Source organism: Rhipicephalus microplus, chromosome 1 (assembly GCF_043290135.1).
Source record: "Rhipicephalus microplus isolate Deutch F79 chromosome 1, USDA_Rmic, whole genome shotgun sequence".
Classification (NCBI taxonomy): domain Eukaryota; kingdom Metazoa; phylum Arthropoda; class Arachnida; order Ixodida; family Ixodidae; genus Rhipicephalus; species Rhipicephalus microplus.
Window position 1 is genome coordinate 155,050,147 of NC_134700.1, and position 72,089 is coordinate 155,122,235.

The 72,089-nt window shown below is 47.5% G+C and overlaps 1 protein-coding gene and 1 pseudogene across 1 annotated transcript; one reads left to right on the top strand and one right to left on the bottom strand.

The window, feature by feature from the left end:
- Nucleotides 1–16,946: 16,946 nt before the first annotated feature.
- Nucleotides 16,947–51,939, top strand: LOC142765822 (potassium/sodium hyperpolarization-activated cyclic nucleotide-gated channel 3-like). Its single transcript, XM_075867625.1, has 7 exons — nucleotides 16,947–16,986; nucleotides 23,626–23,761; nucleotides 26,372–26,532; nucleotides 37,372–37,625; nucleotides 39,932–40,081; nucleotides 41,445–41,666; nucleotides 51,769–51,939. The coding sequence occupies exons 1-7, from the start codon at nucleotides 16,947–16,949 to the stop codon at nucleotides 51,937–51,939; spliced, it is 1,134 nt and encodes a 377-aa protein (XP_075723740.1).
- A 4,960-nt stretch (nucleotides 51,940–56,899) lies between these two features.
- On the bottom strand, nucleotides 56,900–59,567 carry LOC142801280 (lysosomal cobalamin transporter ABCD4 pseudogene; annotated as a pseudogene).
- Nucleotides 59,568–72,089: the final 12,522 nt, after the last annotated feature.

Consider the following 72,089-nt stretch of genomic DNA (forward strand, 5'->3'; position numbering starts at 1 on the left):
TGTCAGTGCAGCGTGATAAACGCTGCGCTTCTTAGAATTACTTATGTATGCCTTCTCTACTACAAAGACGCACATACAGAATATTAGGGAGCTTTAGAATACCGTTTGCAAGTGCTGCGGGCGTTGCGGGCGTAGCGGGCGTAGCGGGCGCCATATGAGCTTTAGAATAGCGTTTGCCCAGCTGCGAACCGCAACGCACGATCGTCGCAGTGACACCGTTAGCCTCGAAACCAGCGCTTGCGGGCCACATGCGGGCCGCCATCACCGCACGCAATTTTGGATTTTTTGCGTGCGGTGCGCGAACGCGAACGCCGACTCGCGTTACGCCGCATGCGCAGTGGCAGCGACCGCACCAAAAGGGCTCGTGGTGCGCTATTCTAAATCTCCCTATTGACGTGTTATTCCTCAGGTATGCCCGATAATTACTTTTTAATTGACAATCGCACTAGCATGAACGCTGGAACTTGAGAAATATTGGTGCGACAGCCACCAGATGGGCGCGTCGTCGACTTAAGTGCTGTTTGCTAACAAGCTTACAAGAACAGAGGCTTTTTTCACGTCACGGTGAAGCCAAGTACAAATCATGCAGCTTTTCCGAAATTTGCAGCTTCGACAAGAAGCGCCATTCACTCGCAACATATTAGCATACATAGTTCAAGTGCCGTTCCTGCCGCATAAATATACTTGAGCAGGTTTACTGTGAAGTTCACTTCGATCGCCGCACTGGAATTGTTGTAGGGGCATTTCATGTTGGTTACGGTTGCTGAGTTTGCGGTCAGAAGTTGCGCCAGTATTTTTTTTTTCGGGGTGGGAGGGGTCCTTCAGGGGGGCATGGAGGCACAGAACTCATGCGTTCCGTTTTGACTATGCTTGCTTTTGTGGGGGGGGGGGGGGGGGGAGGGGCGAGTCAGGTGAGAATCAACTCACCCGTACCTCTCGCCAGTGACGCCCCTATTTGCTGACTGTTCCAGGTCTGTTCCTCCGCCGCTCTATTTTTGATAGCCAAACAAGTGATGCATCGCAACTCGCAAGACTGCGCATTCATTTCCTCCAAAGGCTGTGGTATCATCTGATGGCGAGGATGGTTATTCTCCAGTATGACTCGAAAGCGTACTCGAGGATGATATCGGCATCCGAATCTTCAGACTCTGTTTTCAAATATTGCATAATTACAAAAAAATGAACAGAATATATACATATAAACTTGGAAGTACTGCATAGTCAGAATGCACAACAATAAGCCTAAAACGAAGAACTTCTGAAATAATTAAACTTGAATAGTACTAGAATTGAAAATTAAACACCAATTTGTTTTTGTTGTCACAACATTCAGAATATTTACGAAAGTAGGGATTGAAATTGCATGCCTTTTGTTGTTTGAAGAAAACCACGAAAAATATCAAATACAGCCATGTGAAAAACAGAATCACTGAAATTATTTACAAGTATACCGGTGACGTAATGTGGAATGATATTCTATTGATTATATTTCTAAGTAGAATTTGCATATGGGCGATATCACCAGAGCAGCCCAGTGTAAATATAGGTTCCATGGGGTACACGGCATCTGGTGATCATTGCTTTTGATTTTCCTGATAGGCATCACTTGATTTTTACAGACATTGTAAATTCTGCCAATGCAATAATTGTTTCGACGACATATCTCTAATGATTAAATATATTTGGTATCAAACTATCGCCGTTAGGTGAACTTTTGCCCGTCCTTCTTGGGTTATACATGTATATACTTCTTAAAGAAGCCCAGCAACTTCGTTCATTATAACAAATGATCGTAGATCATTACGAGACAGTTATCACAAATGTATTCGAGCTCTCAGCGATTACTTTAGCTCCTCGAAAACTTTCACGTGTTTAGCATCTTGGAACGCCAGCGGCCGAAAGCGGCGCCCCCACGGGTTTGACGCGAGTAGGTTGCTGCTCCGGGACGTCCGAGCACGCTAGTGTCTCGCTTTAATCCCCCTACCCCTTCCACCTTTATGCCGGATCGTCAATAAAGTTGTTTCACTCACCTCAGTAAATGATTGTGCAGTTGTGGTAGCCACTGATTCGCTGTCCGTATGTAGATCTGGAACTTAAACTTTTCTTTCCGAGTCTCCCATCTAGAATGCGTTCACTTCATAAAAATAAGAACTTAATTGTGTACGGTGTGGTTGCTATGGGTGCCAGATCATTGTGTTATAGGACCATAATCATTGCGTTATCGGACGTTATAAGACCATCCGTAGGGGTGGTCCCTAGATGTCCCTATAACGTCTGATGCTGTGGAAAACTTCGTTGGCGTAAACTTGAAAGAAGACGAAGGAAGAGAGACAGAAAAGCGCACACTCGCGCCCTGTCTTGACAGCTTCTCCAGAATATAAGCATCTATTATTTCCCTGAAATAGTGAGTTACCGCGGTCTAGAACAATTGAAGTGGCCATAACCAAATTCTCACGCATGCGTACAACCACACGAAAAGCACGAAGCTCAGAAGATGAGCTTCGGTAAATAAAAGTCAGTTTCGAGTGCGCGCTTTTTTTTTGTGTTTCTTTCTTCGTCATCTTTCAAGTTTGTGCCAACGATGTTTAACACATCTATACACTAACTAGCCCGACAGCATACGTTACCGAGTCACCTGGTGCTTATTTTACTGGTGAATACAGGTTTCCCAATAGTTCCTTACCTTGAGATTCCATGAAAATGAGGTTACCAGTTCGAAAATATGATCATCCTTCTTTTGTTGGGGACAATAAATAGTACCCAATAGCAAATTGGAAGTGTCTATCACAAAATTTAGGTGCTGGATTCCTCATCTTAATTTTTATTTATACATGTCGGGTCAGGTGCCATCTCGTCTATGCTTTTACTGTCAAGAGCCTGAAAACATTGGTCACTGTTTACTTGCAGTCGCTTCACTAGCAACAACAAAATTGTAATTTTATTCAGAATATAAGAATTACTCCTCAATCTGAAAATACTCAGCGACCCGAACGTCTAAATACCCATCTGTGAATTTCCTAAAAACCCTAGAAGAATCACTTGTTATGTTGTTCCTAATCAAAATTTGCTACTTCAAACATCTCACTAATCGGTTGTATTCGATGTTACATTCTTATATTATAGGTATGTTAAATGATCATTCTTCAATGTACTGTAATTACTAGACGACTGATTAGGTTATTTTCATTCTTCTATATTTAAAAATTTTGCCCCTATTATTATTCGCCGGTTTAATGGCCTCCCTCGTAGTGGGTATCGCGCAAACAAGAAGAACAAAGATCGAAGCTGTGAACGCGAACGTTGCGCCTTTTCACGCTGCAAGGTAAGCATGCAGAATTACGACAAAAACGTCGTCCGGCGCCTAAACTGGTATATTTCTGCTTTTGAGGTGAAAGTAACGCTAAGACAGAAAAGCAGTGCGTCCTTTCTCAACTTGACTGCTTAATCTCCTTATGACCACCATAGGTGCCAATGAGAATACAATGCAGCGTTTATAGGCTGGTGCGCTGCGTTCGAGCCTTCGTTCCTAAACACATTTTCAGCACAATATGAAAGAAGGGAAACGAGCGGGGCGATCTCCCGCACATCTCGCAAGGCTTGGTGCGTGTGCAACAAGCTTTTTATGGCTCTTGAATCGACCAGCTACACCTGCTTTGAAGTCTTTTGCGGCCAAGTGCAAGCTTCACCTATTTAAACTTGGCGCGGCGACGCGACTCCTCCGCAGCGGTTGCTATGGCGCATGCGTGGCTTGGCATGAGGTCACATCTGTAACGAGGCGCGGCGGGTCGCGGGTTACGTTGTTCTAGGGAGCCTACATGACCGTGGGCTCCCTAGGTTCTTCCGTTGCCGAGCGCGTCTTGGCGGAGGCCTCTCGGTTGCCACTACTTGGGCACATGCGCGGATTAGCGTGACGTCACACCAGCTGGTGCGATAGCGAGGTGAGGCCAGGTGATGCGCACCTGTGGCGTTGGTGATCGCTAAGCAACGGAACGGCGAAGTTTCTTGTGGAGAACAGTCGTCGCGAGAGAGGGCTGTAGCTTCGCTGGTAAAGCAGTGCCTGCATAGAAACGCACTCACACAGTTAAGTTCTCAACCTACTACAGGCGTAGGATACTTCCAACCAGTAAATACAAAGTCCCCCCCCCCCCCCCCCTCTTTAGGGTCGCGACACTTCTTCACTCAGTGCCAGCGTGGTACATGGAGCACTGAAGCGTGGTTAATTAATTACAAAGCGGCGTTCTATATAAGTAGTTAAATTGTTGTGTACCTACACTGTAGTGCACAATGCAGGTAACCGAGTGAACCAAGGACAAATACGTGTGCTTGAAGTGTAAAACGAAGGGGAAATTTGCGTGGTTGTAGGCTGAGACATTTAACTAAATAGTCTTCCATGAACTGGGCACGCCAGACGAAAATAACGCTAAATGTTCAGTTACCGCTGAACAGCTGTTTATTATATTTTTAGGTGCTATTTACAAGACGTTCAAGCGGACATTTAAAAGCAATGCTTGAAAAGTTGTTATATATATGGATGTTCATCTTTTTCTAATTTTATTAATGAGCATGGAACATTACCTACCTGCGATGCCATTATGGGTATGTGTAGATGTCTTGGCAGAGGTCTCTTTTTTATTCATGAGCTCGTTTACTCGAGAATGCTTTGCGTTTCTTGGACTTGAATATTTATTTTGCCAGTGGTCACACCTACTGGCAGTATTTTGCTCGCGTACAGCAGGGTTTGCTGCCATATGACTCTTCCCAGTCGAAGATTGTGAAAAGGGGAGCTGCTATGTTCTGTTTGGAGTTGGCTCTTAGGAAGTCGTGGCTTCACGAAATGCAGAATGTGTTTTACGATCAGATTTTCCATCTCAAAACAGTTGGGCTGTGTGACTCGATGGTGACGCCAGTGGCGGGAACTCTCCTGTAGAAGGCAGCCCCGCCGAGGTGGTCTAGTGGCTAAGGTACTCGGCTGTTGACCCGCAGGTCGCGGGTGCGATTCCCGACTGCGGCGGCTGCATTTCCGATGGAGGCGGAAATGTTGTAGGCCAGTGTACTCAGATTTGGGTGCACGTTAAAGAACCCCAGGTGTTCAAAATTTCCGGAGCCCTCCACTACGGCGTCTCTCATAATCAAATGGTGGTTTTGGGACGTTAAACCCCACAAATCAATCAATAAATCAATCTCCTGTAGAAGGCGAAGTGTTAGAGGACTGAGTCAAGGACGAGGAGGACCACTTTTTCCGCAAGGCCTGAAGTGGTGGCTTATATACATATGCTTAGCCACAACCTAAGGAAGGTAGCAGGCAGGTATGGTGTCCCCCTTGTTTTTTCGGCATTTTCCAAGCTGGCGTCGCGCGGCTCTGCCACCGTACATCCAGTGAACCTAAAAGAAGGCACGGCTGATCCTACATAAGACAGACGGTGTGGTGCCTGAATGACTGAGCCAGGAAACGCGAACAAAAGATAAAAAAATTGGCAGATCCCACGTACAGTGGGAATCGATGACATGCGAAGCACGAATAAGAAAGCTTAATATGCCACTTTAAAATCAGCGCAACATACGAGGTGGAGGTAAATGATGCCGTACATGACTTCCGTGATTATCCGTAAATTGATTATCATGTTTGAATGCGCCGCTTACCTTCGTCATCTATTCACGTCACATGATACCAAATTTAGTATATGTATGCGAGCACGCTTTGAGCGTGGTATGTTGTCATGTTCTTACATGACACGCGTGTCAGGATTATCATGTTTGCACCAGTCATATATTTCGTCATGCATTGACGTCACGTAACACCAAATTTGGTATATGTGGAGCTTGCAAAACGGCCGCGAGCGCATCATGAAGGGCCCAATATACTCCAATGTAGCGTTGACGCGCGTGCACGCTGGGCACAGAGACGCTACGTTAGCAAAGCGTGAGCACTCTATAGTCTGACGCCAGGCGCGACTAGTGTCCGTTGGCGCGGCCCAATGGCAACCAGCGCGAAATTAGTGCCGATGCGTTACCCAGACAACACTGCGTCCCCCTCTTTTAGGAGCGAACTCCTTAAGGCGTGGGCTGTGCGTCCCCTGTATGTAGCCACCTCTCGTTCAGTTCTAAGTATTACGCTAGCGCCCGCCCGATCTAAAGGGTACAGCCATATCCATCCGTCCATCCGTCCATCCGTCCATCCATCCATCCATCCATTCATCCATCCATCCATCCATCCATCCATCCATCCATCCATCCATCCATCCATCCATCCATCCATCCATCCATCCATCCATCCATCCATCCATCCGTCCGTCCGTCCGTCCGTCCAAAAGACGCAAGATGTTATAAACTAGACGGCGGTACGTGTAGTTGATTATGAAAGATGCGAGGTGTTATAAAATAGGAATGATGCCACATATGGCGCGTGTCATCGTTCGATATAGTGCGGCGACGTACGCTAGGGGGAGCGTTGCAATAAAATCGAGTGGGCAAAATGTACGGAGGATTCATGGTTTACCAGGTTTACCTCCGGAGCTTCGCCCACTCATCATCATTCACTTCGTGGATATGGCGGCATTTTTTTGTGACGGAAGGATGGCGGACGCGCTGAAACGCGCATGCGTCAAAGCAACGCAGCGCAGCGCGCGCCTGCGAGTATATGGCAGGACCGGTGCCTGGCGTGGCAACGCTGGCGTGACGCGACGAAATGGTCGCTGGCGAGCACGAACACCGCGTCACGTCGAATTGTACTGGCGCCTTGACTGTGGCATGTAGTCATGTTCTCACATGACACACATCCCATGATTATCATGTTTGCAGCATTCAAATACCTTCGTCACCCATTGACGTCATGTAATACCAAATTTAGCATATGTGAAGCTATAGCGAAATGGCTGCGAGCGCATCGTGAGTGTGGCTTGCACTCATGTTGTTACATAAAACGCATGTCGTGATTATCATGTTTGGATGTGTCATTTACCCATGACGTCGGTTCGTGTCGCGTTATACCGAGTTTGTTACATGTGAAGCTAGTGAAACGGTCGCAAGTGAATCATGAGCGTATACTATAGCATGTAGTAATGCTGTTGCATGACACGCATCTCATAATTATCATGTTTACACCAGTATCATACCTTCGTCAACCATTCACGTCCCGTAATACCAAACTTGGTATAAGTGAAGCTAGCGAAACGGCTGCCGCGCATCATGAGCGTGGCATGTAGTCATGTTCTAACATGACACGCGTGTAATTATTATCATGTTTACACCAGTCACATACCTTTGTCAACCATTCACGTACCATAATACCATATTTGGTACATGTGCTGCAAGCGAAACGGCCGCGAACGCATCATGAGCGTGACATGTAGTCATGTTGTTATATGACACGCATACCATGATTTTCATGTTAGAGTCTGTCGCTTGTGTTCGCCGTGCAATCATATCATACCATACCAGTTTTTCAACATGTCATGTGAACAAAACCACCACGAAATCTGCAGGACCATGAATTGTAAATCATGACAATCATGACACATATGTCATGATTTTCATGTCATGACTAGTCAAATATGTTTGTGATACAGTCCTGTTGTGCCATACCAAGTTTGGTTTCGATAGTATTATCCAAACGGCCAGGAGAGCTTAAAGTCGTAGGTGGCTAGATAGATAGATAGATAGATAGATAGATAGATAGATAGATAGATAGATAGATAGATAGATAGATAGATAGATAAATAGATAGATAGATAGATAGATAGATACGCTCAAAGTCGGCGAAGTTCGCTAAGAAATGCTTTGCATTTAAAAGTAAAGTGAACAGCTGATGATGATGATGAACAAACTTTATTTAATTAGCAGAAAGGTCCTCCTCCTCTTTCAGGTGCGAGAGGAGAAGGGAGGACGAAAGCTAGACGACGGCCATGATCCCATGGGCCCTGGCGGCGTCTTCGGCCTGCCGTATTAAGCGGGCTTGTAATTGAGAGTCAAAGCTGAGGAGCACGTCAGCCCATCCACTCCCGTCTGGAAATTCGCCTCTGATGGGGGCCTGCGGGCATGCCCATAAAATGTGGCTCAAGTTCACCCTGTTGTGGCAAAATTTACACTTGTGCGAATGAAGTTCCGGCACGCAGCGGTTCTTTGTTACCGGACTAGGAAACGTGTGGGTCTGGAGTAGGCGCCACGCCACCGCCTGTCCTTTGTTCAATGACGAGTGTGCGGGAGGATAAATTTTCCTGCTTAGCCTGTAATACTGCGTAATATCTCTGTAAGTGGTCATCCGCTCAAATCTCGCATCGTCCTCCCCGTTCGACCAGGGCAATCCAGAGGCTCGGTCTGTTAGTCCTCGAGCTGTCTGGTGTGCAGCCTCATTGCCAGGCAAGGAGGAGTGAGCGGGTGCCCAGACTATTTCTATTGTTCGTTGGTCTTTGCATCCAACCAATATTCTTAAAGCTATTTGGGATATTCGCCCTCGTGCAAAGTTTCTCACAGCCGTCTGCGAGTCGCTAACAATTAGTGAAGTCGAGGTGGATGCTATGGCCATTGCAATAGCTGCTTCCTCCGCCTCTTCTGCAAAGCTCGTTCTCACCGAGCCGCTGACCTTATGATTTCCTTTTTGGTCCACTACTGCTATAGCCATGTTGTCATTTCCTTTGTATTTGGCCGCGTCTACGTATGTTGTTTCCGGTAAATCTTTTACGTTGTTATGTATATTTTTCGCTCTTTCAGCTCTCCTTGCTTTGTGATATTCGGGGTACATGCTTTTTGGAATCGGTAAGATTACTAAACATTTCCTGATTTCATTCGGGATATCCTTTTTGGCGCCAAATTGATTTGCGTAGTTTATACCCAGTTCCTCTAGTATGGCTCTACGTGTTTTACACTGCGTTAGTCTTTCATATTGTGCGATTCGTTGAGCTTCTATAAGCTCTTCTGATGTGTTGTGAAGCCCTAATTGAAGTAATTTATCATTAGAGGTAGTTATTAGAAGTCCGATCGCCTGTTTGCCTAATGATTCTGATCGCCTAATGATTCTGTCAATCTTTTCTCTCTCGGCCACTTGCAGTCTGCATGAGGTACGGAATCACATATAAAATACGACTGATGACAAAAGCCTGTACCAGTCTTATCATATTATTTTCCTTCATACCATAGTGCCAGTTTGCAATTCGTTTAGGTAGACGCATAATTTGCTGCGCAATGGTTTCAAGTAATCTAATCGCCTCTCCGTTATGCCCGTTCGAGCTGATTCGGAGTCCCAGAATTCTTATGCTTTCTACCGTAGGTATTTGCGTTTTTCCAACAAAGACTTTAATGTTAGGTTTTTTCTGGATACTTTTCCGACCCCTACATGTCGGGTTATAGAAGAGAAGTTCCGATTTTTCCGGTGAACATTGTAATCCTCTATGGGTGGCATATTCTTCTACAACATTCACTGCGGTTTGTAAAGTTTCCTCTATGTATTCGTCACTACCCTCTGCTACCCATAAGGTAATGTCATCTGCATAAAGGCTATGGTGGAGTCCTGGAATTTCCTTCAGCCTGGTAGGGAGACCTATCATGGCCACGTTAAAAAGAAAGGGGTGTAGAACTGAGCCTTGCGGCATACCTCTGCTGCCCAGACTAAACTCTTGGGCTTCTGCTTCGCCTAGTATTATTCTTGCAGTCCGGTCAGTTAAAAAGTCTTTTATATAATCGTATACTCTTTTTCCTACCCCTAACGCTTGAAGATTGGCAAGTATAGCTTTATGTGATGTATTATCAAATGCCTTTTTAAAATCTAGGCCAACTATTACCTTTGTGTCGTGTGTATTGAGACCCGAATCAATTATTTGGTGTTTAATCTTAAGCGTAATGTCTTGTGTAGACAGTTTCGCTCTGAAGCCTACCATCCTATGAGGAAATAGCTCATTGTCTTCCATATAATTTGACAGGCGAGTTAGGATGACATGCTCTAATAACTTTCCTATGCAGGATGTCAGGAAAATAGGCCTAAGATTATCAAGATCTAGTTTCTTGCCTGGCTTGGGAATCATTATGATGGTTGCCGTTTTCTATTGCTTGGGTATCTTACCTTTTTCCCAACACTTGTTCATATATTTGGTGAGGGCTGTGATAGATTTGTCGTCTAAATTTCTGAGTGTTTTATTCGTGATCCCATCGGGGCCGCCCTGGGCGGATGTTGTGCTCAGTTTCATTAGTTCCGATCGTACCTCGGCCTCTAGTATGGGTTGGTCTAGGGAATCATTTCCTTTACCTCTGTACGAGCTTAATTGCTCTTTGGTTGTATCCACGATGTATATCTGTCTGATTTCTTCAATCAGTTCTTCCTTCGTGCCTTTGTATTTACGGACAAGTCTAATAAAGTTTTGTTGTTGCGCTGTCTTGCTCGCTTCCGAGTCTATCAGACATCTTAACAGGTTCCATGTTTTAGAGAGACTTGTTTGTTTTTCCATTGCATCACATTTTCCCTCCCATTGTTGTCTGCATAGTTGCTCCGCGTACTTCTCAATATCTTTACTGAGGGTGGCTATCCTTTTTCTAAGGCGTTTGCTGTGTTTTTGTGTTTTCCACCGTTTTTCTAGGCTTTTTTTTTGCCTCCCACATATGTAGGAGCTTACTGTCTGTGCTGTCTAGTCCTTCTGTTCTTGGTATGGTCTTAGTTGCCATTCTAATATTTTGCTTGAGGTTCCCTAGCCATTCATCTAAGTCTTCGATGACATCGCATGCTTCCTTCTCTCTGCTTTTCTAAAACTATCCCGTTCAACCATCCTTAATTCTTTGCCTCCTCTTTTACGTGGACCTGTTTTAAACGTGGTCTAAATTATATAGTGGTCACTGCCCATATTTTCTTGCGTGTTAAGCCAATAAGGTTCGATGATATTCTTAGTAAACGTGAGGTCAGGAGACGTGTCTTTGGATACGCTGTTTCCAATCCTAGTTGGGAAAAGGGGGTCGGTTATTAACGTAAGGCCCTCCTGTTGGGCGTCGATCCATAGATTGCTACCTTTGATGTTTTCTATGTCATAACCCCATGCCGCATGCAACGCGTTGAAATCTCCTACTACAACCAGTGCTTGCTTTTTAGTAACGCTGTTCGTTTTTTTTAAAGTGACCTAAATTTGGTTTTTTGTCTAGGGCTGCTGTAGACATTTAATATGAATGGACTTTCACCACTCTTCTGCGATGGAACTAACTCAACAAGAACATGATCGACATCACTGATTTCTGTATCATGTTCTATCACCGTGAGATTTCTTCGCACGATGGTTGCTACGGACGTTTTTTCATCAGGGGTACCATAGGATTTGTAATTCGACAATTTAGCCATTCCTCCAGTTTCCTATAAGGCGATGACGTCTGGTGCCTCCTTTCCGTTGAGGAACTGTTGTAAGTTACCCCGTTTCTGGAGATACCCACGACAGTTCCACTGCCAAATTTTATACTGATTACGTCGTGCCATGTCTAGGAACAGTCCCTTCTCCTGCGATTTTGATTATTTTGGTCGTAGTCGGCCGGTTGTAGGGTTTAGTAGTAGTTTTAACCGGGCCTGCTCCTATAGATCTCAAATCTGTTTGCGAGTTCTCCACCAGCGTTAGCTGATTTTCTATGCTATCTATTCTTTGTTTTATTTCTACGAGCTGCAGCTGCAGTCCTGCGAATTGTTGTTGCATTACCTTAGTAAGTTCTCCGAGCATATTCTCGATTTTCTTTTCCAGGGGTTTTGAGAGGTCTTCATTTTCTACAGGAGATATTTCCTCTGCTCTTCGTTTCGCTGCATGCACTCCTGACTCCTGTGCAGGCGCTGGAGTTAAAATTCGACGACTTGATGCTATGCAGCTAGTTGACTCGCGCAGCTGATTTTGCCTGAGTTTAGCGTTCTCTTCCTTTAGTTGTGTCATTTCGTCCCTCTGTTTCGCGTTTTCACGGGTGAGTTGCTTTAGCATTTTCTTAATGTGGTTTAGCTCTTGACCTAGGGTGGACCCTTCTGCCACAACCTCAGGCAAACTCCCAGACCCGGAGAGACTCCCCTGATACCTCGCCCACCCAGCTCACCATTTGTCGACTGCCCCGACCGCCGCCAGGACCCTCGTGGGACTGTCATTAAGGTGATGTCGTTGCCCTTGTCTTGGATTTGGCCCGTGACCTGGATCTGTGTTACGAGTGGACCTTGATCTGGATGTGGATCTGGGTTCGTGTTGAGTCCCTTCTCTTTCCCCTTCGGCGAGTCGCGGGGAGGAGCTGGAACGATCTCTGCGTCGTCGTCCTCTGTCCTGCGTGGCGCTGCCATTCTCCTCCGGTGAATACTCTTCCCTGGATGCCCGTGTTGCTCTAGTGTTCGACAAAATCTTCATTTCTCTTTGTTCACCGCTTTGTTGTTCTTTTTCCCACAATCTTTTCTTCAAAAGGTACGGGGTCCTAAACCGTTCTTTGCATTTTTTGTCCCCTGTAAGATGACCTTTCCCGCAAAGGCTGCACCTAGAGTCGCACTGGTGGTTTTCAGTTGGATTGAGCACCCCACAGCCACGACATTTCTTGCTGTCAGGCTGTGGGCAGACATCCGCCCGATGTCCAATTCGTCCACAAGTAGTGCATGTTTCATATTGCTTTTTGTATAGGAAGCCCCTATATTCCGCACCACGGTAGTATACGAAATACGACACAAACAACCATTCGAAAACAATGACCACTGAGTCCGCAAGTCTCATGCGTCGTGCATGTAGAATCGTCGGGTTCCTCTGATTGGCCAAGCTTTTTTCTATGTCTTCTTGATTATCATACTTTGGTATTCCGTGGATAACCCCTTTGGATGTGTTTTCTGGTGCTGGTAAATAAGCGGCTGTAGCGTAGCTCTTGTCATGGATCATAATTTCCTTGATGTTGCTGTATTCCTTCGCATTGGCCAGACTAGGTGTGTTCATGATCATGGTATTTTGTCGCATGTTGATTCTGAGAGTATCTTCCCCAGCAATGTCAGGCTGTACTTTTGCCGCTCGTAGAACACAGTCTCTTATGAGCGCTAGACTCTGTCGCGTCAAGTCCAGACCTCCTCCTGGGCGTATTACAACCTTGTAATCGTCTTCTGGTAGTTGCGGTTCTTTTGGCACTGGCCGGCGATGCAAAAAATCCTTCAGTCTCTGAGACACCTCCTTGGACGCACCTCCCGCGTTCGTGGCTGGTACCGCGTTTCTCTTGTCTTTTGCCTTCTTGCGTCGTTCATGGGCCACAACCCATCCTTTATACCTATGCCACACGGGCGCGCAAAAAGTCTTTTAAGTAAGCGGTCTTTTACGAAGTTGAAAGACTTCTAACACAGAGGTGTTGCGGCGCAGACACACGGCAGCAACGATCTCCTTTTAGTGTTTTCGTTCGAAGACGCTAGCGAAAGCGTGGCGCTAGCAGTCAAAACAGAAGCAATGAAAATTAAACGTAGTATCACGATGTACAAATTAAAGACTTGTTGCACTGCTCGTTTCTTCAAATAACTTAAGAATAAGAGATGAAGAAACACCAATGTGAAAGTTTGTTCCACTAGTTAAGGAAGCATTCTCATAACTAGCGACGTGCACAAGTCCGTCTGGCACCACTGGGCTTTTATCTACCGTATTTGTTTTTCGCTGCTCTCGACTGCTCTCGACACGTTATGGGTGACCGTGCGGAAGAAAAAGCGATGCTGGCCGTGATGCTGGCGTACACCTCGCCGTTGTGCTTCTGCGCTCGCAACGAGTGCAGGTTGTCCTCCCAGAGTCTGATTAGGCTCCACGTGTCTGCTTCCGACCATTGCAGACGCTGCCTTTTCCGTGGGGCGCCGGCTGCTTGATCTGCGGAGTCGGCCATAGACGCTCGGACTCGGACCACTTGAATGACGGGCAAACACACGACTGCCACGCTTTCCTCGCTTGTGCAAAGTGGCGCGGCGCGAGACCGAGCGTCACCACGTGATGTTGCCGACGCTTTGTAGCTGCTTACAAGAGGAGAAAAGAAAATAACAATTAGAAGAGTTAATTACACCTTCTGCAGTATATGAAATTTGTTCTTACGAAGAGTTTTGGTGGCAGAAAAATAAGCATTTGCTCTTTTTTTTTCCCACCACTCGAAAATTGCTGGCACCCACTGGTTTCGAGGCTACTCATTCGGACCTTAAAAGAGATCGACGAACTCCGTTTACGAAAAAGACCGCTTCTGAAAAGGAGTTCGCTCTGTGCCGTGTGTCTGCTGTCAGGAACTCCTTTTCGGAAAAAGACCGCTTAGTTAAAAGACTTTTTAATGCCCGTGTGACAGGGGCATTAGTGTCGTTGTACTCTTCGGGAGACAGCGTCTCCCCCTCAATTTCCACAACATTCATTTCGCAGGCTTCGAACAAGCCCGGGGCCTGGCTTGTCGCCTAGTTGCCAGCGCGTCGATGGCACTGCGTTGGCACTGCGATGGCGTAGCTAGGGCGATGCCGTTGTGGGAACATGAAAGAAGTGTCACGGCTCAAAAAAAAAAGTAGGCCCACCTGGTATGTCCTGGCATCGGACGAATCGGGTGATCGTCTGGCGACAACTGTGATGGTCTTGAATCCCGTGGTTGTCCTTATTCAGCCGCGAAAATGAAAAACTGGCAGAGCCCAGAGGCGTCCGAGTGGCTCGGCCCCCTAGCGGCAGACCAAGTGTACAACTGTCCTTTTGTATTATGCGCGTCCAACTGGGGCCGCCCATTACTATGACGTTAGAGTGACGGTGAACCAATGACAAATTCGCATGGCGCCGTTCGCGACGAGAGGCGATGTGCCGCTGCCCAGAGACCGTCGGGCGTCCATTCGGTTTTCTGTGGTGTTTTCTTCGTCAAAAAGAAGCTCTTTCGCCCAGTCGCCCGCAGCATCATTGTCATCGGCCGTCATTCGATTGATTTCGCAGCGTTTCAAGTGCACCGAAGCAGCAGAGCTTCACTGCGTTCCGTCGGTTTGGCAGCGTTTTAGTGATAATGTTTGTGTGATATTCGTTTTAGTGATAACGACGTGTCATACACAGCATACATATACCCCCGTATTCTAGAACGTCCCTTCACTCAACATTTCAACTTCACTTGAGAAAGCCGATGGGAGCGCCATCTTTACGCACGGAAAGTCACTACATATCAGCGATAATCTGCTGCGATTCTTGAGCAGCGCAGCGTCATTTTGAGCCGAGCTGTGGCGCAGTGCTCAACTCTGTCAAGTGAAGGGCGAAAGTCGAGTCGAGAAGCGTATGTGAATACGGGGGAGAGACATTTTAACCCAAGGCGTTCTGGATGGCGCCATAGTCCTCTCTGGGCTGTTGTTGACGCGCGTGACCCCCCAGGAAATGCGCTGCCGAGGCTGTGACGTTGGCTTTCGTACTCTCGTGCAATAGCCCAGACAGGAGGAAATCCTCCTCTCCGTAAAAAAAAAGTCCATAGGATTGATATAACGGTTATTTTTATATGACGTTACAAGTAACGTTTTTGTCGTACTTGTCCAGCATGACTGTATTTTGGCCACGCATTAATGTTTATCTAGGTCGGTTACATTTAAATCAATCTTATCATACTTCCTGCACTAAGCGCTTGATGTGATATTTTCGAGCTTCGTTCTTGAAAGAATGAGCATAAATTCAAAGCAGAGAACTATTCTTCAGAAAACATTCTTCAGAAGCCCATGCATACTTGTGGGATGAATCCTTATAATTTTAATTATTGTTCTTCTGGCGTGCGCTTGCGTACATATATTTCAACTGATCCCATCGACTGAGCTGAACAACACTGATTGTGATAGCAGATGCATGCTTAGGCGGAGTTCTTGCGTATTGAAACTACTCTTTAGCGGCGAAATTTCGATGACGCTGTGAGGCAAGCCCTCGGCTCTGAATAGTATAGGGTTTATGTCTCTTGTAGCCCTTGCACAGTTGACATCTGTTAAAGCATATTTAAAAAATTATCTTGTCGCGAATGTTCGAATTGACGAAACCGGCATTCAGAATATAGTTAGAGTTGGTGGTTTATCACTGCAATGTCAGTGCAAATGACATCTAAGCGCCATGAAAAAGCGTCTTGAATGAATATGCTACGCTTGCAGGCAGTGTCCACGTTCTCAGAGTAGCGCCACCATGAGCTCGCCACCCCCGAGGTTGCCGGTGTCACGCAAGGAAGTGGTACCTCCGGATGCGGCATCGTCGCGGCGGCCAATGCCAGGAAAATCCTCCGCGCCACCAGGTCAAGCGTCGTCATTGTTGCCGTTGTCTCAGAAACCACCAATGACAACGTCTTCGGAGACACCAATGAATCGTACGTCACGGGGTGCTTTGGTGCCACTGGACTCGCCGTCGTCTGTTTCGTCAACAAACTCACCAATGGCACAGAGCCCGGCGTCGCCAATGTCCCCGATGTCGGTGGGCTCCAGGTCGTCACCGTCGCAGTCTTCAGTGCAGCACTCGCTGGCACTACCAGAGTCGGCATCAGCACTTACTCTGACCTCTCGAAACTTACGGGCGCCGCGGAGCTCGTTGTCGTCGCTGTTACCGACGTCGCGGGACTTGCCGATGCCGCCGGCCTCGGCGTCACCGACGTCATTCCTGGGCTCGCTGGTGCCGTCGGAGTCTTTAATGTCGGTGACGTCGCGGAGCGTGACCGTACCACCGGCTTCTGTGTCGTCACGGTTGCCGACGCCAGGCAACTTTCCGAGGGCGTACTCGGCGACGAAGGTGCCGTTGACCTCACCTCTGACACCGTGCTCGTCGGCGACGCCGTCGCCCGAGTCGCCGGCGACACCACGGCCACCGACGCCGCGTGATTCGGGGAAACGAGCCTCACCGCCACCGTCGCTGCGTCTTCCATGGGACACGCCGGTGTCGCCGCCGTCGTCGTCTTCAGCGACGTCGCTGCTGTGGAGCTCTCGGAGCTCGCAGAGATCACACAGGTCGAGCATCGTTCGCGGCAGCGGCGGCGACCAGCTGAGGGCGCCCTCGCAGAGTATGAACGAGAGCGAGCGCTCGGTGAACGCCAAGGCCAACTGTGAGTTTCGAATGCGAATAGCCTACCGATTTTTTTTTCTATTATTCATGCGCTTTGTCGGGAGGGGAGCGAGGATATGTACTACCGCTGGTATGACGTACTATGAACCGATATAAGCAGAAATAAACAGACTATATTGCTATTTCACGGTAACCAAAATTTGGATGAATTCATTTGGATTATCTTCATAAGCATACATTTGAAAAAAATTAGTGCTACAGGTGCAGCATCACTAAATTAGTGCAATTTTATGACTGCGTCTTCTGGCCGCCTGCTATAGATCAATTGCTCGAGGCAGTAGTCAGACAGACTTTTCAATACTTCCTTGCTCGCGAATTCGAAATGGTGTGACCTCGAGCTTGATGACATGACTCGCCAGCTTTTGTCGGTGTAAAAAATATGAACTCTTCCAGCTGTTTGTGACAAGGAACGACCATCAAAGCGGTTGAGTCTGTACAACAGGCCTCCGAACCGTATGGAGAGATAAAATGGCAACTGAACACCTTGCTGGCAGGTTGCAGGAGCGGGATCACTCGCTTCGCTATATAGAACGAACAAAACGTGATTGGCTGATGAGACGCGTTGGGAAAAAGCTATTGCATCTTACGTGGCGGGTGTGAGATTAGGTCGTGTAATTAAAAGAAGCAAAACCTAGGCTCCTGCGAAAAGCGTGGTGTTATGCACGCTTTTCACAGTGCCTAGTATTGCTGCTCCCAGATGTTGCGACAAGCGGCAGGCTCCAGATGAATCGGCAATGCGCGTGTCCTGTTTCGCAACTGCGATGATTGAAGAACTCTGCCTTTGTCCAGGTGAACGCCATATTGGGTCGAAGTGGCCGATGTGGACATGATGGCAGACACGGGCGTGAAACTGCAGAAATATTAACGAACACCGACATTGTATCCAAGGTATCTGCCAACGCGCACGTCTGTGTGCCCGGAATGGTGGTTCTGTCGGACGTGTCGCCACCCTAAACCTTTTATACATGAGTATGCTCATTTATCCTAGCAGTAAGCAGTTTTTTTTCGGCAAAAAGAAAGTTTCAAATTAGCGCTAAAATCTTTGTTTAGCTTGCTTGGTTGAGAATTGATTGATATGTGGGGTTTAACGTCCCAAAACCACCATGTGATTATGAGAGACGCCGTAGTGGAGGGCTCCGGAAATTTGGGCCACAAGGGGTTCTTTAACGTGCACAGCGGCCTACAGCATTTCCGCCTCCATCGGAAATGCAGCCGCCGCAGCCGAGATTAGATCCCACGTCGTGCGGGTCAGCAGCCGAGTACCTTTGCCACTAGACCACCGCGGCGGGGCTTGCTTGGTTCAGGTGCAGAGAGGCTAAGACCGAAGCTGTATATTCTAGAGACATTTTCTGGACTTTATCTTCCTCATTTCGAAAAAAAAAATTAACATATCCACGGCGTAAATGATGATGAGTGGAGCGAAGCGTTCGTCTGTGCATCCGTCCATGCGTTCGTTTGTCCATCCATTCGTCCGTGCGCCCATCCGCGCGTCCGTCCGTCCGTCCGTCCGTCCACCCGTGCGTTAAACAGACCGACAAACAGACGACAGACGGACGCGGCCAGTGGATGATTCACGGTTTGCCTATAAAATCCTCCGAAGCTTCACCCCATTATCATCATTCACTCCATGGATATGCTGTGAGGTGGTTACTACCTGCATGCATACATACAGGTGATGAACGAGCCACGCCTTTAAGGAGCTTCACCTGTAAACAAACCATTATCACTAATTCGCACGGGTGCCTTATTGCATTTCGTGAAATAAAGCGTCAGCTGAAACGCGGTATTTCAAGCTTACGGAGGTGCATGTTATCGATCACTGTATCTCTCGCAGTGTACTCGGATTCCGTCCACAGCGACCTCATTTCGAAAGGGACTATATGGAAACACATGCACTGAGAGTTACGTGCCCTTCCATTTCTGTGGACTTGTAGCATAGTAGCCTATAAAGTTCAATTCTTACTGTTTTCCTTTTCTGGAACACTCAAACTTAATTTTGTCGTAAGTGCGCCGAAAAATTTTTGTTTGAAAAATGTTTGCTCACGGCTAGAGTGAGTTATTTAAGGTCACTTTAGCCGTGCAAATCTAGCTCACTTTAGCACAGCAGCTACAAAGCTGCTGTGCCAGTTGTCACGTGATCATAGAGGGCGGTGGCGAGCTTTTGGCTGGGCGGAGCCTGTGCTCTTCGACGTGGCACAAGCGCCTCAGTTTGTCCATGACACCTACAGCTGTTCACAAGCATGGAATAGCTCCCCGATGACTGCTTATCCTGAAATCAATTCCCACAATGCGCGAGGTCTGCCAGAGTATTTCCTTCCTTTTTCTTGCCTTGATATTCTGAGAAAATTGCGAGCACACCCTGTAGTTTTCGCTAGTTAGTAATGCTCCTGAAAGCAACGGTCTCACAATAGGGAAAGCAACAGGTGCATTCGAATGCATGTATTCTTGCAGGGTTGTTTTCAAGACTATTTGCGTCAATCAGTCATCGACAGAAACGGAAACCTCTTCTGTATACGTGCAGTGTTTTCCGCACGACAACGATACGTTCTGCATCATCCCACATGCGCACTGGACGATAGCGCAATTCTCCCCTAGTCCTAAATAGCTTTGTCAACTTTTCAGTGGCGATAGGAACCGGAGACGCCAGAGGTGGGTCGGTAGCTCTATTTATGCCAGTCTTCGTTCTTGTATTTTATCTGTCTTGTTGTTTTTCATATTTCCGAGTGTTTACCGAGGAACACTCGGCCAACGTTCAAAAAGGAAAACCCACATATAAAGAAAACACTAACCCTTATCAGACGTGATGAGAAACTGCAGTTTCACATGCCCCTCAGAAATAATTATAAGTTAATTCCTGAACCATTGCCCTCTGCAGCGTCAATGTCATTTCATGTCCGCCACGGCGGTCACGGTACTGAGATGCAAAGGTCGCGGGTTCGATTCCGACGGTGGGGGTCGTATTTAGGTGGAAGTGAAACGCTCGTGGCCCTTGTAATGGGGCACATTAAAGAACATCAAAGTTTCGAAATTTCCAGGGCCTTTCATAGGTGCGGCGTGAGACACTACAGTGTGCCTCCTAATTGTCTCGTGGGTTAATTTTACTCGTAAAAACCCGCACAATAATATTTATTGTTATTGGAGTTATTTGATAACTTTAGATAGTATACTGCGACGGAGTTCATCGTTTCATTGAGCAGTTTCTTGTTCTGAAAGCCATTACAGATGTGATATATAATTTTCCGGATGACCAGAAGAGCCTCTTAGGCTGCCGACACATGTAATGAACTAATGATGGCTACTTAGAGACATCGGTATCGTTAGACGTCACAAGTGGTAACGTGACTGTTCTTAATTATTACTAAGCCGAACACTCGCACTGTGCGATTCCGTTCTCGTTGTAGCTAGGGAATAACTTAATCTAGCTGGCGCTATCGTTTCCGCATCTAGCCCCGCCGCAATGGTGTATAGCGGCTAAGGTACTCGGCTGCTGACCCACAGGTCACCGGATCGAATCACGACTGCGGCGTCTGCGTTTTCGATGGAGGCGAAAATGCTGTAGGCATGTATCCTCAAATTTTGGTGCACGTTAAAGAACCCAGGATAGTCGAAATTTTCGGAGCTGTCCACTATACAGCGACTCTCGTAATCATATGGTAGTTTTGGGATGTTAAACCCTACATATCATCTTCATCGTTTCCGCACCTATCTCTGTGTGCCGGTTATTTGTTGAGTCGTTAAATCACAGAAGAAGGAAAAAAACACTTATCGTAGCGCTGTGCACTAATAAAAGCGAAAGTCAAGCGCTAATGTTCCAGTACTGCACATCCGTTCTGCGAAGATAACAGATGCCGGTGCAGATTCGTGTGCTCAACTTTTTTGTTTGTTTGTTTCTATCGCTGTACTGCATGACCCGATTCAAGGCTTTATCGAGATTGACGGCCTCCGTATAATATCTGTGCAATCATTCCACACAGCCCTTGCCGAACCGCTGAAAGCAAGGCGTTATCTTCATACCCGACATCCTTCCACCCTTATGTATACTCGCGCGTATTACAGCTCTTGTGCGTTGCTCGCAGCTAGGTCGTTCGAAGGAGTTTTTGGAATAACTGTACCCATCTACGCCGTGCCCATGTAAAAAGATAAATTTTGTAGTTAGGTGTTAAAACCACAACACTATGAGAGATGCCTTATAGTTCGGGACTGCCCTGGAGTTATTTTGACGAGCCGGCGTTCCTTGCCATGCAATATACACCTGAATCAAGGGCATTGCCTGAATAAGCCAGGCGTAATTCTTGGGGGACGGCAGCATTTACACTGTTTGCGAAAGAGGGCCTCGAGTCTCCCTTCCAGTGAAGCACTCAGAATGCCTTTGGTGATAATGCACTTTTGCCACGTTGCCCGTGTTTGCAGTATATGGGATGTGAATGCCTCTCTGAAAAATGAAATCACATTTAGCGCTTCAGAATAAAGTGGCACATTTGCTTACCAAATGTACACTTTTTATTCGATAAGAATACATTCAGGGTCCAATTGAAGTACAGAAAGGAGAAAGGAGTGAGAAAAACAGGGGAACAACGTACGGAGGTGCAGTTAAAAAGATAAAAAAGAACGCTACAAGGGATCCTGCAAGGTGATTTCAAGTGTTTATTCATCTGTTATTGTGACAGTTGATCGAGAAGGTAGTTCCGTGGCGTCTGTTTTAGAGGTAAACGAGTCATTGCATGATTTTGGGCCCACCACATAGCAATGATTCCTCTATACAAAACGACCTGTATAAAAGAAGGCGTCCTTCAAATGACTTTTAAAACGGCAAATACATTTGGTTAGTGATTAAAATCTTCTGAAACATCAATGTTGCACGCAGAAACGCAGAAAGTTGAAGGGAGGCCGCAATATGCGCCACCAATGGGACATTTTGAAACAAGCTCGATGACTTGGTAGTTCCTCAGTGTAATAATCACAAGTACTCGAACAAAAAGTATTTCAGCCCACGCAGCTTGAAATAAAATGCAACACGTACAATTCAGTCTCATTTGTGAAAAAAAAAATAACTTTTTGACGTCACGGACGAGCCACAGCATTGTCCGTTTGTTTAGTTTTATTTTTTTGTCGGGCTGTGCTCAGTCATGCATTGCGGGCAAAAAACGGAGGGCATTACGAGAGCTACGCCACAAGTTCGTTCTTGGACGTTGTCAGTTTAAATTGTGCTGGAAGTATGCAAACCATTAAAACGCGATTTCCTTTCGAACTAATTGCCTCATTGACACGCAACAAGGTCGACGAGGTTTCTTTAACGCTACTTCTACAATCTACGTCGACTCAATATTGGCGCTTAGCGTTTTTTAAAGTTGATTTACGAGTACTTTAACGAAAAATCAACCCGCATTGAACATTTTTCATTTCTTTAGGCTGCTCGACTATACACAGCATCACAGCTGACTCCCCTCCCCCCCCCAGAAAAAAAAATAAACGCCAACGAGTGTTCTCCCAACGCTGAACACAATACTGTATTGTCTCGTTAATAGTATTCATTATAGAGAGCAACAAAATCAAGCGAACTGTGTAAGGCATGCGGAAAACATACCAGCAGTTCGAATGCTCAAATTCAAATTTCCACAGAATAGCACATCAGTAATGAGAGATACGGTCTTGGGAAGCTCAGGCTCACTTGTAACCGAACGAATTGTGTTATCGTGCACTCAAATGTAAACACACAAACGTTCTCGCATTCAACGCTACCCGAATTCAGTCGCGGCATAAGTGGTGATTGGACCAGTCGTCTCGTTCCTGATCTGCATAACGTAAAATTTATCACGTGCCAGGTATTTCGAGAACGTTACAGTGCGAGAATATTCAAACAAAGTTACCCGTGCGACATTCTATTTTCGTGGTGGAACACTTCGGTATAAAGGCGCTCAACTTTGTATGCTGTAAATGTATATGTTTTTTTATAGGCCGTAAGGACATATACACCCAGGCACAAGTGAGCACAATCCTCGCTTGACTTGTCTAAATATGAGTGAGGTAAAAAAATAAAATGAAAAAATTCCGCCATATCCACGAAGTGAATGATGAGTGGGCGAAGCTCCGGAGGTAAACCTGGTAAACCATGAATCCTCTGTACATTTTGCCCACTCGATTTTATTACATCGCTCCCCCTAGCGTACGTCGCCGCACTAAATCGAACGATTGCCTTCAACCAATGACACGCGCCATATGTGACATCATTCCTATTTTATAAGATCTCGCGTCTTTCATCAACTACAAGTACCGCTTTCTAGTTTATAACATCTTGCATCTTTTCATCATCAGCTACAAGTACCACCATCTAGTAAACACTACAAGAACTAAACGAGAGGTGGCTACATACAGGAGATGGTACCGCCATCTAGTGAACACTGCAAGAACTAAACTAGAGGTGGCTACATACAAGGGACGGTACCGCCATCTAGTGAACACTGCAAGAACTAAACTAGAGGTGGCTACATACAGGCTATAGGGGACGCACAGCCCACGCCCTAAGGAGCTTCGCCCCTAAAACACCGCATGCCACTGACGCACCGAACACTCAATGCAGTGTGGTTTGGACAGCATTCGCCAGAAAGTCTCGTTTTTGCAGCCCAACTTCATGCCATAAAGACCACAATGAAGAAGACGCTCACAGCTGCGTCAAGAAGGCAGTACTCGGGACTGGACTTCAAGAAGCGGGTGCGCGGGAAGTACAGGTGCATCCTGCACCCGCGCTCCAGGTTCAGGTGCGTGGGATATAGTATAGCCTTTTCCTCGAAAGGCGCGGTTCAGGCAATAAGTAATGGTGTGTCAAACGGTATAGTCCGAGCACTCGCAGCGGGTCTCGAGACTAGGGTTACCGACCGTCCCGGATTTTGCGGGACTTCCTGTCGGGAGGGCTATATGCCCCCGATTTGTTCCTAACCGTCTGGTGAGCAACATTTATGTGATCCGACGCACATGAAATCACACGGATCGCACGCACGAAGCTATGTTGTGGTGGTTGCGAGGAGTCTTAGCCACTTCGGCTGAACTTCTGCATGAATTGGGACAGTGTTCTCCAGCAAGAAGCAGTATTTGTAAGAGCACTTAACCAGTTGTGCCAATTCTTCAAGAGGCAGCGCGACAATAAAAAACAAAAGAAAAAACAACGGATTTGTTTGTAGGACGTACCCCTAGAAAAAGCTGATTTCGCTGGCTCCCTGTGTCACACCCCCTGTCCCTGCGTTCTTTATTGAATATTTAGTAACCGTACTGTAGATAGGTGGTGCCACTGCACGTCGCTGGAACAAGTGTTTCATACATATATGGTGTAAAAAAGTTATGCTAACTTCAAGGCGCAAAAAGCGTGGACAAAGATGAAGAGGTCATGAAGATGAGGCTCGATATTTATTGTAATAGCGAATATGTGGACACAGCAGGGAGAATATTGCAGCTGCCGTCTGCGTCGCTGTGCAGTTCCACATATAGTCCAAGTGCTACAACATCGCTCCGCGCTGCCCATGTTTTATGCGCGACTAAAAGCTCCTCAAGCGGAGTGGGAATGCTCTTGCCATTTACATGACAGAGGAAGGCCCCAGGGAGAGGGGTTCCTGTAGAGAGAGAGAGAGAGAGAGAGAGAGTGTGTGTGTGTGTGTGCGTGCATACACACACACACACACACACACACGCACACACACAGACACACACACTCTCTCTCTCTCTCTCTCTCTCTCGACAGAGATCAGCAAACTGCTCATACCTTTGTCCGTTCCGTGTTCTCATCACTCGGTTTGCAATGAAGGATAGCACGATGGTCGCTTAACTCACTGCAGCGTCCGGATTTTTTTAGGCCAGGGCTTCTTGATTTATGAGACGCATGCTGAACGATACAGCTTTACTTCGTATAATGTTCTAAGCCTAGATTATTGCATTTATTGTTTTGAGTTTTTTTTTGCGAGGGAGAGCGCCAAGTGGGCGCGAGTACATCTTCGCCCCGAAACCAGACCATCTATGGCAGCGATGCATGTGTGGCCGCGCGAGGCATGTTACCTGTATTTCAAATTTACGTTATAGTGCAGGCTAAAATTTCTCGTGATTTCACCTTTTTACTCGATAGTATCGTTGTGCAGATTTTCTTGAATTCACGTTACACCTTTCCCAGAGAAGTGAACCTGTTAAATGTGAATATGATTAGTTGTAAACTATGTCCTTCACCGTCTTGTAGCTACATTTGACAACCTTTTGTAGCCTTTCGCGCTATAACCATGAGAAAGAGTTCAATGAGATTCGCGGCAACTGTTTCAGATACCCAATGTCGGGAATTTTGCGAGCTAAGAAGCGTCACATATGTGGAGTCACGTGAACGTTCTAGAATCTCATAAAAAATCCCCACATCTCATATCACATGCTCTCATACCGTCATATATGATAAGTGGAAACATGCGCGTTTTGATAAGGAGAAATAGCAATACCTTATTTAACAGTACAGGAAGCGCTCCATGTTACATATGGAAATTTAAGCTTGCTCGTCTGTGACCTCCGTAAGATCATATGAAATTATTACCAATAGGAATGACGAGGTTTTCTTTCGATTGATTCTTAAATAAATTATTTGTAAAATTATAGTGCCTGAATCACCGACCGATTGATAAATCGCTCCGATAGCTAAATGATTCACGGTGAGTTTGCCGATACTGGCCGTATTAAAATATATTGCGTCATACGTATATGCAAGACTAGGTGACTTGCAGTGTAAGAAACCAATATCGAATACTATCAATGAACGGCGCACCGAAATTATGAAGGAAAAGTGTGGCGAAATGGAGTCCAAACAATTAGTCATGTTTCGCTCTGTGAACAATAGTATCCTGATACGCTGCCCAAGGTATATAATATTGTGTCAGCAGCACTATCAGTTATTACGTGTTTACCAAAAACTATTGGTTCAATTATTCGAAAAAAAAATATTCGGAATTACGACCACTTCCTGTCCGGTTTGAAAACTTCCCGCCGCGACGGTCTGGCGATTTTGGTTTTCGAGGGCTGACACGAAGTTTGGCGGCATTGAATCCGTGCCGTGGCGGTCGCACTTAGATGAAGGCGAAATCCCGAAAGGCCCGTGTACTGAGATTTAGTTGCACGTTCAAGAATTCCAGGTAGTCGATGATGTCTGGAGCCCTCCATTACGGCGTCTTCATCATATCCTGGTCGGGGACGTGAAGCTAGCAATTATTATTATTATTATTATTATTATTATTATTAAGAGAGTCGTATGCCCCTACCGAATCGTTCTTGAGGGAGGTCATCTACTGGTTCCGCGTTAGAAGCTAGTTATTGCGGGATATATGACACTTTTTTTTACTTGCACTGTGCAGGAGGTGGTGGGACATCTTAATACTCATCCTGCTCCTCATGAACCTGGTGCTGATGCCGCTGCACCTAGGTTTCTTTCGCTTGCCGGGCATCGAGTGGCAGCTCTACTCACTCTTCTCGGACTTCATGTTTTTTGCGGACATAATGCTCAACTTCAGGACAGGTGGGCATGCACGCGTTGGCACAAGAAAGCAAGCAGATCGGTTAAACGTGGCTGAGTGTAAGCGACGCTCAGCTGAATCAAAGGCTAAACACGCCTAGTTAGCCGCTGAACCTTGCGTCAGATCTGGCTTAGGCCGGATGAAACGAAAACAACGCATTTCCGCGACCACATTTTCAGCGTGCTCGCGTGGGCGGAGCAAGACCAGGTTTAATTTCACCTGCCGCTGCAACTACGAGAGAAATTATGACATTCCTAAACAAGAAATTTAATTCGATTCTAGAACCCCTTCAGGTTCCCTTTAAGGCGTATAGGATTGTCTGCTGTCGTAGCCACCCCTAGTACTCGGAGTGCTCACGAGATGGCGGTTGCTCCACTTCGATGAGTAGGACATAGCCACACACACACACACACACACACACACACACACACACACACACACACACACACACACACACACACACACACACACACACACACACACACACACACACACACACACACACACACACACACACACACACACACACACACACACACACACACACACACACACACACACACACACACACACACACACACACACACACACACACACACACACACACACACACACACACACACACACACACACAACCACACACACACACACACACACACACACACACACACACACACACACACACACACACACACACACACACACACACACACACACACACACACACACACACACACACACACACACACACACACACACACACACACACACACACACACACACACACACACACACACACACACATATATATATATATATATATATATATATATATATATATATATATATACAAAAAGTGGGGGATGGACGGAGGGCAGTCTTTCAGGATGTAGTGGGTAAGATTCATGGAAGATTCAGTTTTATTGATGAACCTCCGGAGCTTCGCTCACTCATCATAATTCACTCCGTGGATGTGCTGTAATTTTTTTAATGATTAGCAACTAGCAACTACCCGTTCGTTACGCAATTCACATGCCGTGACACTTGGTGTGATCCTACGATTACGCCACGCAATACTATATCTGTGTAACTGCTTCGCCGACATGACGTCTATACGTTATACAGAGTCATTCTCCAAAGTGCGTTGAAGTATACTGGTAAAGAGAGCAGAGCTCCCTCTGGTTGGAAATATTAAAGCTCTTCTTCGTTACATATAATATCGTATATGTAGCAAAAATTTTAACACACTCGGATTACTACTGCACTGTTTGACCATGTAAAACTAAAAAGGGATGATACAGGAATGGAATGTGGCAAATGGAAATCTCACGTGCGGATCTTTCTGAAGTAGAAATTTTGTGAGCTGCCTAATTGGATTATATATACTGTTCGTTGCCTTCAATTCTGTCTTCATAGCGGTAACTTGCTTGGCTGGCGAATCTCGCAAGCCGCAACATGCGGCTCACGCGATGCACGTGACTGTGGATTAGTAACTTCTGGGTCCTTACGTATACCAAAACCATTCTTTATGATTATAAGACGCGCCGTGGCAAGGGTTACTCCGCATCAACTTTAACAACTTGGTGTTCTTTAATGTGCACATAAGTCCAATTGCACAATTGTTCGTGCCTCTCCTCGTGAGTACTGCTCCTCGACATGAGCAAACGTGGTGGGCGTACCCGACGTTCGCCGCGGGCGTCTGTCGATCAAACTGATGGACGCGTGTACTCGGATACAAACTCGTCGATTTTGAGAAGGCCCGAGTTCAACTCGTGACTGCGATGGTGCCGCTGTGACTGTCAAGCGTTTGCTTGGGTAAATGCAAAGCGGCAGCTTTTTTGCATATATATATATATATATATATATATATATATATATATATATATATATATATATATTAAAATATAGGTGTTGTACGTCGAGAAAGATGGTTCAGACGCAGCTTGGCAAAATGTCCTTTATCAGGCAGGTCTGGCTAATGGCGAGCGGTGTGCGCGAGCTACTACTGCAGCCACCGATCATCCTCGTCTTCTTCATTACCAGCAGAGCGTCCGTTATTCATATTCATTACAATTACTCCCCGCGAAATAAGGAGCCATCCTGGCGACCTATGGACAAGTAAACACGGGAGGGTCGTAGCAGGGCTTAAGTCTCGAGACGTGGACAATTTCCTGGCCACGACGACGTTGGTCAGAAGATGGTTCCAGTGGCTCGATGAGGTAATTCACCGGTGACGTTTTTTGTAGTACATGATAAGGGCCGTGGTACTTGGGGACCAACTTGGTAGAAAGGCAAGGTGTAGCAGAAGGGACATGCAGCCAGACGAGTGAACCTAGATCGTAGGAAGTAGTGTTATTTGATGCGTCATGGTGGTGCTTTGGGTGTCCTTGGTCATGGGTTGCGAATAATCTTGCCAGTTGGCGGCATTCTACAGCGTATGTAGCGGCTTGAGACAAAGTCGTGGACTCTGAGGAGTCAGGTTTGTAGGAAAGAATGGTGTCCATAGTGCAAGAAGGTTCGCGTCCGTAAAGGAGGAAAAAAGGAGAGAACCCAGTAGTGCTTTGAATGGCGGTATTATAAGCGAACGTGATAAACGGGAGCACTCGGTCCCAATTGGAGTGGTCTGACGAGATATACATAGACAGCATGTCACCAAGGGTGTGGTTAAAGCGCTCTGTCATTCCATTGGTCTGGGGATGATAGGCGCTTGTAGTGCGGTGAACGACGTGGCACTCACGCAGCAATGCTGTGATGACGTCTGACAAAGAATACGCGACCACGATCGCTCAGTAACTCCCGAGGTGCTCCATGACGTAATACGATGTTGTGAAGAAAGTCGCAACGTCTTTTGCTGTAGACGAGGGAAGGGATGAAGTTTCGGCATACCACGTGAGATGGTCGACGGCAACTATGATCCAGCGGTTACCGTCAGCAGTGTTGGGAAGGGGACCATAGATATCGATGCCGACGCGGTCGTATGGTCGGGATGGGCATAGTAAGGGTAGCAAGGTACCGCTGGCGTGACAAGGGGGAGTTTTTCGTCTCTGGCACGTCGAGCAGGCCCGAACGTATTGTCGTATAAAACGGTACATGCCACGCCAGTAATATCGGAGACGTATGCGAGAATAAGTCTTCAGGAAACCTGCGTGGCCACATTGGGGGTCGTCATGAAACGTGGAACAAATTTCGGATCGCAGATGACGTGGAATCACGAGTAGCCACTGACGTCCACCGGGTGCGTAGTTGCGTCGGTACAGCACGTCGTCGCGAGTGGCGAAGTGCTCGACTTGCCGACGCAACGTGCGAGAAGGGGGGGGAAGCCGTCCGCCAAGCCAGGATGTCTAGAATCGAAGCAACCCAATGGTCCTTGCGTTGCTCAGATGGCATGTCCGCGATGGTGACGGCAGTGGAATCACAGGTTAGACTTTCGGAGCAGTCCGGGTCAGGGGGTAGATGCGAACGGGATAGGGCGTCTGCGTCCGAATATTTCCGGCCGGAGCGATAGACCACGCGAATATTATATTCTTGGAGGCGTAATGCGCATCGGGCGAGATGACCGCTTGGATCCTTCAGTGACGACAACCAGCAGAGGGCGTGGTGGTCAGTCACGACGTCAAAAGGGCGCCCGTACACGTAAGGTCGAAATTTCTCTATCGCCCAAATAATGGCGAGGCATTCCTTTTCAGTGACAGAATAGTTGGTTTCGGCTTTGCTAAGAGTTCGGCTTGCGTAGGCAACCACGTACTCTTTGAAGCCGTCTTTCTTCTGTGCAAGAATAGCGCCTAGCCCGACACCACTAGCGTCGGTGTGGATCTCTGAGGGTGCCGATGGGTCGTAGAGTCGCAGAATAGGCGGCGACGTGAGGGGGCGGCGCAGTTCATTGAAAGAGTCGTCACAGGTGGCAGACCAGGCTGAAAGGTCTCTAGAGCTGGCAAGGAGCTCGGTCAAAGGAGCGATGATCGTCGCGAAATTGCGGACGAAGCGCCGGAAGTAAGAGCAAAGGCCTATGAAGCTTCGGAGCTCTTTCATAGTGGTCGGTTTGGGAAACGCTGAAACGGCTGTAAGTTTGGCAGGGTCAGGAAGAATACCGTCTTTTGAAACCACGTGACCAAAGATCGTAAGCTTTCGAGCAGCGAAATTGCACTTCTTCAGATTCAGTTGCAGCCCCGCGGCAGAAATAGACGCGAGGACTTTCTCGAGGCGGGTTAAATGGGTTGCGAAATCAATTGAAAAGACGACAATATCATCTAAATAACAAAAGCAAACGTTTCATTTGAGGCCTCGAAGGATAGAGTCCATCATCCGCTCGAAAGTAGCTGGCGCGTTGCAGAGGCCGAAGGGCATTACTGTGAATTCGTAAAGCCCGTCGGGCGTGATGAAAGCAGTTTTTTCACGATCGGCCTCTGCCATGGGTGCCTGCCAGTATCCAGAGCGCAGATCTAAAGAAGAGAAAAATTCGGCTCCCTGTAGGCAGTCCAAGGCATCGTCAATGCGTGGCAGCGGATAGACATCCTTCTGCGTGATTCGGTTGAGACGCCGGTAGTCCACGCAAAACCTGATGGATCCGTCCTTTTTCTCCACCAACACCACTGGAGAGGCCCAGGGACTGCTTGACGGTTCGGTTATGCCACGTGTCAGCATGTCGTCAACCTGTTCATTGATGGCACGGCATTCGGTAGTTGACACACGATATGGACGCTGCCGTAATGGCGTCTCTTGACCGGTATCTATACGGTGAACAACAGATGACGCTCGACCTAAGGAAGGCTGATTGTGGTCAAACGAGGCTCGAAAACGCTGTAGGAGCTTGATCAGCTGTTCCTGCTGCCCAGGCGTGAGGTTACAATCAATGGACTTGCGGAATACATCCATAGGTTCATTAGCGTCAGTTGCGGGTGTAATGGCACAAGTCGGTAAAAATGGCTTGTCTGGATAGATCGGGTCTTCGAAAATACAATTTAAGGTCTCGAGGCTTTCCAGACACTCACCGCGTAGCAGGATGTACGGACAAGCAGAAACGTTGCACGCATAAAGTACCGCCGAACCATTGGAAAAGTTGATGACGGCAAACGGGAGGACGATGGTTCGGTGTTGCACACTAGCTATAGTTGGTTGGAACAAGAGCCTCGAGTTAGTGGCAGCAGGGGAAAACACAGGCACTAGGACGGCGGACAACGGCGCGATGCGGACGTCAGCTGCGGCAAACACTTTCGAGGGACTGTGGTGGTCGATATCAAGGCACGGATTCGTCAACGTGAGTTCAGCACGAGCGCAGTCGACGAGGGCCTGATGGGTAGAAAGGAAATCCCATCCTAGTATGACGTCGTAAGATGAACGTGGGAGAACAACAAAGTTGACGGCGTACCAAACATCTTGAATAAGAACGCGTGCTGTGCACTGAGCTGTCGGCGCGATGAAATGGGAGGTGGCTGTACGCAGAGCAAGATTCGTAAGCGGCGTTGTAACTTTTCTCAAATCGCGACACAGTTTTTCACTAATTACAGAAACGACGGCGCCTGTGTCGACAAGTGCACGTACAGCAACACCTTCTACTAGCACATTAGTTTCGTTGGTCGGACAAAGAGGAGGTCTTTCGGACAAAGAGGAGTTAACGACAGAAGGTGCAGGGGGCGAAACGGGATGGGGTGCCGTGTATGTAGGCAGCGTCGTAGGGTAGGAGGACCCGGTGCCCCGGTATGCGCCAGAGACAGGTGGGGCTGGGGGTCTAGCAACGACGGCTGCGTAGGTCAGCGGCGTAGGGACAGGTGGCGATGGAGGCAGTGCCTGCGTGACCTGTGTCTCAATGACCTGGCGTAGACGTGGGTCTAACGAGGTCACTGGCGCGGATGCTTCGGCCACAAGAGAAAGCTGACGCGCAACTTCCTCACGAATGAATCATTTGATTTGGGACAGTAAGACGGTGTGATCAGCAGCGACGTCGTGCACGAGGGCGGAAACTTCAGCCGTATCTTCAGCGGCCCTGCGCGTCGAGACACGCTGCTTACGCAACTCGTCGTACTCCTGACAGAGCTGGACAACATCAGTGACGGTCTGTGGATTCCTAGCGACGAGCATCTGGAAGGTATAGTCGTCAACTCCTTTGATGATGTGCTTGATTTTGTCGCGTTCAGTTAGAGATTCATCGACGCTCTTGCAAAGAGACAAGACATCTTCAATGTAACTCGTAAAGGTCTCGTCCCTGCGCTGAACTCGACTACGGAGACGCTGTTCCGCGCGAAGCCGGCGCACGGCGGGACGACCGAAGACCGCGGCGATGGTGGTCTTGAAGGCGGACCAGTTGGTAATTTCGCCTTCGTGGTTCTTGAACCAGAGGCTGGCCACATCAGCGAGGTAAAAGCGCACGTTTGTGAGCTGGTCGCAGGCGTTCCACTTGTTGGAAGCGCTTACGATTTCGCACTCGATGAGCCAGTCCTCGACGTCTTGCTCGTCGTTGCCGCGAAAAATTGGTGGGTCACGTTGCCGAGGCGCGCCAGTACAGTAGACTGTCGTTGGTAAGGCAGCTTGAGAAGGGCCAGGAGAAGCCATGGTGAACGGTGAGGGTAGCGTCCGATTACGAAGTTCCAGGTTGATGGGAACCCCGGCTCCTCCACCACTTAAAATAGAGGTGTTGTACGTCGAGAAAGGTTCAGACGCAGCTTGGCAAAATGTGCTGTATCAGGCAGGTCTGGCTAATGGCGAGCGGCGTGCGCGAGCTACTACTGCAGCCTCCGATCACCCTCGTCTTCTTCATTACCAGCAGAGCGTCCGTGTTATTCAGATTCATTACAATATATATATATATATATATATATATATATATATATATATATATATTGTCGCGAGAGGAAGCGATAGGCAGGAACTCGAAGTAGAGGACTGTTTACTCAGCCACAGCTGCCATTCACTTCTTCGCTCTCGTCTTCTGCTACCAACACAGCGCGTGGCATTACCCTCTCCACAATGAAAAAAAAGAAGCATCGAATGAATGCCATGGCTCCGAAAAACAACGAAAGGTAGTAAGAAATGTCTGTGTCCCACTTCTGACACCAGGGGACCCAAAGGTGTGTCGGGCGCGGTGCGTTGATGTGGACGGACGGGGTGATGGTGACCATGACTGTCGTCGCGGCGGGACAGGAGCGTGATGACTACTTTCCAAGTAATCCGCAATTTCTTGTGGGCGTTCACCATAGCGTGGGCAACGTGCATCTGGGTGGAATCCGCGTAGGCCTATTCGTCGGTAGTAACAGTCGCGGTACATGTGTCCAACTTCACCACAATGATAGCACAAAGGACGGTTGTCGGGTGCACGCCAGATGGTGGACTTCCGCGGGCCAGGACGAAAATCGGCCTGAGAAGGCAGGCGATGGGCTGGACTTGAAAAGCGTCTGGGAGTCCCAGCTGGTGGATGAGCAAAATGTCCCGTCGACGGCGTAGAGACGCGTAGGGCATCCGCGTAGGAAAGCATGGGAGCTTCGACTTGCGATGATGGTGAGGAGTGAACGAACTGCCTGATTTCGTTACGAACGACGTCCGTACGAGCAGCACTACTGGGAGGAGACGCTGCATGAAATTTCCGAAGTTCTTCGCGTACAACTTGCCGTATGAGTTCTGTGAGGACCTCCCTGTTATCACCTCCTGGTACAAGCGAGCACGCAGCGGACATGGCCGTCTGACGCTCATACTGCGACACCCGCTGCCGAAGCATGCACTCCATAATTGTGGCCTCACGTATGAACTCGGACACTGTCGTAGGAGGGTTGCGCACAAGGCCCGCGAAAAGTTGCTCCTTTACGCCTCGCATTTGCAGGCGCACTTTCTTGTCTTCTGGCATGTGGGGGTCAGCCCGTCAAAACAATCGCGACATTTTTTCGACGAATATGGCGACGCTCTCGTTCGGCATTTGAAACCACGAAGAAAGTGCCTGCTCCGCTCTCTCTTTCCGTTCGGGGTTACTGAACGCCTCACGAAGCTGCCGATGGAATTCCTGCCAACTTGTGAATGAAGTTTCGTGGTTCTCGTACCACACTCTTGCCACGTCTAAGAGGGAGATATACACGTTCTTCAACTTACGGCGATTGTCCCAGTCGTTGATGGCAGCGACCCGGTCGAAATGGTCAAGCCAGTCTTCGACATCCTCACCGGCATCACCATGGAATGGGTTGGGTGTGCGAGGCGTGTTGATGACACAGGGTACGCTAGCAAGTGGGTCATGCTTGGTTTGGGTTGCGGATGTGGCAAACATTGTCCTCACGGAACTTGCCAAGGGGCCGTACTGTGGTGGTAGTCCTTGAAGGCGGCGGCTGCTTCGATAGATATCAGCAGACCCTGGTGCACTGGCGGTGGTTGCTTCTGGTTCAGGACCAGCATTCATAAGACGTTGAAGTACAGTACCCAGCACCTCCACCAGTCTGTCGCGAGAGCAAACGATAGGCAGGAACTCGAAGTAGAGGACTGTTTACTCAGCCACAGCTGCCATTCACTTCTTCGCTCTCGTCTTCTGCTATCAACACAGCGCGTGGCAATATATATATATATATATATATATATATATATATATATATATGTTGTGAGCTTACACTACTTGTGCAGGGCTGAAGACATAGAGGAGCCTGTGATAACCTAGCTTCATGGTGCAGTTCACGTCAGTTCTGTCTATATGTTGATTGTACTCATTGGCTGAGGTTTAACGACCATTACACTAAACTGTCTTGTCTTCATCGATAAGGCTTCAATTAAAAGGCAATTATCTCGGGCGCAATTAGCAAGGTCATGACCAGTATGAAGCTTTTAAACGTAATCTTGATTAACAGGATATTATTTGTCATAATTTAGTAAGGGCTACTTAGCACGATTTTACTTAGCGTGCTCATGAATAATATTGCGTTAATTAGCAGTTTAGCTAGCTCATCAACTAACATGCTTTAGTTAGTCTGGTTCTAGCTTTACATGGCTTCACCAGCACGGTCTTCCTAAGATGTGGCGTAATTACCTCAGCCTTACTATGACTTGGCGCTATTAGCTTGGTCACAGCATGTCCTGGCCTGACTAGCGAAGTATGCCGTCCAGCGAAATAGCTAATTAGCCGGCCGCACGTGCTGGGGTGCTAGCAGGTGACGACGAAAAAGACGACGCGCACCAGCCGAGGAGCGCGCTTGAAGGAAGGAAGGAAGGAAGGAAGGAAGGAAGGAAGGAAGGAAGGAAGGAAGGAAGGAAAATAGGTGGAAATGAATGGCAGGGAGGTTAACCAGCCTATAGGCAGCCGGTTTGCTACCCTGCGCATGGGAGAGGGATGGGGAGATGAAATGTATACAGTCTGACACGCGGCCTCGCTAGAATGTACAGACCGACACGTGGCCTCGGATTCAGTTGTGGTCGCGATGTTGTAAGATGCTCGGCCGGTACTCATCTCAGAAGTCACCGTGCTGATTATTCTAAAACATACTTAGCGCGGGCATTGAAAGCTTCAAATTGAATTCAAACACCACTGCAGCCTCCAAGAAGTATTATCACGAAAAATTTCTGACACTTTTATTGCGTGGGTGCTCTTTTGCACTCAGTGGAACGACAAACAAATAAAAGAAGATGTCTCTGGTTTGAAAAACACCGCCCAACTTGGTCGACCGTCCTTGACGAAATGACTCGTTCCATCGTAACCAATAAAACGCAGTGCGCTGAGGGGAGAATTGAACTATTTCGTCCTGTTGGCTCGTTCATAAGGGGATGTCGCCAGAGCTCGGGAAAATCCAGAGTTTCGCGAAGCTTGGCTGATCCTGCATAGTGCCCTTTCACGACACTCTACACGACCGCAGGCCTCAGTGCGAGTCATCCTGGAAGACTATACAGTGTCGTAAGAGTACTGGATGGCTTTGATGAAAGCTTTGTGTTTAAAAACCTGGTGGTTTCGATTGATTGATATGTGGGGTTTAACGTCCCAAAACCAGCGTATGATTATGAGAGACGCCTTATATAGTGGAGGGCTCCGGAAATTGCGACCACCTGGGGTTCTTTAACGTGCACCCCAATCTGAGCACACGGGCCTACAACATTTCCGCCTCCATCGGAAAAAGGGACGTGATGGTGTTGCGCGCATCGCAGACCTGTTTTGTATAGCTTGCTTGTGTCTCCAGCTCGGAAGTAAGGAATAATGACATAATAGCAAAAAAGCTAATTAGAATAGTCAGTTATCATCAAATTAGGTTTAAATACAAGAGTAGGCTTAAAATAAGTTTATGACAGCAAAAAGGCTTTACCGTAAAATTAAAAATACTGAGCATTCATAATACGTTACTTGCAGGATTGCCTGAATATTCGGCTATAGTAGCATGTCCGACCATGATGGAAAATTGGGATTACCGAAACATGTTTTTTTTCGCACTAAATAACGTTTACAGATATATAGTATATCTCATTCTTATGCGAAATTTCGAACGGCCGAACACGCGTAACATCATCAGAAACTTCGTCAGGGTTGGACTTGTACAATCGCTTAATGCCCTATTTTGTTCTTTAGAAACCAGGAATTCCACATAATGACGTCATTTTTGCGTCATCTTATGGCATGCATGCATGCACGTAACAATAGACTTATCACGTATCGAATGCAATTACGAATTTCGCGCTACTTGTGAAGGGTGCCTTGAGTTGTATTTTTAGTTCATTTTTTTGCTTGCGTGCGATAGCGAGCGTCTCATTGCATAAATTTCAAAACTTGAATCTCGTAGATGTTCTTTAGTATTTCGATCCAAACGTAACCGTGGAGGCTGGACCAAAAACAAGGAGTATAGCAACTGTACCATCTAAATATGTTCGGAGATATCATTGGCGGTCTGTGTCACGCTCAGGTATCGACGATCGCAAGCAAGGCATCGTCATCATGGACCCAGTTCAGATTAGGCGACACTACCTGAAAGGCTGGTTTCCCGTGGACCTCGTGAGCAGCCTACCGCTAGACTTCCTCGTGCTGAACTGGCCGGCACAATACCGCAACATGGACCGCAGATCCACGTTATCGCAACTCGCCAAGCTCATCAGCTTCGTCAAGCTTATCAAGATCAGCCGCCTGTTCCGCTACGGTGGCCGCACCGAACAGATAATGGTCAGTCGGGGTTCTCTAAAACCATTTATGAGCACTCTCTAAATGGATTCAAGCAGCCAAGGAATGGATTCACTAAAAGGACTCACTGCCTCACGATTTCGCCGCCGCCAAAAATGTTCAGAATCCGTCCAGTACGAGCTGTGTTGCAAAGATTTGTTGCACGATTGCATTGCGTTTTCTTCCCTCTTCCTGAAGAAAGCGCTGAAAGCTGAGCAGGAAGGGATGGTACGAGGAAAGGAAATACGTCACGCGCGCATGGTGACCTTGAGCACCTCCTCTCTCTTTCTCTTCGAATGCGCAGCTTGTCGGTGCGATCGCGCACGCGTGAACAATTGAGTCATTTCTGGGCCTCCTGCGGTAGTCCCAGAAATGACTAAGTGTGCCATACTACAATCAGTCAATTTGACAAGCCTATATGTTTATTTGTCAAGAGAAGAGAAAGCAATTTTTAGCTGACTGCGATAATATATTGTGAATTTCAAGCTACGTGCTGCGCTATATTATTTGACTCACGTGTTCTCGAGAGCTTCGACTATACCGATCGGCAGCGTTTTCTGACCATGTTCAAAAAGTGTTCTAGGAAAACGACCCCTCGCCAGCCTCTCAAAAATAAAAAAAGCGTATACACGCTCATACGGTTTCTTGTCTTCCTGGCGCATTTGGGGACGCAAGAACAGCGGCTCTCGTGACGCGTCTATATGCGTCTATAGAATACATATTATCGATTGGAGGAAACGTCAGCTCCACCATCGCTGTCCCTTCCGAAGAAAGCTTGAGTAAATGATCCATCCGCAAAGGAAAGCTCATTAAAAATCAATGCACGCAATCGCCACAGGCGGCTAGGCAGTAAATACTGGCGTCAATGTAACTTGTTCGAAGAAATGCACGCAATTACACTCAACGCGAAAGCTGTAAGAAGCGCGGATTCACCTGCCCCTCGGCAACGCTGGCGTTCCACACGTGAAGCCTGCTCGCCACTCGTCGTGGGAGAGGAAACCATTTGTGATGCAATGACACCCTTTCCCCTGCGTCTTTCCCTCTGAAAATTGCTTACAAGGAAAGACGGCGCTCTCTTCGCGAACAAGAGTTTGTCGTAAAAGCACATCAAACATTAACTTCGACGCTAGTGGATATATGCACTCGGATGGTAAGGGTTTAGCAGTTTCACATTTGCAACAATTGAAAAAAAATAGTCGCATGGGAGCACACTAAATCGCACTATTACCCAGGTTGCCTAAACTCACCTTAGCTAGAGGGCCCAGGTGACTAAAATTGCTCCTGCAAAGGCCAAAACAGGGAAAGACGCTAAAGAGGAGGGAAAGAAGTGGGTGAACGAAATGTCACCTAATGCTGCCATTTGAAAAAAAGCAAAGTATCATATCGCATGCATCGCCGAATCATTTCTGCGGAGGACTTAGCTTCAGTATTCGACAAACACATTCAAACTACAATCTCCAAAACGAATCAAATCTGGACGCTTACTGCAAAATGACATGGTTTATTTCATGGTTACGTTTTTACAGAAATTGGCCGCATGGGGTGCCTCACGAGAAAGATGGTTGTGTCCAGTCCGGTTCGCGCATACCTTACGCGATCAAAGCGTTACTAGTCGAAACGAGTGTGTAAACAACGCGAGTACGATGTGGCGATGTCGCAAACATTTCATTCCTGTTAAAGGCGTGGGCTGCGTGTGAAACGCTGCAGGCCGCATTTATGAGAGCCCTGCTGACGGGTGTGCAGCACGTTCCTCTTCCGGGGACAGTCAAATTATCTTACATCATCATGCAAGGTTATGCGTGTTGGGAAGAAGATTTGATCGGTGTAGAGTATGTTACTCCTTGGCATTTTCACTATAGAAAGAACTGTATTTACGTGTTGCGTAGAAACAGGAGTAAACTGTGTTTTGAGCATGAAGGCGCCATTTCGTGATAGGTAATTGCGTTCTCTCTTTTTGAAGACCGTCTTGCTTTTTTTAGGCGGCATATATTGCCAATAAAATCTCCATTCGTGCTGCTTGTTTCAGGATGAAATTAGAATGTCATGGTATGTTTTTCGAGATTTCCCTGCATCTAAATTCTTATAGCCAAGCAAATTATTCTAGCTTTTATGTTACAAGTCAATACTTAGTTACGAGTCAATACATAGAGCCAAAACACAAACTCTAATTGTATTGCTAACACAACTCACTATGGCGAGCAGTAAATGCAACACGATCTTGCGGAAGGAGCTCAGACCAAATCTTTGTGTTGTCACTATGGGTGCACGCTCCGTTTGACCTTTCTTTTGCCTCGGCTCTTGCGTTGCAGTTCTATCAGACGACGGGCGTATACCTGCAGTTGGGCAACATCCTGGCACTCATCTTCCTGGCTGTGCACTGGCACGCCTGCCTGCAGTTCTTCGTCGGCTCCTTGATGGGCTTCCCGCCGAAGTCCTGGATATCCATCGCCAACCTGCAGGTGGTCGGCCGCATCCTTAACTCCTCCTGCTTGATCTAATTGTGTCATTTCAACGGAAAAAGGAGACAGAAAAAAAAGTATCCCGTGCGCTCAGACGCACAAAAGTGCGTGTGAACATCCGAGCGCGCGAGGCTTGGAGAATACGGGAAATTTACCAGCGCGAAAACACGAAACACTTGGGAAAGAACACACACGCACATTGCGTTTGTGTGTGTGTTCCTTTCTAGGTTTTTCGTATTTTGGCGCAGGTAAATCTATCAATCATGAACAAACTTGTCCAAGGAGCAGTTTTAGCGATGTTTGGGGAGTACATCTGCATTCTCGCTATAAATTATGGGTGTAGACGCTTCGGTAGCATGAGCAGATAAATTCGAACAAATACCTAATCAGAAATTGTTCAATGTGATATATAGGAGGATGAGGAAGGAAGGTTATGTGCATGCTGCGGCGTAGTTGTCAAATAATGAATCGCTAGAGCTCAGTGATGCGAAAAAAAAATGTAGACGACACATACTTTAAGCGGCTAGTGGTGGACTCAACACAGACATGGTTATGATAATTAGCACTCTTGGACAGAAAAAAATTTTAAAAAATGGCGAAAGTATCATGCATCAGCGACATGCATTAGGCGTATCCGAAGAACTAAACAAAACAAACATATAATTACTATGAACACATTGACGATACAAGAGGACATTTAAAAGTACACTATTATAAGAAAATTTTATTGATTAAAAAACAGGTATCGTTTGCATAAAATCTCAACAATTCATGCGAATTTTTAGGCAAATTGTTGCGCAGTCTAGTACCGTAAAATTGCAATATTTTTTTGCCGTATGCATTTGACCATAAAGGGAACCATAAAGGGAAATTAAGATTGCTGCTGCTTGCGTGCCGTGTGATGGAAGTGCGAAAGTGGTTCGTGGCAAAAGCGCACGTGTTTGTGTTTATTATTCAGTTTACTAAGTAAAAAAAAATTTATAGCTCCGTACGCCAGTAGACGGCAGTATACGCAGTCTCTCAAATAGAATATTAGAGGGTAGTGCACCGGGATAATAAGGAATAATAAAAGACCCATGACAGTCTCTCATAGTAAACTTAGCATGCGTGAGTTCTCGCTTGTCCGAATGCACGCAACTATCGGTGGAAAAAGTCCCATTTTACAAGAAAATTGTAAACAAAGCATACTGGCGAAATAAGCGTCAAAGAAGACTTTGATTCCACTGATAAGATACGGCGAACGACGAAATCACATCGAAGGCAAACGCATGAGCAGGATGCCAGTGTTCCTGGCCCACTGCACGAGAACTTTGTCTCCTCGAAGACGTATACGGTGCACAATCCGGTGGCGTTCCCGGTGCAGAACAAGCCCTGGTGGGAGCAGTACTCTTGGGCGGTGCACAACACGGTGTCCCTCATGATGACCAACAGCTACGGCTTGGCACACAAGACCGGCCTGCTGATCGAGGAGTGGATCCAGGTGATGGGCATGTTCTTTGGCGCCCTCTGGCAGGCCCTGCTCCTCGGATACGGCGCCAACCTGCTCGCCCACAAGGACTACACCAAGAACGTCCAGAGGGAGAGGGTAAGTTACGCCGCTACGTTTATTATTTTAATGATGTAGGTTCGGGTTTAACGTCCCAAAACGGTGATATTACACTCTAAAAAAAGAGCGAGTAAAAAGGCTGTCTTTTTGTCCCACAACAATAATCGTCATCTATACTGCGTTCCAACCTTGCGCTATCGCCCCGCCCCTGGTACATTGCGGTCACGATCGACACGCCCATTATTAGGGTTACGTTACCTTCTCGATAGGAAAGTGGCCAGCGCCGAGTCTTCAAGAAAGGAAGCGCACGCATGCCTGATGACGTTTATTGTTGTGGGACAAAAATACACCCTTTTTACTCGATATTTTTTTAGAGTGTACTATGAAAGACGCCTTAGTAAACCCAGGGCTTCGAAAATTTTGATCGTCTGGTGTTCTTTAGCGTGCAGATGAATCTGAAGACGCTAGCGTATCACGCCCTTCAAAATGTGGCAGCCGTGGCCGGGCTTCGATCCCGTGATCTTCGGGTAGGGATGGGTCGCTCAGGAGCGAGCCGAATTTTTTCGAGCGGCTCTTTCTAAAGAAGAAGTGACCCGCGGCTCAGTAAAAATGGGCGGAGGATATTTGGGAGGCGGCTCACTGAGCGAAGGCGGTGGTTATCTCTTGCTTTTAAACAACGCCAACAGGTGTTCTTGATCATTGATTGATTGATGTATATGTAGGGTTTAACGTCCCAAAACGGCCATGTAAAATGAGAGACGCCGTAGTGGAGGGCTCCGGAAATTTTTACCACCTGGGGTTCTTCGACGTACACCCAAATCTGAGCACCCGGGCCTACAACGTTTCCGCCTCCATCGGAAATGCAGTCGCTGCAGCCGGGATTCGATCCCGCGACCTGCGGGTCAGCAGCCGAGTACCTTAGCCACTAGACCACCGCGGTGGGGCACAGGTGTTGTTGATTGAACCGCTCCGTTTGACTGCAGTCTTCTAGCGAACGAAAAAAAAGAAAAAAAAAAGAACGCGTACTGAGGAATGTGGGACACTCGCTGGCGCTAACTTGCAACAACGTTTATTCCGGAAACAAGGAATGTACCACACATGCAGGCTACATCGCTTTTCAGCCATCGTCATTACAAGCACTCCGCAAATTCAGCTATACTTACATAGAGAGGCTAACTCTCTAGAGGAAAGGACAATTGAAACCATCTATAGTTCTTTCCTCTATAAGTAGTTAGCCTATCTGCGTTGTTACTTAAACGTAGCTCCTCACACGACGACGCATACTCGATCACGTTCGTCCTTGATGTGCAGTTTTTGCCAATTTAAACGGTCATGTTTTGCACCACCGTGCTGAATGGTTTACGAACAACGTATTGTCTTACCAAGTAGATACTGTCGTATGAACAAGTCAGAGAACTGAACGATCACGGCGGTCCGCCACCGCTTAGGTATACAGACGAAAAGATCAATCGTGTACAATCTCTTGTTTCAGTGACCGTGGACTAATAACCGTTAGAGTGACAGCCAATATGAAACTTTGAGAATTTATTCCGCTCGCGACAATCGGACCCATATTTGTAAAAAAAAGAAAATGTCCGTCAAGTTGATAAAAAGCTGCAGACTCTTGCCACGACCAACCTTGAATCCATGGTAAAAATTCAGATGACAATGAAGAATTCTTGCACATTGTTGATTTTTACTGATGTCTGGCTGTGTCTAAATAAAAATGAACGCTAGTTAGTGGCCACCATTTTCAATTTCAACCAATTTACAGGCCCAAAACAATGATTTTGAGGTTAGATTTTTGTTCGTTGAATAATTTTTGTTCGGCATAAAAATTATACAAATTCTGACCGCAAGAACACTTTTCCGTCAACTACGAAATTTCTCAACTTTGAGTGCACCTAGCGGAAAAAAAATACGACGCACTTCTTGATCCCATTATTCATTGCCGTAAACTACAAATTCCAATGCAATCCTATTGTCACACCTGTCCCGTTAATTAGGGAGGCGATCGCCGGGCTAATTCCAAGAGCCGAAGTATCGGCCCCCCGAACCGCACCACGAAAGCGTGAACAATTTTGAAGTGGTCCTTTTTGGCGCGCCAGCGGACGCCGGCTGTGGCCCAAAGAACAAGTCAGAGCCGAGAGTTGATAAACAAACAAATTATATTCTCAATAATGGCAGATCGAAAACAATACATAAAAATGCACACTCCACAATAGTTGCATACAATATGTCACCAATCAAACCAATCAATCAACGTACTACACAACACAATCAGCCACCTTAATACAACGGACACAGACAACAATACGCACTACGATGCAGTCGCATGCATTGAACAACCAAGACACTTAAGGACTAAAGAGATAGAAAACCTATTCAGTCCAAAGTCCTTGGAACAAAAGTCTGAATGATACTCTTTCGAGAATCACTCACTCAAGGTCCAGCGTTGTTGTCGTTCCGTAGCTCTCGAAGTTTCTCTTCCAGGAAACCCCGCCTCCTCAAATGGCCACTCTCCAAGCTTCAAACTTCTTCGCCGGAAATCCGTCGGCTTCACACACGCAGCTGTTGCCCGCGTCTTCGCTCGATAGCGGTATACCCACGCTCTTGCCTGTAGCTCGAGCCGTCCCTACGGACATTGTCACACATGTCCCGTTTATTAGGGAGGCGATCGCCGGGCTAATTCCAAGAGCCGAAGTATCGGCCCCCCGAACCGCACCACGAAAGCGTGGACAATTTAGAAGTGGTCCTTATTGGTGCGCCAGCGGACGCCGGCTGTGGCCCAAAGAACAAGTCAGAGCCGAGAGTTGATTAACAAACAAATTATATTCTCAATAATGGCAGATCGAAAATAATACACAAAAATGCACACTCCACACTAGTTACATACAATATGTCACCAATGAAACCAATCAATCAACGTACTACACAATACAATCAGCCACACTTGAAACAACGGACACGGACAACAATACGCACTACAATGCAGTCGCATGCATTGAACAACCAAGACACTTAAGGACTAAAGCGATAGAAAACCTATTCAGTCCAAAGTCCTTGGAACAAAAGTCTGAATGATACTCTTCCGAGGATCACTCACTCAAGGTCCAGCGTTGTTGTCGTTCCGTAGCTCTCGAAGTTTCTCTTCCAGGAAACCTCGCGTCCTCAAATGGCCACTCTCCAAGCTTCAAGCTTCTTCGCCGGAAATCCGTCGGCTTCCCACACGCAGCTGTTGCCCGCGTCTTCGCTCGATAGCGGTAAACCCACGCTCTTGCCTGTAGCTCGAGCCGTCCCTACGGACCAAAAACTTCGCCGACTACACGGCGGAATCTCTACGCACTCTGGCGCTCACTTCCGTCTCCTCCTGTTCTGTCACTACGGGCAGAACCTTCGCCGACTCCACGGCGGAATCCCTACGCGCTCCGGCGCTAACTTTCCGTCTTCTCCTGCTTTCTCGTCTCGGCTGCTCGATTAAATACGTTCCGCGCCACCTTCCAGAACGTTCTCCTCATTTCGTCGGCGCGACGCGCAGCGAAGGCTGGGGAGAGGCACGAGACGGTTCGACTGCCCTCTCCTGAGGGTGATTCACTCGGTCTGACCCCGCCCCGTTCGTTCTGGAAATTTCTAGCGCTTGCCCGGCCGCCGCTGTGGGGTGAGGAGGTTCGTCTGCGAAGCCGTGCTTCTGCGGGGAGAGCGCGCGCCCGGGAGCCTTGGATGTTTGCTTTCTCTTTTTTTTTCTTTTTACCTCGCGGCGTTTCTGCCGCCCGTTGTCGCAAGGATTTGGCGGTGCGCTCTTTTTTAGCGCTCGTTCTGTGACACCTATGAGTACTCTTATTCCTTTTTCCGTGGAATGATGTTTGAGTAAGAAAGTATACCACAAACATGGTAAACGAAACAAAATTCCTGTATTTTAGGAATTGATTGGTGAATGTAAGTTAAACTGAGGGTAATATCTACATTGTAAATACTGGCAGTGACAGTTGTGCTTAGCTTTAAAAAAACGCAGTGTTTTTTTCTTCCATCTTTATACCTCAAAATTGTGCTGAAACATGTACGTGTTTTACCAAAAACGTCGAAGTTTAAAAATTATTTTTTTAAAAGGTCCATTTAAAGTTTTCTTTGTAACTCTGTGTTATTGAACTTAAAGACTTTGTCTGCCACTGTGCGCAAAAAATACGTTGCTCATATGCTAATGCGTTATGAGGCGTCAAATGGGAACAGGTCCGCCCAACGGCCGCGCAATTACGCACTGCAATTCGTACACAAGTGGCTAAGTAATTGTACGTGATGTAATAACCAACCATCTACACCAAAATAATAAATCTGCAGCCAGGTTGCATGTTGCGGCAAGCTTTCTCTTACGATCAGCAGTTCTGCTATAGATTGAGCCGAGAGCGCTCAAGGCTGCTATAGCGTTCGCATCACCAGTGCTGCTTCGATCGCACGCGTACCCTAAACGACACTCACCCCCGTATTCACGAACGCTCCTCGACTCTACTTCCACCCTTCACTTGACAGGGTTGAGCACTGCGCCACCACTCGGCTGAAAATGACACTGCGCTACTCAAGAATCGCAGCAGATTATTGCTGATATGCAGTGACTTGCCGTGCCTAGAGATGGCGCTCCTATCGGCTTTCTCAAGTGAAGGTGAAGCGTTGAGTGAAGGGACGTTCTAGAATACGGGGGTCAGACAACGAATCATATAAGGAATGTATCAACCTGGAAGGTAAAAGCCGTTTATTGCCAGTAATTTTATTCGACGAAAACTCTGCCGATAATTATGCTGTGAGCACTCTATAGATATAGTAGGTATGTATACAGCCGCGGCCACGTCTGGGTAGAGCGCGCGAGGAGCTGGTTTTCGCTCCGCGGGGCGGAACATCGAGCCGGTTTATGGCGCTGAAGTGCTGTATTAGAAGCATGTGCGGCCTATCTGTCAAGCTGACCACATAAGAGCCGGAAACTGCCTCGAGGTTTCGCCCCGCGGAGCGAAAACCGGCTCCTCGCGCGCTCTACCCAGACGTGGCCGCGGCTGTACGGGTTCCTCTGCTGTTACACTCGATACCGCCAAATATCGTAATAAACGCGTAGTTTGTGTTGAATATTATGCCTGCAGACACACAAGAAGAACATATTGCAGCAGTGGTGCTTTCATAAAGCAGAGACATCGGGCACGCTAAAACCAGTTTTCCGGCATGAGAAGCAGGCGGTTTGAGTTGTTTGACCAGCGTGAGCATGTATATGGCCACCTTCGTCAGATGTCGTAGGCCAGTGGCGTAGTCAGGATGTGGCACTCCAAGCACGTACCCCCCCCCTCCTCCCGCCCCAGAAAAAGAAAAAGAATCGGCCTACGCCTCTGTCGCAGGCTTGATTTCTGTGCCATAAGCTACCTCCGATACATTAGTGGCGCAGGTGGGCACTCTAGGCCATCTCACATCCTGTGTCATATAAGCTATTCATAGACAGGATGCAAGCATTTTTAGGCCATTGGAGGAGAGGAAGGAGATATGTGGGTTACGGCATGCAAACTGACAATAATGGCTTTTATGTCCTAAGCCGAGGTACGTACTATTAGAAGGTCATTGTTGAGGGCCCGGAAGTTATGACCATCAACGTGGACTCACACTGCACAGTAGACGGGCCTCAAACATTTCGCCTTCATCGAAGTGCGACCGGCATCGAACTCGCAACCTTCGGGTCAGCAGCTGAGCATCATGACCACCGTGGCGGATGCTCACTGCAAAAGACAGAAAAAAAAAATAATTGTGTGCTATGAACCTTGCTGGAATGACAGCTTTTACTTTTCACAGTGACACACTCCTCATCTCATTCGTCCTTTGAGCGTCGTGTAGTTGTTCAAGCGGAGATCGCTCGCCATTCGAAGCGGCGGTGGTAATGTGAGCGCCTGCAGCCTCGAAACCTGCGCCGCTGCGGATCGTCCACTCAAACTCCGACGTACTGACGAGGGCGGACCGCGGAAACACAAGACGCAAGTCGCTCGGTCCGTCCTCTTCAGTACGCGCTGTTTCCACCTCTGTACGAACAACCAACTTTCCCATTTTCTCGAAATGTGTTATTTCACTGAAACCCACAATGCGGCTTATCACTTTGCATGAGGCTTGTCGCACCATGAATAATAAAGCTTTGTCCCTGGCTGCGCATTAGCTCTTTTGGAACAGCTTCGTATTAAGCCGCGAACTATTATCTTCAATGGATCAATGAATTTACTTTATTGAACGTTAGTGCGACAGTTTGTTTCGGTCGAGGCGGGGAAAGAGTGGTTTAAACAAGTTTTATTGTCCCCTGCATAACTTGTCCAAAAAAAAAAATCCTGAAATAAGGTATTTTGTGCGTTTTTTGCGTTTCTGACTTTTTTTGCTCAGAAACCCTTCGACACTAATTGAGAAATAAATACCCATAAGGCTGCATTTCACTTTTTCTTTAATAGGAATGGGTATCGTGACCAATAAGCGTACCGTTTTCTGCCTATGAGCGCTCAGCGTTTAGAAATTGAAATGTTGCCGAAAAACTTTTTTTTGAGGGGAGGAGGTTACCAACGCGTCTATATCTTTCTCTGGGTGAAAAACGCTTTTTTTCCCGCTGAGATATTCTCTAAGTTGAAGTTCTGGCTCTAAAGCTTGCATTCAAGATGAATTTCATCGATATCGAGAATGGTGACCAGAAGCTCGCGTTAGTGCTTATGTGGAGACACCCAGCTGCAGTTATTGAAGATTTCTGAGGTTTAACGACCGAAAACTACAATGCGGTTATCAGAGACTCCGTAGTGGAGCGCTGCGGAAGTTTTGTTGACCATCCGGTGTTTTTTAACGGGCACCGACATCACACAACACACGCCACCGCGTCAAGTGTTGAACCCGCGCACCCACCTGTCATTGTAATTCCGGACGCTGCATTGAACTGATATTGCACAGAAATGAATAGTAAAATGAGCATGACGTGCGCTTATTCCCTTACCTCCCCCTTTAAAGAAATAAAGAGGAAAGCAAAGTTTTTTTGCTCGCTACTATGGACCATGAGCACTTATGCATTTGTGCCTAAAAGTCTAACCGGTGAAGCTGCTTCCTGCTTCACTTGCAATTCCGCGTTTGCCATATTTCATCTTTGCATAGATGCGAACCTGCGACCGTCGCAGTTGCCTGTAGCAACTGAAGTCTCAAGCATCTGAACGCGTAAATGAAAGTCCGATTTGCGACGTGGAAGAAGGAAAAAAAAACGTTAGTAGGCTGAAAGCGCTGTACCGTGAAATAAATAAGTAAATAAATAATAAATAAATAAATAAATAAATAAATAAATAAATAAATAAATAAAGGTAGCAAGTCACACACACGTCAAGTATCGCTTACCCCGAATTTTACAGTGAGACAATGGCTCCTGATTATTTATTTCTTTTTTTAAGCTGTTGCAATAGGTTCACTATCGCTTTCCTTCGCAGCGCAAGTTACAGACACCTTTGATCGATGAACAATGGCAATATGCTGCGTAGTTTAGGTGCTTGTGATACACGCTCAACAATGCCTGGCCTGTGCTATTGAGTATTAGAAGCTGTTGCGTGTAAAATAAAGTTATCGGCGTGCGGCAGTGGCAGATCACCGATAATCGTGGCATCATGCAGACTTTATCGAGCAAACTCGTCTCTGCTGAAAGAATGAATGCTTCAGAAGCATCAAAAGTTTACAGGTAGTACGGTCGTCCGTTAGAATGACGCGGTTTGAAATGGCCACTTATCGTTTATCACTGCAAGATCTAGCTGACCTGGTACGGGTGTCGTTGTAGTTAAGGGAGAAAGCTGCAAGTATCGACGTTCAGTGAACGGTGCCCGATAACGCGACAACAATGCCTGTGTGTCCGAATGTGGCGATAACACTTCTCGTTGTGATAGTCACGCGGAAGCGAGTCTGCCGGTGTGACAAAAGAACCGAAAAAGAAAGGTGGTGGGGCTAATATCGCTGTTATCCTCAGGTGCGGTAGTACCAGACAAAAGAATTGCATTTCCCCTGTTTTAACAGTGATCATCATTATCACGAAACACTGTGCTACGTGACAATTTATGGAGTACAACTGAAATTTCCTGAAGTGACATAGCATATTACTGGTCCCGGATTCTGAAGCAAAATGACTTCTCCTGTCCAGTCACGCTGATAAACATTTCCAATTTTGTTAAGGGGCTTCGCAGGTACGATGGCCTCAATGCGCGCGTCATACGCCGTGCATGTCTACGTCATTGACTTGGAGCTGGAGCTGCAGCACGAAATACAAGTCACAAAAAACAGATACCACTCCACCGGACTGTGCGCCTGCAACGTACAGTTGCTAACATTTGTCACCGCTTGCTTGCATTGCGTATACATTTATCACCGCTTTGCTTACGTTCATCATTTGTCACCGCTTGCTTGCATTGCTTGCTTGCATTGCTTACATTACAATTGCTTACATTTGTCACCGGTTGTGCGCGGGTTAGTCGACAAGGAGTGGCAATGTTGTGTCACAAGAAATCCGGGTATACGTGCGTGGTGTATAGCGCTATCTTTACAAGCACTAGCCCCGCCGTGGTGGTCTAGTGGCTAAGGTACCCGGCTGCTGACCCGCAGGGCGCGGGTTCGAATCCCGGCTGCGGCGGCTGCATTTCCGATGGAGGCGGAAATGTTGTAGGCCCGTTTGCTCAGATTTGGGTGCACGTTAAAGAACCCCAGGTGGTCTAAATTTCCGGAGCCCTCCACTACGGCGTCTCTCATAATCATATAGTGGTTTTGGGACGTTAAACCCCACATATCAATCAATCTTTACAAGCACTAGTTTCGCAAAATTGAGTGCTGGCATTACTAAAGCTATGTGAGTGTGAAGGGTTGAGCACGTTCGCGGCAAAAAAAGAAGTGCGTTGACAGCCGTCCCTTTATTGAGTATTTGTGAGATACCAATAAAGGACGGACCAGCTAATATTCCGCAGCGTATATAGTGGTCTGTATTGTGGGCGAGAAGGAGAGCGACAATCAATTATCTGTTCATTCACCGAACCGCGTATAAATGGAAGCATCTATACTTGTGAACGTCCCACAATGTCGCAAATAATCTATACTGGTTCTCACGCTGTCATATATTATAAGAAGCGGAGATATGATTTAATTTCGGGAGTGACGGCAGTTATGTACCCCATTCGTACATTTGTTAAAGCGTGCAACATATGTACATACAATGAATGCTAATTAAAGGCCGTGGGTACCGTTCCACAGCCCTAATATAATCTAATTGAGCTAACCGCTATAGTGTAGTGTACGTATTTTCACGTATTTCAGTGAGAAATCGGGCTTCTTCCAGGGCTTGTATATCTGCAACTGGTCGCAGCTCACGGTATTATTCTGGAAGTCGTTCAAGGATTTGAAATCTGTATGACAAACAGGGCTAAATGTAAAATTCAAAAGCTTCATCATATCTTCGCAAGGTGTGTTTATACAAACTTTAAAAAGTTAGGAAAGTGGCAAATTCATGCAAGGCATTTTGTTTTCGGTAAACTTAAGTATATTATAGGTTCCAGTAGTCTTACCGCAATTGTGGTGGTTTGGGTGTGTTGGTATGACATGGTCAATATATTATAAGCGCACAAACAGATAAGGACAAAAATCACGCATGACACACATAGCGCCCGTGTGATATGGGGGGTATTGGGCCTTCCTCTGTTGGTGCACGTAGAATTTATTGCTCAAGTCATACAGCGTTTAGTGCGCTTGATTTGTTATTTTAGGAGCGCCGCCAGCTAAAACATCCAACTTATTGCAATAACGAAGTCGAACTTTATGTTAACAGTGTAAACCCAACCACGTGCACCCTTCATAAATTTAGGCTGGTACGTCTATCAGGTGTATCTTCTTATGTGCAAAAATTTACTGTCAAGAATGCTTCACTCAGTTACTTATGAGTGCTTACCGTACTTTGCGGTCATCATCCAGTGAGTGAAGTTGTTTAGGTCGGTCATTTCTTGACGAAACGCAGCATAACGTTCCTGACGTATATCTGCCTGTTTGCGTTGCCTTTGTCAGCCGCACACGGTACAGTACGTGCTGTCACGATCGGAAAATAAGTCGTTCGTTCGAATGACTGCTTCGGTGGTGTGGAATGCAGATGCAAGAGGTGGAGGAGTTCATGAGCTACTACGACTTGCCCGAGAGGTTGCGGGCGCGCATCAGGTCGCACCTGAACGCTCAGGCCATGTTCCTCAACGACAAGGACATTCTTTCCTCGTTGTCTGGCACGTTGCGAGAGGTGAGGGAATACAGTGCGCTCTGTTTATAGAGTCGCGTGCGCACGCACGCACACACACACACACACACACACACACGCACACACGCACACACACACACACACACACACACACACGCACACACACACACACACACACACACACACACACACACACACACACCACAACACAGACACGCACACTGGCTTTCTCACCCACTCACTCATTCACTTGGACGCTCGTGCTCGCTATAGAGACAGTTACTGCGTCACTCTTCACCCTCTTTCATTTAAAGAATCTCACCTCTTCCCCAAAACAAGGATTAAAAACGTTCAACGTAAAATAACGGTGGCGGTTCTTTTACGGCATACGTACGGCATCCTCTGTAGCGTTGATTGAGCATCAGGGGCGTAGACACGGCCATGCGCAATCCGTGCTAGAATGTCTGGGAGCTTTTTAGAGTGTTTTGGGACCACCTTTTGGGCCTGAGCGCGCACATCCGAGTATATTCTCGAGTGAACGCGACCACCAGTGACAAATCCCGAATGTTCGCCGCTGCATGTGTAAATGCCCAATGCTTGCGGATCACTTTATCGACGGCCGACGCTCTGTCCGCCGTTATCATTCCACCGCGTGTTTTTCAGTAGTGTGACTTTCCAGTTTTCCTGCCACAAGTTCGGCCAAATAGTTTCACCTTGGGCACGCAGCCTGCTACCTCGGTCCTCGCCGCAACCATGAGACAATAGGCATGCAAAACTGAAAATTTCCGGGGAAGGGGCCGTTGAATACCCTTTCTCCTTTCGCAGCTACGTGTCGGTCTTACCTATTGTTTGCTTCTTTCTCGTACGAAAAAAATAGTTTCAGTGTATTATCAATCGATTTTGCGGATTCGCTGTGAAGTTTCTCTTGTTATGATAGACATGGATCGAGAACAACAAACTTATAAATGAACCGGCTCCAATCTCAAGTACGCCATTGCCTCTACACGTAAATGCATTTAAATAGATACGTTTTTCTCACATTATTGTTTTCTACAGTTTTTTTTTGTGTTTGATGCTTAACCTCAAAAGTATTCGCTTGCAATGAGAAATTTTGTTTACGTACGCGGACTGTATAAGTATCAGGTCAGTGATGGATAGAGCCGCATTTTCTTTCTTTCCGTGTTGCTGTTGTTGTTGTAGTTGTGTTAGTAGACGCTAAAGAATAAAAGTCTTGAAAGACAGGCTGTGTAAGAATCGTGTGGGGTGATAACGGTGAAGAGCACTTGAGATATTCAAGTGCCTTGGCACTCTTCGTCGTGCCAACAGTAAACGCCGTATTATACTTCTTCTTCCTCCTCTTTCGATCACACATTGCGATTTCACAACAAATTATGAGGAAGACTGCGAATACCCGAAAGTGTCTGAGCGGCATGCAAAGCTTTTGAGGCTACGTCAGCTGAATGAATATCGTGCGCTGTACCGCCACAGTCGCACTGATGAATGCAGTGATGTATATCGTGTTTCTTCGAGGACTGCATGCCCGAGATTTCGAAGTATAGCGCGCTTGAGACAAAATGCGCTAAAAAAAGATATCTAAGTGATTGTAAATGGCGGGTGCCAGAAAAGTTATCCGTTTTTATATGCTTATTAGTTTGCCGAATGTGCCAATTTACTTAGTTTGCATATTCTGGCCTGACTCGGAATGGAAAGCTTGTAGCCACTGTAGAAGTGATCGCATGCCAAGCAAAAATAATCTGGTGTTGCCGTCAGTAAATTTCGTAAGCTTACTTTTCCGGTATCATTTCAGTATTACACTCACGTAGAACAAAACACTATAGCAAAATGGGGCAGCTTTAGTCCGCTACCCAGGAAGTTGGACGCGGTCCTCCTGGGGACGAGCGTGGAGGGTAGGGGGGGGCACTCTTGTCCTTACCCTTTCACAACGAATCACGCTCTCGGATTCGGGGGTCATTCCTTTGTCTACGTTGTCATGTTCGCTGAGCGGCCGTGGTGCGCCTGAGACGCCGAGCGCTAGCGACAGACGATGACCCTTTTGGTCCTTTAAGTCTGTGCGAACGCGAGCTTGCAAGAGGAGACGCCGCTAAGATGTATAAGTGAAAAATTAGCCGAAACTTTGGAGGTCAGGACAACGCAATGTTCGATGAAAGAGGCGATAGCTTCGCTCTCCGATGTTTATCAAGGCGTGGAACCGCCCAGGTGGTCTAAATTTCCGGAGCCCTCCACTACGGCGTCTCTCATAATCATAGAGTGGTTTTGGGACGTTAAACCCCACATATCAATCAATGCGTGGTACCGGTTAAATTTTCTTTTGCACAAGATTGCTTTAAAATGAACGGGACACTAAGAACGTACCAGTAAACGAGATATGGTACCTAAGAACTTGGTTTCAGATTCGAAGCAGCTCTTTGACTCACGTGTGTAACGTCATACGTACGTGCGTTCGTTCGAACGTGCCGCAACGGGTTCCCCTCCTCGCAGATGTTGGAGTAGTGTCTAGTAGGTCATGCCGCAGCTGCGCGATGACGTCACACTCCCCTCGCACGCTTCCCTCGCAGGTGTGCGCTGGCGTCGCTGTATCCTTCACCCCACTGCACGCTCGCCGCAGCGCCCGCAGCTGCCGGCTCCTCTGCCCGCTCGCAACACACTTCTCTATCTCGCTTCACCCTCTCCACCGCCCGGAACGCTCGACCACCCGTCGAGTGTAACCACTTTTTCGGCTCGTTTATCTGCGATGAAACTTACACAAAACCCAACCCACCTGCTGTGTCTTTGCGTTTCAAACATTTACTTGAGTAAACGCAACACCGAGTTTTGCTTCAAATCGTCCTTCCAGCACCCGCGTCAGCGCCAGTTTCGAACGGGTCAATGCCGTGCGCACTGCTGCAGCATCGCATCCAATCAGGGTTCCATTGGGGGAGATGCCCCATAGCTTTTTTACCTATTGACCACATGGACAGACTTCCAAGGCATGACCAAATCTTGACCTTATGCATGATGAGCTCACGTAACAAAAAGACAGAAGTAATGTTACAGTTAAGTGTCGACTTCAGACAATTATTCATGATACGCGTTGGCGCGCTTGGGAGTTGCGTGCGCGCATAATATCACGGTTTCTTCGCCAGGTCCTTCCATGACGCAACGGTTTTTGACTAACATCGCAAACGGCGGTCCACGGACGGGGTATGTGTAGAAAGAGGTCTCAAGCTGTCAAACGATGACACACACAAACAAATGGCAGTTTATCCACGGAGTGAATGATGGATAGTGGGGCGAAGCATCCATCCGTCCACTCGTTCTTGCTTCCGTCCATCCATGCGTGCGTCTGTGTGGCCGCCCTTCCCATCCGCCCGTCCGTGTGTGCGTCTGTTCGTGCGTCCGCACGTTCATCTGTGCGGCCGTCTCTGCTTTCGTCCATGCATCCGCTCCTGCGTCCGTCCATGCGTCCACCCGTCCGTGCAGCCGACCGTGCAGCCATCCGTGCGTCCGTCCATGCATCTGTCTGTGTGTCCGTTCGTCCACCTATTCAACACTCCAAGTACCACCATATCGCATCTTTTCATCATATATTCCTCATATAGAAGCACCGCCATCCGGCGGACATTCCATGGACTGAACAAAAGGAGGCACGCGCACACTTCCATACGGCTTGCGCTTCGTGTCTACTTCCCACGTTTTAGCACCTCGAGTTCATGGTATATAATAGTTCACTGTATTCATGGAACTGCGGCCCAACGTTCGCTAAACCTTTCTAAAACCTAGGAGGTTACGCCCAGCGAGTATAACGTAGCAACCCTTTCTTGTCTTCTGTGCGTTGTTGAACAATAAAAAATTCGCAGCGTGCGCGTTAACTAAAAGCCGGATTCTCCTGTCTCTCATACCCCCTTAGCAGCCATTGGCATATACGTTGAGCACTATCTTTTATTGTTCAACAACACACAGAAGAAATCTCTCGCCGGCACGACCTTCGAGGTCAAAATGTTATACTCGTTACACACTACTACAACGGCTACGAGGGCCGAACGGGTGCCGCTATAAAGAGCTTCGCCCCTAAATTTAATAAGAACAACGAAACCGTAGCGAAATTCCTAATATGCTGGTGATAGCACAGCCCGCACGACCTGCCGTTATGAGCTAAGACAACAGTGCTAGCTCAGGTTTGTCTGTCGAAACATGCCTATCCATGAAGCGGATGGAAAGGAAAAAGCAGGTAATTTCTGTCTGCCAAGTTGCTACACGGCTAAGCTTTCTGTAGAGGGTGGGGTAAGAGTATTAAAGAAAGAATAGTCGGAGGATAAATATATAAAATACGGAGCGCTCGCCGCACATGAGTGAAGAGATAAGAAAAATGGGGGACATAGCCGAAAGAGTCCGAGAACGGGGTGCCTATCGGCGTCAGAAGATTGCGGACAGTGGGCCGATCAGCGAGGGCTACACTGACGTCAGAAATCGCGGATGACACAACCGTTAAGCACGGAATCTGCAAAGCGAGTTCCTCACAAGGCCGCTGCTTTCCGGGAAGGAAATTCTATGCCAGGCATACGATCATTTATATCACTTGCTTTCTTTGTGGCATCTATTAAGCAAAATACCTCGTCGTGCGAACTTTTCATTTTGTGGTTCTCCGCAATGCGTGTTGTCACACGAAACAAAATGTTTTATGCAAATGTGCAAGTACGTTGGCGTGTTCTTTTTCCGATTAATCTTGTGAGTGCTCTTTTCAGTCCGAACAATCGCTTGCAGAATGTTGCTGATCATTCATAATATATTGCAAACTCAGACTACTCAGAACACAGACAAGTCAGCAGGGAATCGCCGCGCCCGGAAGGTGCTAACGATTGCAGCAGCAAGGTTATTTATCTATGGACAAAGATCATTATATAGCTGTATAGAGCAGTGAGATTGCTGGTGTTCTTATGTGCATTTCACGGCACCCGATCACGGTATACGACTCTGAGGAATAATTACGCAAGAATATAGCAACCGTTCAAGCAAGACTGACAACGAACACACGGCCAAAAAAAACATATTTATGTCGTAAAAGTCTCCGTGTCCATGTATATCAAAATTGCCTTGTGTTCAGCGAGTCTACAGTAAAAGTACGTCAGACACTACTGGCCCCACACTCACACGATCACACACAAGCACACCACTGCTATTACGTTTCCTGGGTTGCGTCGGTCCACTAGGAAACCGTCCAGTACCCATCGGTACCTCGCAGCTCGAGCACTGATTCAGCGTTCCAGGAATGCTTGTGGCTTATGGCAACTATGTTGATGCCCCTGTTCAAACACTCATCCGCGAGCTTTTCCGCAAGCTCGACGTCTATCGATGCGGTTGCTTCGTCCAGCAGAGCGATTGTCGGCCGCAAGTAGAGCAGGCGGGCCCAGCTGAGCCGCTGCCGTTCTCCGGGAGACAAGGTGTCGTACCACGCGGCGTCCATATCGCTATCGAGGTCGTTGGCGCTTTTGAGAAGGTTTCCAAGACCCGTGAGCTCCAGAAGCGAGATCATTTCAGCGTCTTCAGCGTCGCCATCTTCGAGTCCCACTCGACACTGTTCGATGAAGGGGTAGCGAAGCTGCTTTCGAAGGCTTCCCACCGTCAACCACGGCTGCTGCGGGAAGAATCCCAACGAGTGGGAGTTGGTCACGCGGACGCTTCCGCAGTCGGCGTTCCGCAGACCCTTGATGACTCTGAACAGGGTGGTTTTGCCGCTTCCGTTGGGTCCCGTGATGATAGCCCTCCGCTTGCCGTCGATTCTCCAGGTTAGCTTGTCGACGAGCACGTTGCCATCTCGCGGTGAACTGTACGTCACGTCTTGAAGCTCGATCGTAGGACCGTCGCCGTCGTGGCTGTCGCCTCCTCCGGGCGGACGCTTGTCCTCGTCGTCGCCGCTGCTTTCGGCGGCGTGTAATTCGCGCAGTTCTTCGCTCAATGCCAACAGTTTTTCCCTGAGTGCCGCAATACGATGCGCGTTTCCCGCGATCACAGCGACGCTGCCGGACATGTCCACGAGGCTGCTGTAGCAGCTGATGAGGTAGATGGAGACGAACGCGTTCTTGCTGATGAGCGCCGCCAGTTCCTGCGGCGTCAGCGAATCGTACACGCCGCTGAAGATGGGAACGGCGATGACTAGTAGACTGAGGATCGCACCAGTATAGTCGAAAAGATGAATGCCGAAGGCGAGCGGGAACTGCCTGTTTACGACCGACTGCTGAGCCTTGACCACGTCGTCCAATATGGCGTTCATGTTTGCTTCTTCCACGGGGTCGCCGTCAAGGAACGCTATGGATTCCGTGTTGTCCCTGACGCGCGCATGCGCGTGCCTAAACTGGCCTTCTTGCCTTTCTTGCTGGTAGACGCGCGGAACCACCGGCGCCAGCAAGAACTTGTTGAGAATTGTGAACACTACGAAGAAGACGAGCGTTGAGACCGGACCTATCCAGCCGGTGGCCACGTACGCCTGGTAGTTGTAGTATGCCGTCGTGAACGGAGCGATCAGCGCGGCCGGCAGCGTGTCCGCCAGAGATCGGCAGAAGCGGTCGACGTCCTGCGTCATTCGTTGGTCAGCATTATCCAGCTCACCGCCCAACTCCTTCAAGACGTTGACGCAGTAGAAGTTCTTGTCGGCAAAGTAAAGCCCTTGCAGGTTCTTTGTTATGATCTTTCGCCAGTGCACACCGGTGGTCGACGCCAGGAAGGTGCGCAGCGCCCTGATCTTGGATATGGCGAAGACAAGACTCAGTCCGAGCGCCGTTTGGATCCAGAATCCGCGCTGGTCTTTGTTGCCCAGTACCAAGTAGAAGCGGCTGTTGGTGAGGCCCATTTGGTAGGAGACGAACTCGTACGTCACGGCGAAGAACATCAAACCGGCGAGTAGCAACGCCGATTTCTTGTCTCTCACGACAAGGGAGCAGAGGCTCCAGAAGCGCCTCACGAGGAGCGAGTTGAAGCCGACGCCACGCATCGCGACGAGCACGGAACGCCGGTGGCTGCGGCGGCTCGCTGAGACGGCGTGTAGCTCGAATGATCCGCTGTTAGTCGAAGATCCTGTGCTCCCGTCCGCACTATCTCTGAGCAGAGACAATGAAAACGAACGGACCATGCTCAATTGTTTTCGCAGACGCATATCTTATCGGATTTCAGAAGCCGCGTATCGTCCCAGTCAAGCGGTATAACCATTCCAAACGTCCGACGCACGCGGGCGTGCTCTCTTATTCAAAGTAAACGTCTTATCAGCCGGTTCGGTGTTGTCGCGATGAGAACGGTCACACGTCGCGGGGCAACGAAAACAGCAGAGTTGCCGCCCACCACGCCACGCGCGATGCCGGCGGCGTCGAGGAAGCACCGGCGTCGGTGTCGAGCGTGTACGAAGTGAAGCTGCAGCTCACGTTTCGATTTGCACGAATACTTCCACGTCGCTTTCCCCCTGCGGTTGGTTGTTCACCGGCACACGATCGTGGCAGTCGTTGACTCCTGGCGTGTTCTGGATCGATCCGTTGTAGTGCAAACAATACGGCGGAGACTTCACGGCGGGCTCGAGGGTCTAGGTTTGCTGGTTCAACGATATAACTCACATGTGCGAAACACGCGCGTCTTCGCGGAGGCGCATAACGGCGTTGCCAGCGGCGACCGCAAAACCTGTTTGCGTGCGAGGTTGCGTAAAAGCGCAACAAAAAAGGAAGCCGCGCTCTTTATCGAGTGGCGAGGTTGGCGCGACATCTTTCGTCGTTTGTGAAAAGAAGCGTTGGTCGTGAGAGCATGGCGCGAAATTCGAAATAGCTGCATTGAATGATGGTGGAGCAAATACAACGCTTTGTCCTCTGAAGTAGCTAACTTTTACAGCCTCGGTCTACTTGCCAATAGGACCGTGTTGAACAGGTCCACTTTTCCAGGTAATAACAGAATGAACCTCCCAGGGATGTTTGTTGTCGCATAAATTGACTGTGGCAAAAGCCTATATGATCCGTCTAATATTATCATACGTGTGGTGTTATACGAATTTGTCTCTTGCCTTTTAAGTGTGGAGCACCCGAGGAGCCCTGACAGTTGGATGCTGTCGTCTGTTGGCATATCGCAGGCAAAAAAAAACGCATAAAAATAGAAAACAAGAAGAAGCAACCGAAATGTAGAGAGAGAAAGAAAGAAAAAAAAACAGGAAGAGCAATAGATTACAGAGTAACAAGGAAAGAAAAAATGGCAGAACAATTGGAAAACAGAAAAAGAAAAGAATGAAAGAAAACCGAGGAGAAATAAAGGCTGCCCAGTTGCGCACTTTCTTCAGATTGGGCATCACTAGGGCGAAGCTTCTTGGTGATTATTATTATTATTATTATTATTATTATTATTATTATTATTATTATTATTATTATTATTATTATTATTATTATTATTATTATTGTTATTATTATTATTATTATTATTATTATTATTATTATTATTATTATTATTATTATTATTATTATTATTATTATTATTATTATTATTATTATTATTATTATTATTATTGCTGTTGTTGTTGTTATTTTGCCACGGCAGACAGAGCACTAATCTGCCTGCCCCCACTTCATATTTTCTGCCTACGCCCCTGCCCACTGCAGTTTCGCCTCAGCCAGTCCACTGAAAGTGACGCAAGCGAAGAAAAAGGAGAACAATCGCTTTTTTCAGTTCCTGTTAAATCTCTTTCCAACTAACGAACCTAAACTGCCAGCGCGCTGTGTTTAACGAGAACACAGCGCCGTCTGTAGACACCGCAGAGCAAACGCAGGCAAATGCAGCAAACCCCACATATTATTACATACAAATGTACATACGTACATACATACATGACTTTAATCACCTAAATTGCAGGATAAATAACTTTTAAGTGGAGCACACTTATTCACACCCAATATCTGTCATAACCTTATTTTCTTGGCGTGCTCAAGCTAAGATACACCTGATGTACGTGAGGTGGCAATTCGCCTACCGCGTGCCTTTTATACAGGGGAAGGTATGTTGTTCGTTGAGAACGTTTATTAGCGGTGTAGTGTGGGGTTAAGCGCGTATTAGAATCAAAGTTTCCTGTTTTTCGATGAATCCGAAAAAAAGTCGCCGTTAAATTTTTCGCCGATTGGGATTTATTGGTTTTGCCCAATCTTTAACGGCATACGTGACCCTGTTTAGTTCTTTATGAAAAGGGCTTCCTAATGAAAAGGTTTTATCGAAATGGCGCGAGAATTATCACCTGATGACTTACATAACCCTTTGAGCGTGCCGCGCTGCTGAAAGTGGAGACAGTTCAAAGGAACTTCGCGGTGCACATGCGTACACCAGATCATTTTGGTACAGCTAGCGTTCAAATTGTTAGACACAGTACCAAGGAAAGTATAGACATTGTTATAAGAAGTAATTGAGGTATGTATATGTGGAGAAGTAAAAATGGATAAATACACAACTTGCCGCCGCACCTGCGACCTCAATTCGAGTAACGCGTCTGATGTTCTACCACTGAGCTACGGCGGCGGTCGTATCCCTTGTTATGCCAGCGAGTCCTCGTCAAACGTCCGTGCCTCGGAAAAAGGCAATCTGGGTCAAGGCCAGCCGCAACCCGCCCGACGCGAACATCTCAACGGCGTGAACACGCGCGGCGCCCTCTGGCCCAGGTGCAGTGAGTCAGCGGCGCACGTGACAGCGAGCCGGCGGCCGCGTGCCTGGTGGTCTGACGCTTGGCGCGGCGCGCCATTGGAGGAGTCTGCCCTGACGACAACGTGGCGCTTCTGATTGGACATTTTGGTTGGACCCGGTGTAAATAAAAGAAGCCCTGCGGCGCGTCGCGATCGGCAGTCCTAGAGAGAGGAGTCCCCATGTCGGAGGGCCGACATGTGTGTGAGTCAGCGGTTTTAGGCGAAAAGCTGACCTATGTGTTAGAGAAAAGAGCTCGGCTTTTCGAGTCTCTGTCGGCCCCAGTGCCGAAATTGTAACGCTTCTGTATATATGCTGTACATAAACCTTGTTTAACTCACCATCGTCTCGTCCGCTCGTCTTATCAGCTCTGCGCAGAAGCAGTCGCGAGCTGATAAACATACGCTACGCAACAGTGGTGGCTTCGGCGGGATCGGCCCGTCGTTCGCAACAGTGGTGGAAGCGGCGGGATCGGTCCGTTTCTCAACAGTGGTTGGCAGCTGCGGGATCGGCCGGCGTCAGCGACATCGATGCGGTGAGTGCCTGATGTTTTCCCCTCAGTTCACCAGACTACTCTAGCTCAGGTTGTAGTAGTTTAGAGAAGGGCTGTGTGAAGCATTATAGTGAGCTTTGATCGTTTCGAGCAAAGTCGAAGTGCTTTGAAACCAAAGTTAATGCGGAGGGGGTAAACACGGGAGTGTGAAAAATTGCTTGCGCGTCTTGCTAGTAGGCTTATAGTGGGTACGGCAAGTAAATTGTTAACAGGGGCAAACAGCAAGAGGCTAGTGTGAACGATGGAGAACCTTAAAGTGAAGGAACTCATCGAAATTTGTGAGGAACTCGGCATTACTTTAGGCCGTGCGAAACGAAAGCAAGCGATCCTTGAGATCATGAAGGATGAGGGAGTGTCGGCTGAGGAAGTCGATGAGGCCTGGGTGGATATTAAAGCACGCCGTGAGGAGGCTGAAAGGCAGGAAATAGAAGCTCGCGAACGTGAGGAGGCTGAAAGGCGTGAAGCTCGCGAGGAGGCTGAAAGGCGTGAAGCTCGTGAGGAGGCTGAAAGGCGCGAACGTCGCGAGGAGGCCGAGAGACAAGAGCGCCTAGAGTTGAAACGACTAGAATTGGCAATCCTACAGTGTTCGCAGGCGCCTAGCGTAGCTTCTCCGACGATTCAGGTCAGCGGTTTTAGAATTCGGGACCAACTGCCACCGTTCGTAGTAGGTGAGGACATGGCGAAGTATCTCGTCAAGTTTGAACACGTCTGTGAGCGAAACGCTTTGGAGCGGTCTCTTTGGGCGCGGAACCTGCTAGCTCTTCTTCCCGGCGAAGTGTCCGACGCGATAACTTGCTTGTCGAGGGAAGCGTTTGAGAGCTATGACGAGGTTAAAGAAGTGCTCTTGAGACGTTATAAGTTGTCACCCGAGGCTTTCAGGCAAAGGTTTCGGTATGCTAAAAAGGGGAATGAGTCACACGTTGACTTCGCGTTTCGTCTTAAAGCCGATTTGATTGAATGGCTCAAGGGCGAAGGTGTTTATGACGACCGCGATAAAGTGGTGGAATGCGTTGCATTGGAGCAATTCTACCGCTGCATCGAGGAGGATGTCAGACTTTGGCTGCAGGACAGACTTGGGGAAGTACAGTTAAATAAGGCAGCTGAGTTAGCTGAGGAGTATTATGCTCGCCGGAAGTTGCATATCAGGGCAGTGCGCGTTGAAAAGGATGAAAGGAAAGAGGGCTTTTCAAGGAAACCTGATCAACGGAAATCCGCTCCGCACCGTAATTTCAAGAAGGAACCGTCTCTTACGAAGGACAGTGTAGGGGAAGGGCAAACAGAAGCGGAGAAATCGAGTGAGGTTTCTACCACACAGGCATTTGAATCGGAAAACAAACGGAAGCCGGTAATTTGCTACAACTGCAAAAAGGAAGGGCACATCGCGATAAACTGTAAGCAAAAGTTTGCTTTTGCAACAATTAGAGAATCGGAAAAGAACATGCGGTTGTTGGAGCCGTATCTCCAAGAAATTAAAGTAAATAAGAAAACGTGCCGAGCGCTTAGAGACTCAGCGGCAACCATGGATGTTGTCCATCCTTCATTGGTGTCTCCGGATGATTTCACAGGAGAATGCGCGTGGATCAGGCAAGTCGCCAAGGAGCAGAGTGTTCGCTTACCAATCGCCACGGTTGTCATTGAAGGCCCGTTCGGTAAGTTTTGCACCGAAGCGGCTGTGTCTGCCGCGCTAAATGATCGTTTTCCTTATCTTTTCTCCAACAACTCGGAGCAGTTTCTCAAAGAGCAGGGCAAATCGTTCTTCCCCAACTTAGCGTGCATGGCCCTCACGCGATCGCAAACGCGGAAGCCTGATCTGGTTCAATGCAGTGAACTCTCAAGTGACCTTGTCGGCGGGTCGACGGAACCCCAGAAAGGAAATTTTCCGCATGAGTCATGTGAGCAGTCACGCGAGCGGCCCGTCGCGAAAGCGGTCGGCACGGCCGGCGCGGTAGGGGGAGACGACATGGCGCCAATGAGTCAGAGCGAGAGGGTTGCAACGCTCTCGCCTGTAGCGGAAAGTTGGAGCGAGCTGCCGAGAGTTGATCGAGAGACGCTCATTCGAGAGCAGCGTGAGGATCTCTCGATTGAAGCGCTAGCGGAAAGCCAAATTGAAGCGCTAGGGGAAAGCCAGAAAAACGCGGCAAAAGTGCTGTCGAAGGAGCACTACGAGGAATCGGTGAAGAAGCGTGCTTTTGAAGTAGGAAGTCAGGTAATGCTGCTGCAGCCGTCCAAAAGGAACAAGCTTGAGGTTGATTGGGAAGGGCCCGCCAAAGTATTATCGAAGTCTTGCGATACAACTTATGAAGTGAAATTAGGAAGGCGGCCGGACAAAATTTACAACTTGATGAAACCATACGTTCAACATCAAGCGGTCGTAAATCTGTTGTTGAATGCTTCAAAGGAAGAGGAAGCAGAAATTTTTAGTTCTAGTGAGGTAATTGAAGGGGGGTCGAAAGTAATCCGGGAGCAGATAAACCTAGAGCCTAGGTTAAGTGAAGTCCGGAAAGAGGACCTGAGAAAGATTGTTTTGGTGTTTGAAGATGTGTTTTCGAACCGTCCCGGAAACACGAGGGTGATCGAACACGATATCGAGCTAAGCGGTGAGGAGTCAATCCGTAGCAAGCCGTATCGTTGTTCACCTGTGCAACGTCGAAAGAGTGAGCCGCTCTTGGTGCCGCATAGGTATCGTCGCCTAAAAGTGGCCGGTTACTGAAGTGGAGCATGTTGCTCCATAGCGCAACTTTGACGTTCGCTAAAGAAAAAAAAAGGGAAAGGTGAACGCTAATGCAGGTGCATTGAGCAGTGCGTTCCAGCTAGTACCTTCTCAACCTTTCGGTTTCTCGTTGGCGATTCGGGGAAAAATTTTGACCTCATCACGACCTGGGCTGAGCGCTCTCGTTTGGAGTGATCTCAAGGGGCCAACTTTATGTGGTATTCTAATTCGTTGCGTTGTTGTAATTGTGAAAAATTCAAGTTCTTACTTTAAGAGTCTTGTGTCCCACATGTGCCTCTTGATGTAGAGGGAGCAAAATCCCGATAGACACGTAGATAGGTATATGTTGTATCATATTTTGTCTGGTGTTCTGTCGGGTGACCGAGGGCACTTGCGTGTGTCGTGTGTTGTCTGTTGTCGATCCGGTCTTGGCAAGTTGCAGAACCGTCGATAAGTGCTGAAGCCGAAGATGGTCAGAAGAGACGAGTGAAGCTGGTCGACAAGTTGTGGCGACAAGCCAGTGGAGCTGGGATCCGTAGTCAAGAATGGGCTGTATTCCCGGAACAGTCTGGAGCTGTATTCTCCCCATGGCCCTGGAGGCGAACCTGGAGGGACTTGGCGGACGAGCGCACCTGACATCCGAGCCCCGTGGAAGCAGCTCGTCTTTCCGGTGCATTGTCTGGCGGCGGGGGTGCTGTTATGCCAGCGAGTCCTCGTCAAACGTCCGTGCCTCGGAAAAAGGCAATCTGGGTCAAGGCCAGCCGCAACCCGCCCGACGCGAACATCTCAACGGCGTGAACACGCGCGGCGCCCTCTGGCCCAGGTGCAGTGAGTCAGCGGCGCACGTGACAGCGAGCCGGCGGCCGCGTGCCTGGTGGTCTGACGCTTGGCGCGGCGCGCCATTGGAGGAGTCTGCCCTGACGACAACGTGGCGCTTCTGATTGGACATTTTGGTTGGACCCGGTGTAAATAAAAGAAGCCCTGCGGCGCGTCGCGATCGGCAGTCCTAGAGAGAGGAGTCCCCATGTCGGAGGGCCGACATGTGTGTGAGTCAGCGGTTTTAGGCGAAAAGCTGACCTATGTGTTAGAGAAAAGAGCTCGGCTTTTCGAGTCTCTGTCGGCCCCAGTGCCGAAATTGTAACGCTTCTGTATATATGCTGTACATAAACCTTGTTTAACTCACCATCGTCTCGTCCGCTCGTCTTATCAGCTCTGCGCAGAAGCAGTCGCGAGCTGATAAACATACGCTACGCAACAGTGGTGGCTTCGGCGGGATCGGCCCGTCGTTCGCAACAGTGGTGGAAGCGGCGGGATCGGTCCGTTTCTCAACACCCTCCGCCCGAATTATGCATTATGGTTTATAAGGGCGTCGATGAAGAATATATAAACATCCTGGAAGAAATATACAGTGGATCAACTGCTACCATAGTGCTTCATAAAGGAAGCAATAGAATACCAATCAAGAAGGGTGTAAGGCAGGTAGACGCAATCTCCCCAATGCTATTTACCGCGTGCTTACAGGAGGTTTTCAGAAGCATAGAATGGGAACAGTTAGGGATAAGGGTTAATGGAGAGTACCTTAGTAACCTGCGCTTCTCCGATGACATTGCATTGCTGAGTAACTCAGGGGACGAATTGAAACTCATGAGTACGGAGTTAGACAAGGAGAGCACAAAGGCGGCTCTTAAAATTAATCTGCATGAAACGAAAGTAATGTACAACAACCTCGGAAAAGAGCAGCGCTCCGAGATGGGTAATAGTGCACTTCAAGTTGTAAAAGACTATGTCTACCTAGGGCAGGTAATAACCGCGGAGCCGAACTACGGGATTGAACTAACTAGAAGAATAAGAATGGGGTGGAGTACATTCGGCAAGCACTCTCAAATTATGACAGGTAGATTGCCACTATCCCTCAAGAGGAAGGTATTTAACAGCTGTATCTTGCTGGTACTAAGCTACGGAGCAGAAACCTGGAGACTTACAAAGAGGGTTCAGCTTAAATTGAGGATGACGCAGCGAGAAATGGAAAGAAAAATGGTCGGTGTAACCTTAAGAGACAAGGAGAGAGCAGAGTGGATTAGGAAACATACGGGGGTTAAGGATATCATAGTTGAAATCAAGAAGAGAAAATGGACATGGGCCGGGCATGTAGCGCGTAGATAGGACAATCGCTGGTCATTAAGGGCAACTAACTGGAGTCCCAAAGAAGGCAAGCGAGTTAGGGGGAGACAGAAGGTTAGGTGGGCAGATGAGATTAAGAAGTTTGCGGGTATAAATTGGCAGCAGCAAGCACAGGAGCGGGTTAACTGACGGAACATGGGAGAGGCCTTTGTCCTGCAGTGGACGTAGTCAGGATGATGATGATAATGATGATGATCATGATGATGATGATGATGATGATAAGGGCAATTTAAACGTGGGAGCGTCAGTCAGCGCCGACAGTAGCCACAATGACGAGTGTGGAACTCTTCTGCCTGTTTGGCGTCACATAGCACGTGATCTTAATACGAGCTGGCAGGTGACCAATAGTCCCTCGTATAATAGTATATACCTGAAGGCATCAAATCTGCCAGCATGATATTCTCGCTATGAATGAAGCAAGGAACTGTGAATTTAAGGGCTCAATTTCTTTGTTAGACACAATAATAATGAGAATTGGCAGATAATGATGTCAAGGAAAGTATAGGTATGCTATTAGAAATAACTGTGATGTAAACTTGAATAAAGAAAAGCGGTATTGTGTCAGTCGAACGAAGCGCGCTTGCATCAATGACAAAAACCTCGTATATAGAGTATGCTGTATATAGCCCTGCGGTCGGCAAACTGAGGCACCCGGCATGATGTGCGAACTCTTCCTCTTGTCACATCTCATTCGAAGGTTGACAGTAGTGTTTATACCTCGAATTGAGTTTCGGTGATAACTTTTGTTTGTAAATTGCAACTTTCTGAAGTTTGTGATTAAAAGAAGTTAAGTCCTATGCTTATAATATGGTTTTTGTAGATTTTTCTCTGCTGACACAATTTTTTCCTTTGCCTGTGACTGTGCTCCCTTACCCCCCTCCCCCCCCCCTCAAGGTGTCGGCTTCAAACATCTTGGTACTCTGCATCAAAGGTTACTGACCCGTAGCCTATTACATCAAGCTTTAAGACAGTAATATGCGTAAATGTAGTCGTTCTGTAATCATGTATTTTTGTTCGCGAGTGTGCTTGTGTTATATATGGGCTCGTGCGTTCAAATCTTCTAGACAATTAGAATACACTTCCTGTGTGTGTTCTGGAGTGATCGTGTTCAGGCGTCATGTCATTTATCTTGGAGTATGGAGAACAATAGCATAATTAACTTCGTAAATTCGGAGAATTGGGCATTTACGGAAAACGAACACACATAAACGCCGAACTTCCACTACAACAAACCTCCGAAAACACCCTCCCAATTTTAAGAAAGTAAACTCGGACAGCACGGAGCGCTAACTCAAATACGTCTTAAAACGCAGGAAGTGCTGCGACACAACTACTCGGCGACGTTGACGCGGGTGCCGTTCTTCGCGCAAGCGGACCCGGACTTCACGAACGCGATAGCAGAGCATCTCAACGCCGAATTCTACCAGCCGCACGATGTGATCGCTCGACGCGGCACCATCGGCCACAAGGTGTACTTCATGCGATCCGGCGTCGCCCACGTGCTCAGCGAGACCGATGAACTGCTGGACACCGTCACAGAGGGGTCCTATTTCGGCCGTGAGCTCGCTTATTCGCACCAGTCGCACACCTGGCGCCTGCAACGGGCCCGTAGCTGCAGGCACTTTTTTTTCCCGATAGGGATTCCACTTGCTGAAGACCTTGACTATTTCAGAAGAGCACCTGTTTTCATTACTCATATTCGGTAAAAAAAAATCTCCATTAGGACTTAAAGAGAGAGCAGGGCGGGCTACTGGGGCACCCCCTCTGAACGGGTCTGGCCTGCACGCTATGCACGGTGGAGTCTGAAAAGCGGAGCTATGTAGCTGGTATAAATGTGTAATTAAAGTACAGCTCGCAGGGGAACAATAAACAAAAGTGAAAGGAAACCACATACCAAGAAATAAAAACGCATCGCGTGCACCGTCTTCCAAGAGAGACATTTAAAACCACAGCGCCCGCCATACAAAGGACATCCTCCACACACAACGTGCTCTAGGAAATGTCGCTTATGACAAAAAAAAATAGGACAGAGCAGAAGGAGGTCAGCATAGTAAGTAAATTTGAACGAAAGAGAGAAACTTGACTTTGTCGTGACGAATTCACACTTATTGGCAAGCAACTATATTTCGTGGCAGAAATGTGGAATAATAGCGCAAGACGTTACACCATCTGAATCGCGCAACGAGCGAGTGAGGTCCAACCATCACGAGGCATTCTGAAACAATCGATAATTTTCATCAGCCACAGCATGCTCAATTGAGTGTGCTGCTGCGCGTATTAAGGAGTACCTGCAGCAACTGTAATTCCGGTGGGCGCACTATAGCATGGTTTTCAATGGGCAGCTTGACGCGCACATCTCGACCTTCACAACTTGGTCGGGGTGTCATCCAATGAAAAAGGAAGCATGAGAAGTGAGCGAGAAGGCGATGCGAACGATGCCTGTAAAGCTATCGCGTTGCACTCTTAAAGGCGAAGCTTAGAAAGAAGCGACACGTTTTCAGCTTGGTCGGAAAGCGCTGCCGATCGGTACAGTCCATGCAGGCTCCCGAGAGCACGCGAGTCATACGTTATAGTGCAGAGCCTGACCTGGAATTTTGAAATAATTCTCGGAGTGAGCTAAGCGTCGCACTGCCTTCGGGATCTTCCCATCTGACGTTTGGTGTCACGCGTGTCCACATCGCCACCCGCTGTTTTTTTTTTGTTGTTTCCAGTGAGCATCATTTCAAGCCTGTGGTCCATCCATAAATCTCATGTGGCGGGCTCACGCTCACTGCAAAGCGTTCACTATACAGGCCTTAACAAGACTAGAAAAACTTAAAACAGGGTTGAAATAAACGAACGAGGTGTAAAGTAATATAATTAGTGGAAGTAAGCAAAAAGTAGTCGTTAAAATGAACTTAAAATTGCTAAAAACATTACGTACGCATGGGTGGACTCAGGCGGGGTGCAAGAGGGAGCACTGCCGCATCGTTAAGCCACGGCCGCTGGATCAAAGCGCGCTTTGATCCAGCGGCCGTGTTTGAGCAATGTCCATTTCCCTGCCTCATGCACCTCGCTGGCGTGGCAAGGTGTGGCATCGCTTGTCTGATGGGATCAGGGGCTTCACATATTGATCATGCAAATAGCCTGACGTAAGTCGCTGTGGGCGACGGATATCTCAACTATACCGTAACACGCAGGAGGTATGTAGATAATGCACAGAAAAGGTATACCACAATGTCGCACACCGAGGTTGCAAACCTTCCTGACAAGATTCTACAATTGCCGGGGAAACCTTTCATGCTTGGCTCAATCAGTGGCGTGTCCGACGCTTCGGTAAACGGCTTGGACTAGTTGGTGCGTAGTGATATGTGCAAGTTTTTTTCTCTAGCGCGAGAACATAAAAAAAAGGACATGGTAGACAGAAAGAGCGCAGGCTTCCAACTAACTTTTTTTTCACAGAGTGGCAAGAATATATATGCTTTTTTCTTCGCAGAAAAGAACAGGTCAAGGCGAAACTTTTTGCAACTATCTATCGCCTTTCAAAGCTTTTGAAATCCCAGGGCCCCGGTAAGAGTTTTCGCACGCTTCTTAAGCTTAACCAGACAAATCTCATCTTTCTCCTTTAAAACAGACTCCATTGCTGGTACAACCTTCACCTTAAGCATTGAACGAGGAAGAACCGCAAATCCAGCTTCTTTGTCAGCCGGCAGAAGGGACAAAAAATGTGCCTTTGGGTACGGGACAGTGCTTCCAAACGGAGCACAGGTAACTACTTAGGGTAGCTTTAGCGAGAAATAAACACGAAAGACGAACAAGCGCAACTATCAACTGAATTTATTCGAAAAGCACACACACACACACACACACACACACACACACACACACACACACACACACACACACACACACACACACACACACACACACACACACACACACACACACACACACACACACACACACACACACACACACACACACACACACACACACACACACACACACATATATATATATATATATATATATATATATATATATATATATATATATATATCAGCGAACAAAGTCACAGTGTTTATATCGCGCTAAAAGATATACTGTAAGAATGAACTAACTCGTGCAACTAGTCACTATACTGCAGCGATAACCACGAACGGAAATTGGTCGAACACGAAAGACTATCCTTTTTAAAGAGAAACGGAACGTTTCTCTTTAAGAAGGATAGTCTTTCCTGGGAAGCTTCAAGGTTGTTTAGAAAAATTTATTGTCACAAACGTCAGTTACATTCAACAGAACATTTTCTTCTTAAACATAGAATAATGATGTTAACAAAACAGACGTAATTTACGTGAACATGGATATGAGATGACGTTGAAACAACATGTACATTCGGTGGTTCACATAAACACAACCACAGAAAATATTTCAAGTTGAACTAGAGACACAAATAAAACATGAATATGTACATTTTGCATATTTACATGTTGGCATGCCATTTCTGCTGGCGCATCGACACATCAGCCTACCAATACCAGGGCGGCCCAAAGACGAGTTTTACTTGTCAGTCGCAGAACGACACAAAATGGTCTAAAATTTTGGTCTGTCTGTTTGTTGTTGTCTGCCCAATGATTCAGCCATCCGGAGAAAGTTGGGCCCCTTGCTCAATGCTCACTTATCTTCATCTGGTGGCGGCGTTCATACTTCTGAACATTATCAATCAAAAAGCAAATATTACACATATTTGAGGTGCAACATCGATACATAAGTGTTAGGCAGCACATAATTTTATTTATGAATGCATACATGCGTAATTATAGAGACCAGTGTGTTTATTAAGCTGCGCTTACAATTCGACGCTATGAAGGAAGAAGTGGGTGCTTCATACGCGTCGCGAAAAAAAAAATGAGGGGCTTTAACTAAAACTAAAGCCCCTTCATCCTATAAAACGACCCGCTTCTACCACCTACTAGTGACTCTGCGTTAGAAAAAAAAACCTTTTGTTTTGTCACATTACTGCCAGATGGTGCTGTATATCACGTATAGTGTCTCCACACACATGACTATTGCCTTTCAACGTCATTTCGAGCAAAACACGGAGATATGGGGCCAATT

What these genes read in the sequence shown, in the direction of transcription:
- LOC142765822 (XM_075867625.1), top strand. Translation starts at nt 16,947, where the DNA reads ATGAACGAGAGCGAGCGCTCGGTGAACGCCAAGGCCAACT. An exon ending in AATGCTCAACTTCAGGACAG is followed by an intron (nt 26,533 to 37,371) that starts GTGGGCATGCAC and finishes TGTCACGCTCAG; the next exon opens with GTATCGACGATCGCAAGCAA. An exon ending in GCCGCACCGAACAGATAATG is followed by an intron (nt 37,626 to 39,931) that starts GTCAGTCGGGGT and finishes CTTGCGTTGCAG; the next exon opens with TTCTATCAGACGACGGGCGT.